General features: G+C 34.0%; 8 protein-coding genes across 10 annotated transcripts; 6 read left to right on the forward strand and 2 right to left on the reverse strand.

The window, feature by feature from the left end:
- Nucleotides 1–810: 810 nt before the first annotated feature.
- LOC109797882 (protein MIZU-KUSSEI 1) lies at nt 811–1,879 on the forward strand. The gene has a single exon (XM_020358036.3). The coding sequence runs from the start codon at nt 934–936 to the stop codon at nt 1,657–1,659; it is 726 nt and encodes a 241-aa protein (XP_020213625.1). The 5' UTR covers nt 811–933; the 3' UTR covers nt 1,660–1,879.
- A 2,541-nt stretch (nt 1,880–4,420) lies between these two features.
- Nucleotides 4,421–9,606, forward strand: DPE1 (disproportionating enzyme). Its single transcript, XM_020357122.3, has 15 exons — nt 4,421–5,061; nt 5,146–5,234; nt 5,315–5,375; nt 5,674–5,752; nt 6,458–6,594; nt 6,705–6,863; nt 6,970–7,046; nt 7,541–7,680; nt 7,764–7,795; nt 7,873–7,947; nt 8,069–8,141; nt 8,247–8,335; nt 8,850–8,894; nt 8,995–9,147; nt 9,308–9,606. The coding sequence occupies exons 1-15, from the start codon at nt 4,681–4,683 to the stop codon at nt 9,410–9,412; spliced, it is 1,695 nt and encodes a 564-aa protein (XP_020212711.1). The 5' UTR covers nt 4,421–4,680; the 3' UTR covers nt 9,413–9,606.
- Nucleotides 9,607–12,068: 2,462 nt separating this feature from the next.
- On the forward strand, nt 12,069–13,598 carry LOC109795957 (F-box/kelch-repeat protein SKIP6). The gene has a single exon (XM_083076483.1). The coding sequence runs from the start codon at nt 12,184–12,186 to the stop codon at nt 13,258–13,260; it is 1,077 nt and encodes a 358-aa protein (XP_082932609.1). The 5' UTR covers nt 12,069–12,183; the 3' UTR covers nt 13,261–13,598.
- A 6,799-nt stretch (nt 13,599–20,397) lies between these two features.
- Nucleotides 20,398–30,048, reverse strand: LOC109796121 (shikimate kinase 1, chloroplastic). 2 transcript variants are annotated; one of them, XM_083076484.1, is made up of 11 exons: nt 29,912–30,048; nt 29,234–29,541; nt 22,944–23,002; nt 22,722–22,776; nt 22,548–22,620; nt 22,160–22,247; nt 21,635–21,717; nt 21,402–21,531; nt 21,148–21,226; nt 20,866–20,930; nt 20,398–20,730 (listed from the first exon to the last, which is right to left on the reverse strand). In XM_083076484.1, the coding sequence occupies exons 2-11, from the start codon at nt 29,427–29,429 to the stop codon at nt 20,683–20,685; spliced, it is 876 nt and encodes a 291-aa protein (XP_082932610.1). In that variant the 5' UTR covers nt 29,430–29,541; nt 29,912–30,048; the 3' UTR covers nt 20,398–20,682. The 2 variants fall into 2 exon arrangements, with proteins under 2 accessions (XP_082932610.1, XP_020211353.1); XM_020355764.3 differs by lacking the exon at nt 29,912–30,048 and having other exon boundaries at nt 29,234–29,591.
- A 2,931-nt stretch (nt 30,049–32,979) lies between these two features.
- LOC109797140 (GTP-binding protein-like protein) lies at nt 32,980–40,156 on the forward strand. The gene is made up of 10 exons (XM_020357066.3): nt 32,980–33,217; nt 33,655–33,708; nt 34,585–34,758; nt 35,354–35,425; nt 36,145–36,204; nt 36,676–36,785; nt 38,085–38,384; nt 39,000–39,191; nt 39,526–39,577; nt 39,696–40,156. The coding sequence occupies exons 1-10, from the start codon at nt 33,176–33,178 to the stop codon at nt 39,744–39,746; spliced, it is 1,107 nt and encodes a 368-aa protein (XP_020212655.1). The 5' UTR covers nt 32,980–33,175; the 3' UTR covers nt 39,747–40,156.
- Nucleotides 40,157–41,470: 1,314 nt separating this feature from the next.
- On the reverse strand, nt 41,471–44,682 carry LOC109797563 (uncharacterized). 2 transcript variants are annotated; one of them, XM_020357636.3, is made up of 3 exons: nt 44,527–44,682; nt 43,140–43,376; nt 41,471–41,834 (listed from the first exon to the last, which is right to left on the reverse strand). In XM_020357636.3, exons 1-3 carry the CDS (start codon nt 44,542–44,544, stop codon nt 41,787–41,789), a joined length of 303 nt encoding a protein of 100 aa, XP_020213225.1. In that variant the 5' UTR covers nt 44,545–44,682; the 3' UTR covers nt 41,471–41,786. The 2 variants fall into 2 exon arrangements, with proteins under 2 accessions (XP_020213225.1, XP_082932611.1); XM_083076485.1 differs by lacking the exon at nt 44,527–44,682 and adding an exon at nt 44,363–44,497.
- Nucleotides 44,683–57,863: 13,181 nt separating this feature from the next.
- ABCF5 (general control non-repressible 5) lies at nt 57,864–63,320 on the forward strand. Its single transcript, XM_020356804.3, has 9 exons — nt 57,864–58,961; nt 59,881–60,222; nt 60,755–60,895; nt 61,000–61,179; nt 61,306–61,461; nt 62,096–62,197; nt 62,276–62,404; nt 62,901–63,005; nt 63,072–63,320. The coding sequence occupies exons 1-9, from the start codon at nt 58,098–58,100 to the stop codon at nt 63,165–63,167; spliced, it is 2,115 nt and encodes a 704-aa protein (XP_020212393.2). The 5' UTR covers nt 57,864–58,097; the 3' UTR covers nt 63,168–63,320.
- A 1,349-nt stretch (nt 63,321–64,669) lies between these two features.
- On the forward strand, nt 64,670–67,659 carry LOC109797203 (programmed cell death 2 C-terminal domain-containing protein). The gene is made up of 5 exons (XM_029270795.2): nt 64,670–65,061; nt 65,152–65,551; nt 65,628–65,859; nt 66,410–66,611; nt 66,903–67,659. The coding sequence occupies exons 1-5, from the start codon at nt 64,969–64,971 to the stop codon at nt 67,029–67,031; spliced, it is 1,056 nt and encodes a 351-aa protein (XP_029126628.1). The 5' UTR covers nt 64,670–64,968; the 3' UTR covers nt 67,032–67,659.
- Nucleotides 67,660–70,132: the final 2,473 nt, after the last annotated feature.

Raw genomic sequence — 70,132 nt, forward strand, 5'->3', positions numbered from 1 at the left:
AACTTATTGAAAACTAAAATATAAAAAAATAAAGTCATTAAATAGGTGTAATAAATTATATGATGGTTGAAATGATTTATAAAGGAGTAAATTATGAAAAATTAATTAATATTACATTGAAAACTTGAAAATATCATTTTTTTTTTGTGGACATTTTCCTATTGATAAAACTGGAGTGGGGTAGAGAAAGTATACGATTATAATAATTTTTACATTTAAATTGAAAGTATATTAATAATTGAAATGAATAATTTTCATACAAGTAATTTTTAAATATTTTTCTAATAATAATTGTAGTTTTAAAAAACTTGTGTATATATATATATATATATATAATTTTAAGAAAAATAAAAACATAAATAAAAAACTGTATAATATAGTTAAAAATATATATTTTTTTTATAATTTATAAAGTTTAAACATTTAAGTTTAAAAGTTGTTTTTTATTTTATTTAAATATATGTAGTTTTAATGAAAGAATAATTTTGTTATTTTAGCACAATTCATATCATATCTATTGATCTAAATGCAAGACATGTAATATAAAATTGTTATGCAGCAAACATGAATTAAATAAAATTAAAATTAATGTTATCTTATCTTATATATATCCTCACCATGAAACGGGGCTTAAGGTAGTGAATATAATATTTTGTAAGGTAAAGATGAAAAGAAAGTGATGGATTATGAGAAATTATTTAATTAATAGTTGTGAAAAGTTAGGTAAAAATGGTTGTAAGTTGTAATCGGAGTGGATGGGCAGTTAAGAAAAGGGAAAAGAATCTATTTAAAGCATGGAGAGTTGGCATGGTGAAGCCGTAGGCAGAGAAATAGGATCTCAAGACAATCCCAAGCCGCAAAACCGAGAGTTGAAAGAAAAGCCACCCTCCCTTCCTCTCTCATGGCACTGATCTTCTCTTCCTGCAGCTTCCAATGGGAGAGCCAAGATCTGCATCACCACCACCACCGCCACCACCGCCACTCCCCATCTCCCTCGTCCAACCCTCCCGCAGGAAGCGCCAGAAGCCTAAAATGGTTCGCATGTTCCGCTCCGTCTTCCGCTCCCTCCCCATCATAACCCCCTCCTGCAGGTTCCCCGCCATCCCCGCCACCGAAGGCCACCAACACCACCACCACCAGAAGAGCCTCAACAGCGTCAACAGCGGCGCCAAGGTCTCCGGCACCCTGTTCGGGCGGCGCAAGGGCCGCGTGAGCCTCTCGGTGCAGGAGAACCCCAAGTGCCTCCCCTCCATGGTGGTGGAGCTCTCCATGCAGACGAGCGCGCTGCAGAAGGAGATAGCGAACGGCATGGTGAGGATTGCGCTTGAGTGCGAGAAGCGAGCGGATAAGGACAAGACGAAGATCGCGGACGAACCCCTCTGGACCATGTATTGCAATGGCAAGAAGTGCGGGTACGGCGTTAGAAGAGAGGCCACCGAGGAGGATTTGTATCTGATGGAGCTTCTTAAAGCTGTCTCCATGGGCGCCGGCATGCTTCCTTTGAGAGCTGACGTCGTCGACGACGCCGGAGAGGTTGCCTACATGCGAGCCCCTTACGAGCACGTTGTTGGCTCCAGGGATTCTGAGACTCTCTACATGTTGAGTCCAGACCAGGTCACTAGTGGCCCCGACATTACTATATTTTTTGTCAGGATTTAATTAAGGATAATTAATATTGCTTTTCTTTTTCTTTTTCTTTTATGAGGTGGTGGTGATTTAATATCTGTACATGTATGAGTTAGGATTCATCATTCATGCAACCCCGGCCCGGATCCATGTATTAGGCCAGTAGTCCACGTACGTTGTTAATTAATTCTATGTATGTACTCTACACTCATGCATTAGCATTCATGTTATATGTATATTCCCTCTTCCTTAATTACGTGCATCATTAATGTTTAGGTTAGGTTTGTTTGTCATCTTCCTTACGTATGGAGAGAAAGCTTTTTGGTAGAGTGCACGTGAAATTTTACGAGGTTTTAAATTTCACTTCAAAAGGAAATTAGCTTACGCTGGTATATACGAGGTGAATTTAATGAGTTCAAAATTCGCCTTTGGTTGCTTTACGATTACGACAGAAATGAAAGAGAGATATATATCCAGGGGGAAATCGGAAGATATACGATCATGCAAGGTATCAAGCAACTCATTCTCACGTGAGGAAATAACTTCGATCTTCAGCCACCCTTGAAACTTAGATCGATATAGATTAAATGGTAATTAACAAGACTTTTCGTTTACCATATTTGTTAAGATGTATATCATTTTTCTATGAGTAGACATTTATAAAAATAAACTCACATTTTTAGTCATTACTTTTAATTTAGGTTCTGTTAAGAAAATTTGAGCTTTTAGAGAAATTTTATGAGTCGTGTTATAATATATTTCATCATATTTATTTAATTATTTTAAAATTTTGAATTAAATTTTTTTTAATTAAGTTTTAATAATAAAATAATTTTAAGATCTTATTTAGTGATAATTCATTTCATCATTAGCTTATAACATATATAATTTATATCAATTAAATCTAAAAAATTGATTTTAAGAAAATTCTTTTGCAGTGACAATGATAACAAATATTTTAAATTATTTAATAAGCATTAATTGGATGTAATTTTTTTTAATATAATTTAATATTTTAATAAGATATTAAATTTTTTTAGTGTTTTTTAATATTTTTAATTTATAAAAACAAGTCAATACTTTAATATCAAATTAATATTTACTAATTAATATTAATTGACATAAATGTTAACAACTTATGCCCTTTAATTAAAATATTAATAGTTCATATCTTTACTTTGTTATAGAATAAAATATATTAAGAGGAAAATATCCACCTTATATATACTTACTCCTATTAAAATTAATGCAAAAAAAATAATTGATTTCATATTTTAAAATTTATTAAAATATATTATGAGTATAGAAAAAAAAATTTAATATATGTATAAAATAATCAAAAATGAAATATTTTTAATGTGAATAAAATATATTAATCTTTAAATAATGCACAATTTTATCACCATCACTTTTATCAAAAATAATTTTTTTACAAATTATACTATTTTTATAAAATTCAGTCGGTATATATTCATTCTAATGTCATTTTTATTTTAAATTCAAAGAAAAATCAAACTAATTTTTCCATAATTTTTTAAATGAGTAACAAATTTTCAATTAATCTAACATATATACTGTTTTAGGTAATCTGACTGACACGGGAATAAGAACTCTGGTGTAAATCGTTTTACCAAACGGCTGAGGAAAGTGCTCCCATGCTCTTGACTGATATGTAGTTTGCTAGCTTCACATTAGTATGCGTTTAATCAATCGTATCCACCTAGTACTTACTTATATAATTTGCTACGTTACTTATCATCTAGTTAGGCATTAATTAATTTCATTTTATTTGTACGAATTGGATGATTGGTTTATTTGAAAAACCTTTTGATCAAATACCACTGCACACAGTGTGTTACACGAAATGCTTGAATGCATGCCGTCTCATTTTTTAATCATTGCACAACGTAAATTTAATAATTAAATTATTACATTTTCGTCTTTTAATTCGGCCCATAATTTTAGTATCGATTCTAATTAAAGTTATAACATTGACTATCTTATTAATTATAAGTATTTGATACAATATAATTTAATAAATATTTATATTAAATATATTTTTACTTATTTTTAATCTCTTTTATCATTTTTTAGTGTAAAAATAAAGACTAATAATATAATTTAGATATTACTAAATAATAATCTAGTAACAGCATAATTAAAAGTTTTTTCATTCATCCCAACTAGAAAGATAGAACTGAATTTAGTGACATTATAAATTATTATAGCAATAAGATAAATTTTTGTGCTAACTTTAATGTAAGTTTCATCCATACATCAACTAATTTGATAGCTGTCAATCTTGCAAAGGCTTCTAAATGTTATACTAATATTAAGGATTTTGCATACATTCCAAAATTGTATCTTCTTTTTTATTGTTAATGAATTTAGTTAAGGTTCAACTCTTAAAAAAAAAAACTAAAATGGTCATCTTAAAAAAAGACTAAAATTAAAAATTAAAATTACATTAGAAGAATAAAAATGTGATTTTGACTTAATAGTTAATAATATTTTTTATCGGTCAATATTAAAATAACGGTAATAAATTTAAAAAAGATATGTATATATAACCTCAACTCTAACATTATTATTGAATCGAACTTTATGGTATAAAATCATGTACGAGAATGAATAATCACCACGTGATGTAATGGCAAAGGATAATTTTCTATGAGAAATCACATTGATGAAGAATAAATATAAAATAAAGAAGTTATTTTTCATCTTTCACTTCAAAAATTAAAGAATCTATATCCCCATTAACATCTTTCAAAAAATTGATCATAATAACGCCGAACATGGAAACCCAATCTCCAAAATCTTCATTGTCGATTTGTCGTGTCCACCGCTCCTTCGTGAATGACTCGTGTCATTTATTCCCCCTGATTAACATGGCCTATTTGAACAGAGCTCTACTTTTTTTTTTTTTTTTTTTTTTTGTTGAAGGTTAATTTATTTAAAAATATTAGTAGTTCACGAGTTTCCTGGCAGTGGCACCGCTCTACTCTGCTGAAAACAAAAGTTTCGAAGAAGCACCTGATTGAGAGATAAGAAATGGCTCTGGCATCGGCGTTGAGCATCTCAGTGCGTTTCCCACAGCAGCGGTGGCCCACTCTCTCGAAGCCCACCAAAGCAACTATTTCCTTTCCCACTGCCTCCGCTCTCTCCTCCTTAAAGCAACTCAGCGTGGGCCAAGACTTACCCGCCAACTACGACCATTGGATTCCCAAGCCCAACCCCGAGCTTCGCAGGAGATGCGGCATTTTGCTCCATCCGACGTCGTTTCGCGGCCCCTACGGCATCGGCGATCTCGGCGACGATGCCTTCCGCTTCATCGACTGGCTCCACCACGCCGGTTGCTCCGCCTGGCAGGTTCTTCCTCTCGTCCCTCCCGGCAGAAAGGCCAACGAAGAAGGATCGCCTTACTCTGGCCAGGTTAGGTTAGCTTAGGTTTCACTTCGTTTTCGCTCACTTCTTTTGATGCAATGCAACCCTTCTTTTTCACATTTTCCTTTTCAGGACGCCAATTGTGGAAACACGCTCTTGATCTCTCTTCAAGGCCTTGTTGAGGATGGATTGCTGGAGAAACACGAGCTTCCCCAACCAATGTGACTCAGCCACGTGGTTTTCACTTTTCACTTCTCACTTTTCACTTTTACTTCTCTGTCTTATGTTTAAACGAATGCAGTGATGCAGAGCGCGTGAATTTTTCACTCGTTGCTGATCTTAAGGATCCTTTGATAACTAAGGTAAGGTGTTTGTTTACAATTGTATCGTTCTTAGAACTAGTCTCGACACAAGCTTAGATGAGTTTTTTTCAGCGCTTCAATGAGGAAAATGCTATTTATGTTCTCTAGAGAAGCTCATTTAAGCTTGTATCCATACTCTAGTACGCACCTCTACTACTTTTTTTTTCTTCATTTTTTGTGACTCTTCCTTTGTTGCATAGCCGTTACTCTATTTTCTTTACATCGTTGGATTTTTCAGATCCTTTTGTGTGTCTGGATTTTTATATTATTTTTCTTCTTGTTGAAATTCTCTGTGCAGGCTGCAGAGAGGCTCATTTCAAGTGAAGGGGAACTCAAAACACAGCTTGAGAATTTTCGCAAGGACCCAAATATATCGAGTGAGACACTCATTTTGTTGCAATTCTAATTTTGTATGTACGGATACCTGTTAAATTCAGTGCTTTGCCTTTGAAATAATAATAATTGCGTAGACGATTGTTTTATAATTTATACTACTTTCATGTACGGTACGGTAAGCTCGTGTGCATATTTTTCCTTGTTCTTTTGCCTTCTTTCTTCCCACGGTTTTGACTTTTGAGGGATTTGATCCTCCTGTTTTGTGATACTTCCTCTCTTAGTATACCTCATTTATTGAAAAGATATTCAACTGGAAAAATAAATAAAATCTGGAAGCTTGTTGTCATGGGAAATTCCAATTAAACACAATTCAACATCTATAAATTCTACTTGATTCCTGTTCCATGCTTATGCCGAGATAATCAATTTAAGCTAGAAGCAAGTAAATATATGAATACTTATGTATGTTTCTTATGGATTCTTGCATGGTGGAGACGGCTTAGGGATTTTAAGATTATGTGTCGCAGAAATTGGAAGAAAAGAAAAATTAGGATTTATGGCAGTAATAACTAAAGTGCTGAAGGGACAGAGGTCTTGAACATTGAGAAATTTCTTATGTGTTTTTTTTCTGAAGAGTATGTGAGGATACATTCTTCTATCTGAACATTACCTACATTATTTTTTTTCAATTTTATTAGAGGATTTTCTTTCTTTTGAAAGCTTGTAATATCTTCTCACTGTTGTAGGTTGGCTTGAAGATGCAGCCTATTTTGCTGCTATTGACGACAGTTACAACACAATCAGCTGGTACAATTGGCCTGAACCTTTAAGAAATCGCCATCTTGTAGCTCTAGAAGATATTTACCAACAAAAGAGAGATTTTGTAAGAACACCATAAATCTTTATAGTTCAAATTATCATTAACGTTTTCTTGTTGTATGTCTACTTATAGCCAAAAGGGGTTTTGATGAGTCATTTATACTTCACATGCAGATAAATGTATTTATTGCCCAACAGTTCTTATTCCAAAGGCAGTGGCACAAAGTTCGCAGCTATGCACAGAGTAGGGGAATCAGCATAATGGGAGACATGCCAATATATGTTGGTTATCATAGTGCAGATGTTTGGGCAAATAAGAAACAGTTTTTACTGGTTCGTAGTCCCTAAAGAATGTGTCTGAAGTCTGATCTTAACCTTTTTTTTTTTTGAGCACGTTGTACCTTTTGATAAAAAAAAATAATCCCCGTTTATCTGGCAGAACAAGAAGGGCTTTCCTCTTTTAGTTAGTGGTGTTCCTCCTGATGCATTCAGCGAAACTGGTCAGCTATGGGGCAGGTTTGAAGTTAATCCCATGATCAGTCTTTTATAATAAATCTAAGTTTTCCATGTTCTTTAATCAATTTTTGTTCTGATTCCAACATATAATGTTCTTTCACTTTTCCTAAAGATATATGCTTATTTTGTGATTATGATCAGCAAGACATTTCCCTTGATTTGTGTCATTTAGTTCCTTTCATCGTTCATTTTAACCATTGTGTATGACAATATATCCCACCTGATTAGACAGGACCTAACTCAAACCCAGAGCTAGCTCAAGAGTAGAGGATAGCCTAGGCCCTATATCGAGTATTTTGGTCATATTTCCTGTTGGTGTAGGACATTTTAACAATTTCTAGACCCTTTCTCAGCATTTTTTTCCTTGGTATTTTTTCTTTTTCTTTATGGCAATAATTGTTAGCATGCTATACTATGGTACTTTTAGTACGTTTCCTGTTCTATTTAACTTATTGATTTCTCATATTTAATATTTTCAAATTTTAATGAAAAAGCCCCCTGTATGATTGGAAAGCAATGGAGAAAGATGGGTATTCATGGTGGATACGTCGCATACGACGTGCACAAAATTTATTTGATGAATTTAGGATTGACCACTTTAGAGGATTTGCTGGATATTGGGCTGTACCCTCTGGTAAGTCTACACTCTACACTAAACTTATTTCACCTTTTTGCTTGGTGTGATGTTATTGTAACGTGTTCTCGACAAATGTGCAGAAGCAAAAATAGCTATGCTTGGAAAGTGGAAGGTCAGATACTGTCATGTTGTTTTAATTTTGATCTGTTTGTTCAAACTAAAATCTGTTTCCTATCATTTAAATGATAGGTCGGACCTGGAATGTCCTTATTTGATGCCATTTTCAGAGCTGTTGGAAGGATTAATATTATAGCAGAAGACTTGGTATGCATTATTAAAGCAAACACTGAAATTGTTTTAACATCATTGCATAATTGGTTTCATTTATTCCTCACTCTTGCTGAGGCCAGCCCTTGTGAACTTTTGGGTTTGTTTTTTATGACAGGGAGTTATCACTGAGGATGTAGTCCAACTAAGAAGATCCATTGGAGCACCTGGAATGGCTGTTCTCCAGTTTGGTAATTATTAATTGCTAATTTTGTTTAGCATCCTTCAGTAGCTTACTCTAAGTAATTTGAAGCCAGAGTTCCTGAATATTTTCTTATCTATTTTACTTTATCCAGGGTTTGGAGGTGATGCTAATAACCCTCATTTGCCTCATAATCATGAGTGCAATCAAGTTGTCTATACAGGGACTCATGATAATGACACAGTAAGAATTTCTTCTGCCATACATCCTATATTGCATATCTATCTTTTTAGGAAGGATCTAGGTATGGTCTGCAGAAATCAGTCAAAGATTGTGACAGGAATCTGGTATCTATATTAGAAAGTGTGGAGAAGAACTTTCCGATTTACAAAATAGAACACACTATAGAACTTCGGGGGTCAGCACCTCCCAATGCCCAAAGGCTCCTATTATGTCACAAATTGACAAGATGCTGTCCCTCTCATCCCTTTTTCCTATTTATAGGCAACATGCCTTACTTTTCTAACCATCCCAGCCCCCTACTAACTCACTAATTATTCCACTAACTATGGCTAATCTGACTGTTGCCAGTGCTACCAAGGAGCACCCATGTCTTTTTTTTTGTGTGTGAAATGTTTTACCTAATGAAATAAATGCATGCGCCTGACATGTATAGTTTATGATATCTTCGTCATGTCTTAAAAAATATTTCCTGTCAACAATATAAATCTTGACAAGAATTGTATTTCTGCTACAGATTGAAGGTTGGTGGGAAGCTTTGAACCAAGTAGAGAAAGCCAATGTGAGTTCTATAGCCTATATATATAGCAGTGAAATACTGAAATGTATTTCTTAACCAAGTTGAACAAGAGTTCATTTCCTTCTTCATTTTGATATTTCAGGCTTTGAATTATCTTTCATTAAAAGGGGAAGATGACATTTCATGGGCACTAATCCAGAGAGTATTGGCTTCTGTTGCTCAAACAGCAATAATACCTATGCAAGATGTTCTTGGATTGGGTAGTTCTGCCAGGATGAATATTCCAGCTACTCAGGTAAAGTGTATATTGTACAATGCTTGTAGGTTGTTAAGGCAACATTTTGGTTTATTCAAAATTTATAACCTCTGGAGAAATATAGACCCCCCCTCCCCCCACCTTCTCACAAATTAAATAATTAAAATCATGACATTGTTTAATCTCTTGACCAATGCAGTTTGGGAACTGGGGTTGGAGAATTGCAAGTTCGGTGAGCTTTGATGGCCTGGAGAGAGAGGCAAACAGACTCAGGGAAATGCTTTTAATGTATGGCCGGCTTTGAATATGGAATTCCTTTTTGAGTGTAAAGTAGAAGAGTGGGTTTTGTAACGGCAACTTAAGTGGAAAATGCCATAGTATGCATGATGTTGATAAATAAAAGCTGGACGCCTTGTGTTGGTCAAGTAATGTGACAAAGTTGGATGTTTCAATGAAGATTTGTAAAAATAATAATGCCTAGGCTCTTACATTGTCTAATACTATAGAGTGTGTTTGTTTAAATAAGAAAAAAAAGACTAGTCATATCAATAACCATTTCATAGAAATGTATATTAAGAAAATATATCTCAAAGAATATTTGAATGTCACAATGTAAATGTATAGCACTGAGTTAAATCACTGGAATATTTTGCATGTGGTGATAACAGTCTGGGTGCATAGTAGAATCTGACTCAACAGCCAAACAGAGAAAAGGCAATTTTCAACTTGAGCTATTTATACACTCTTTTAACCTTAGAAGTGTGTTTTGATTTTGTGGTGGCTGCAGCCAGAATTGCATTCATCTTGGTCAAGACATTCTTGACCTAAATTTGGAATTTGGTTGTCAAAGAAAAATTACTTTCAGCTGATCCTTACTGTTTTGTTGGACATGAAGCAACCTGGGTTAGCTTTTGCTTCATCCAGAATTGATTTACTTTGGTGAATGCATTTTCTCTTACTTGTCCTCCCTTCTTGTCTATATATATTTTTTTATTGCATTTACTCTACAGGTCTCTCTGCTGGAAATTTATTTTCAGTATTGGATGGTTTTACAGTTCCCTAAACCTTTTTAATTCTGTATCCAATAGACATAAGTATTGAAGTTGGTTTGATATACATAGTCTTACTATTAAAATAAACAATTTGAATAGCAAATATCCACATTCTGTTCCAATGTTTCATGTTCTGCTGTATACATTTTGTTTCAGTATTTGGACAAATAATATACAAAAGAAATTTTCTTTCAAGTTTCATGTTATTATGTTTTATTTAATTTTATTGTTGTTTGAAATGATATAAACATCTCAACTGTTACAGAGTTTTTAGTATTATCAGTATTGGGTTAAGGTAAGATGCCTGCAAATATTAAATACTGATCCTATTGGGTTATTAGAATAATCAGTATTGGATTTTTTGTATTATCTTACTACTGTATGTAATGATGTCAAGATTTTCATTTGGCAATTGTTGGACATCTTCACCTATTGTAATTTGTAAATAGGTTCTTATTTTCTGCCTTCTGCATACATTATGAATAAGTTAGAATCTGAAATTGGATATAAAAGTCTTTGAAATATTAAAAGCCTATTTTATCACATACCGTTGTGATTGTGAAAATCTTAAATTCTAACAAGTGATTGTGAAACTCCACTTTTAAATCTTAAATTCTAACAAGTGATTGAACCTGGGACACAATCGGTTGTAAACTCAATTTTTTGTTAAACTTGTTCAAGATCAAGTGAACTCGACAAAAATCAGTGAGCTTTCAAGTTTGAATAAACCGAGTTCCTCAAACCATTGCCATACACTTGCTACTAGGGACACTTGTTCAAGTTAAGAATATTACATTTCATAGTCTAGCACTAGAGGGGTTTTGCTTATCACATCTGACTTGAGTCTCGTGACTTAGATGAAGAGAACACTTTCCACATTAATGAAGCGCGGGAACTCCGATCGGCCTTCATTAGAGAGGCAATCCCTCTTCACGACCAATCGGCCTTCATTAGAGAGGCAATCCCTCTTCACGACCAATCGACAAGAAAGAACATACACTGACCATCTTGATGGATTCGAGACCCATCCCATTCTCCTCTATGGATCACAGAACGAGGCAAGAAGCATGTAAGCCTACTATTAAGAATCTCATGTTGGGAAGGATTTCATCTCTCAATCCAAGACGACTGTCTTAGCGAGATCTGAGGTGGATATATAACAATTCAAACAAATTCTACAGCGTGAAAAGTAAAAGACATAATCACATAACAAGTCATCATTTACTTATTCCGTGTATTCATCCATTAGTTATTTAATGTTCAAGCAATTTATGGATATGGATTATCTCAACATGTACTTCCTTTTTTGTATTCTTTGTTTTTTTTCTTCTATGGATAAGTACATGCATCTATTGCCAACGTTATATATTACCAATACATTTCTATGTGAGTGCTTTTGTCTGCCCAACTTCTCTAATAAAGTAGTCCATCAGTTTAATTACCCAAATATCTTGATTTGTATTTACATAAAATAACTACAGTTTGGTGAATAAAGATTCTTGCAGTTTAAAAATAAATGCAGAAACTTAGAGTCATGATCCAATGTTTTATATCTAATGTTCTTCTCAACAGTGGATTTACATGTTTGAAATTATTAATTTTTTTATTGTCCAAAAATATTATTAGTATATTTCTCTTATAAATATAATTTTTTATAAAAAAATAATTTTAAGAATGATTTTTAAAATAGAATTATTAATATCAAATTATATCATCAGTCAATTAAAATTTACAGACACGAGTGGTGGAAGGTATTTTTATTTTCAATTATAAATTAAATTTTAAAATAATTTTTTAGAATTATTTAATATATATATTTAAATATTTAGTTATTGTAAATTTTAATTAAATATAATTTATAAATTATATTTATCCATTACAATTTAAAAAATAATAAAGGGATGCAAATCATGCGATGATGGTGACATAAAAGGAAGTGCCTAGAGAGAGAGAAAAAAAACCACAGTTATATGAGTGGGTTGTTTGGTTTGTACGAAGCTAAGTGACACCAAAGTCATTAGCCATGTCCTCTTCGGAAGCCGAAGCAGAGACGCAGACACCGCACAACCTGATCCCGTACCTCCCAGACGACGTGGCTTTGAACTGTCTAGCACGCATCCCACGCTCCCACCACCCCACGCTCTCCCTCGTTTCCAAACCCATCCGCACCCTTCTCTCTTCCCCTCTCTTATTCACCACTCGGACCATCCTCAACTGCAACCAACCCCTCCTCTACCTCACGCTGCGTACACGCGCCTCCACTCTCCAATGGTACACGCTCCACCGCACCCCCAACCCCCTCCTCTGCCCTCTCCCCCCCATCCCCACCCCCGCCGTCGGTTCCGCCTACGCCGTCCTCGGCCCCACCATCTACGTCCTCGGCGGTTCCATCAACGACGTCCCCTCCCACCACGTCTGGCTCCTCGACTGCCGCTTCCACCGCTGGCTCCCCGGCCCCCCCATGCGCGTCGCCCGCGAGTTCGCCGCCGCCGAGGTCCTCGACGGCCGGATCTACGTCCTCGGCGGCTGCGTCGCCGACACCTGGTCGCGCTCCGCCAACTGGGCCGAAGTCCTTGACCCCGCCGCCGCGCGATGGGAGCGCGTGCCCAGCCCCGCCGAGATGCGGGAGAAGTGGATGCACGCCAGCGCCGTCGTCGGCGACACCGTCTACGCCATGGCGGACCGTGGCGGCATCGCGTTCCGCCCTCGCATCGGCGCGTGGGAGAGCGTGGGGGGAGAATTGGATCTCGGGTGGCGGGGGAGGGCGTGCGTGGTGGAGGGGGTTTTGTACTGTTACGACTATCTGGGGAAAATCAAAGGGTTCGATGTGGGGCGCGGGGTGTGGGAGGAGCTGAAGGGGTTGGAGAAGGGTTTGCCGAGGTTTCTGTGTGGGGCTACCATGGCTGATTTGGGTGGGAAATTGTGTGTGGTTTGGGAGTGCCAAGGGAGTAGTGGGAAAGAAATTGAGATTTGGTGTGCCGAGATTGGGGTGAAGAAGAATCCTGATGGGGAATTGTTGGGTCAACTTGGTTGGTTCGGGAAGGTTCTTTCTCTTCCCAAAGGCTCCTCCATTGTTCACTGTTCTTCTGTTGCTGTGTGACCTTCCTCATCAGTAAATTGATGCAGTAAGCATTCCTTCATTTACATTAAAAAAAGTGGCATGTCATTTACTGCTCCCATGTCTGTATGTGGATTGTGGAATTGTGAATAAATAAACTGGAGCTGCTGAAATAGTCGTGCTGCTGCATGTAAGTTTAACAAGCTTCTCCATGATGCGTCCTTGTGTTTGTGATATGAAAATTTGTACATTGAATCTGAGTAAGCAATACTCTCTTGTTACATAACATGACATTCATTTGTCAGTTATTCGGATAATCGTAAGAAATGTATATTTATACCTGTTTATTGATTCATTTCTAAATAAAATATTGCCTGTCATATTTGTATCTATAGACATATTTTCTTGCACATAATTGGGGCAAATAGATTTGAGACCTATGGATAATAGCTATGGGGAAAAAAACAAGAATAGAGTAGTATTTCTGTATCATTTTTGTAATTCTTCCAATGCTTAATTTAGTACTGCTGCTTCTTCCTTTTGCATGGTTATCATTAATGTCATTCTCACCCAGGATTGACTTAATGGAGAATATGGTTGTTATAACTATTTGTGATATTGTTGCCTTGCCCACTGTACTCGTAGACGTTTCACAACCAAAGAAAGGCAAAGGGAAGAAGGATGTTTTTTCTTTAGGTCACCACTAATTATGTGCAACTTAATGATGCTTGCATTATTCCTTTTCAAAACAAAAAGATACAGTAATAGGCTTGTAATCTAACCCGTCTCCATGGGTACCCGCCCGAACTCGTCCCGATTTGGACGGGAAAACTTGTGTTTATCGGGTTCGGGTTTTCCCCGATTGATAAAATCGGGGTTGGGGATGGGGATGGGGATGTTAATACCCAGCCCACCCCGCCCCCGCCTCCGCCTCGGTTAATAATATAATTAAAAAATTATTTATATGTATATATATAAACCAAAATTAGAAATATTTATATGTAAAAATTTATATTATTTTTTTTTCTTTTATTTTTTAAAATTGCTCATATTTATTTAAAAGAAAAAAGAAAAAAATAGGAGCGGGGTGAGGATGGAGACCTAGGTTTTACTCCCGACAAATATCAGATACGGTTTAAATTTACAGGGATTTACAGGGCGGCGCCCTGCTCCGTTGCCATGCCTATACAGCACATTGCCATGCCCTAATTATAATTATAGTTTGAAGAGATAAATATGCACAACTAAAACATGCTTGTGTCGAAGATTTAGCAAACACGTTTAACAGCCCATCTTCACCCAAAAGAAAGCCTTTGATCTGTTCTAGCGCTTGAGAAATACATACGCACAGATAAGTATCGATGATGCAAAATCTAGATACGAGTTTAGCTCTCGGGAATTTAGTTAGTCAAAAGAAAAATAGAATGAGCTTCAGAAAGAGGGGTGGGTCAGAAAGTGGCAGACCTCCATTGCAATAGCAGTTGGAGATAAATCTGACAGTTTTGCTGCCACTTCTGTATAAAAGAACACAACCCAATAATAGTTGTTATCTTGAATGCTGTTGATGAATGAAAAGTACTCTTTAGAGCTTCACAAAAATCTAAAAACTAATGCTGTAATGCAATGAATTTTTTACTGTTATGAAATTTTAAAAAAAAATTACAAAAATAAACCCCAATTTAATTACAGAACTGAACTCATTGTACATAGTCGGAATTCGGTTACCAGCACAGGGCCCCTCTCCCACCCAATTTTCTTTGTCGGAACCCCTAGAATCCAAAATCCGTGATGGTGTGTTTGGATGAAAAATAATACAAATTTAAAGAATTTAAAATTTTTAGTATTTAAATTATTTTGATTTTAATTTCTATCATTCTTAAAATATTTTGTTTGGATAAGTCAATTCAATTTTTTTAAAATTTTAAATTGTTAATTTAGATATGATAATTTGATTCTATTATGATAAATTGATTTTAAAAATATATTTATATGTTGAGATTTTTAAATAAAATTTTATAAAAATAAATATTAGCTAATTTTTAAATATTTAATAATTTAAAAAATTAATATTAGATAATATTTAATAATTTTTAAAGTATTTTTAAATATTCAATAATTAAAAATATGAAGAAATAAGATAAAATATATAAGTAAAATAAGGAAAAAATGAGGAATTTAAATTTTTACTTTTTTGGAAGAATTTGAAATTCTACTATTTTAAAGAATTTCACAAATGCTTGGATTTTAAATTCTTTATAAATTCTCTATTTGAAATTCTTCAAACAAATGAATTACTTCATTTAAATTACTCATCCAAACACACTATGAAGGTTTTTACTTCTTTTTTTCGTTTAAATGTTTTCTGTTTTATATATATAAAATATAAATATTTTAATTAAATAATATAAATAATTTGACTTAGATAAAAAATAGTTATGTATTTTTTTATATTATTTGTATAAGTTAAATATTAGAAGATGAAAAATAATATTTTAATAAGATAAATATAAATGATAAATAATATTATTATGTTTATAAAATTTATATTTTTATGTAAATTTTTATAAGTTAGAAGATGAAAATTTATATTTTTATATAAATTTTAATAAGTTAAAAGATGAAAAATATTATTGTTATAAGTTAAATAAAAATGAAAATAGTTTTATGTTTATATAATTGATTTTTTAATATAATTGATGAAATTTAATAAGTTAGTTAATATTAAATATATTTGTTTATTAAAAATTAAAATTGTTTTTAATTTAAAATGTATACTGAATGAAAATATTTGAGGAATTGTTTTTACTTTTTTTTTGTCTGTTGCATGTTTTTTGTTATATATATTTAAATTAAATAATATAAATAGTTTAAATAAAAAAAATAGTTATGTATTTTTTTTATATTATTTGTATAAGTTAAATATTAGAAGATGAAAAATAATATTTTAATATGATAAATATAAATGATAAATAATATTTTTATGTTTATAAAATTTATATTTTTATGTAAATTTTTATAAGTTAAAAAATGAAAATTTATATTTTTATGTAATAGGATGTTGTTCTTATTTTTAGCTCATCTCTCCATGATGTCCTCTAACATGGTAACAATAGGCTTTGCTCTTGCCTTAACAATAACTGAGTTAAAACATTCACTCATATTGTTAACCAACATATCACATTTTGGATTTGATTTGAACCTTGACTTACTCCAATACCTGGAAGTTTTAAAATATATACAATTATTTGAATTAAGGCATAAAATTCAAACATACATAGCATACCTAGGGGAAATTTTAATTAAATGTTTGAATGCCTTAAGATTCACTTTTTTTATTTCTTGCATTTCTATTTCCCATGCTTGAGGATATGTGGTTGTAGTTACTTTTTACATCAAATCCTTTAAAAAATTTTAAGGAAACTTCTTCCTGAAATTATTGTACAAGTGTCTAATATAAAACTTCTGATCTACACCAAGTAACAATTCATTGATTGTCGGCAACAACCCCTACAAAAGAAATAGAACACACTGAATGAACACCACTTCCTCTGCACTCTTTCTCTAATATCATTCAATTTCAGTTTTGGACTCTCCCTAATTGAAGTTTTTAGTTTTCCACTTAACTACTTTGAACTCAACAAAGTCACCTTGTGGTCCCTACTGCATGTATGTCTATCAACAACCTTCCTTAATTGCCAACTTTCTTCATAAGGTACTTTGCCATAATATGCTACCCATGGACATCCTTCTTTACGTATGACCCTTATTCTTTTTTATCATTTTTTGTAAAATTTAAATTTCTCCCTGAATGAACAGCATATGTTGTAATTGCCTCTTTAAATTGTTCTCTACTCAAAAAATACAATCCCACTTCCCACTTATAATCTTCCATATTGTTGGACATCTTAAAACTTGGAAACATACTTGAACCTCCAGTATCCTCTTCATCACTAGTGTCATCCAACCCACTTATTAATTCTTCTGATTCATATTCTTCATCAGAAATACCCCTGCTCATGGAATACATTTTTTTTCCTCTTCCAAAATTTTCACCTTTGAACAAGTCATCATCTGAATCACCATCTGAATATTCATTATCTTAAGCAGCAATAGACTCAATTGTAGGCTCAAGAATCTTCCTAAGCCTACCTTTCTTCTTCCTACTACTAGGTTGTTCTTGAGGTACTTGTTCAGGCATAGGTATTTCAAAATCATTCAATTTATCTAACTCATCACTATTAGTAACCTGATTTACTTCCAAAGGTCCTTTAAACCTATCAACATTAACATTATGTCTAGGTTTAACAGGTACCTCAAATAAATCAATATCTGAAATTTCTTCTTCATCTGTATCACCCAAATGTACTGAAGAATAACTGCAATAACTATCCTCACTTTCATTATCATCACAAACATCATCACCCTTTGTAGCCTCACTTTCATTACCCACATCATCCTCAGGCACACTCTCATCAGCACCAACAGCCCCAAACTCAGGCACACTCTATTCATCACCAATACCATCCTCTGCCACACTCACATCATTAGCAACACACCCAACCCCACAATCACCACTAACATCAGCCTCTATCCCAATCTTATCATCAACAAAAGGACCAGACCCACTATCATCAATAACTACATGCCTCTTCCCACTCTCATCGGTCATAAGTCCATCATTTTGAAGCCCACTATCATTAGGCCCACTATCATTAGGCACCGGCCCATCATTTGTTACAATAGCAGTTGATGGTAAACTTTGTATAATTTCAGCTTCAGATGTTGGATGTTCAACATATAATCTAACATTTTCGAATTGTCTTGCTATCCTTATCATTTCCATGGCCCCCTTATCATCAGACAACAACTTCAGCCCATTCTCAAAGTCAACCCCACCCACATAATACCACATCTTATTTACTATAATATATCTTATTTCTCTTAAAATATCCAATATTTCAAAATAGGACCATCTATCAAGGTCACATGACCATGTGGAATCATGACTCACATAATCTAACTTCTCTCTATTCACAAACTTCCCCCCATGATGGACAACTACCTCAAAATATTCATCCATGTCAAGCAAATCCTATAAAAATCCAGAACACATAATTTAATATTTACCTATTGTAATATATATTTGTAATTATAGAAAAAAATTAATTAAAAATTAATACAAACACAATTAATATATGCATACATAACAACTAACACACTAGTGGGCCAGCATAGTAAAAAATTGAACATTAGTGGGCCAACATATGCAAATAAATTAGGATCAGTTTATGACTATATCAGTGGGCTAATATTTGCATCTATACAGGCCAACATATGCAAAACACAATACAACATGTTAGGAGCCCATTGTTTAGGACCACACGAAAAGCAAAATCAAACCCTACAACAAAAAACCCTTTATTAAAAACCCCATTTTCAGTCCCACGCGAATTCAAACCCTAAATTGAAACCCATATATGAACAACAGACTAATAAGACCCTTAGTCGAACCCTAAATCAAAATCCCTTAAAAACAACACTTACCCGATGTCAATAAGATCCACACGCCAGTTCGTCTTCACGAATGCCCTTACGAGTGACTCACAATCAATGATTCCTCTTCTTCACGAATGCCCTTTACAAGTCGCGATTCTTCTCTCACACAGGAAAAGAAGTCATGTTGGAATTGCAATGAATAATGGATCGATTCTTCTCTTACGCTAGAAAGGAAGCGACGCAGGAAAGGAAGTCACGTAGGAATTTCCACGTTGGACACTCGTAAACGTTGTTTATGAAATTTAAACGGAAGTCCCACATTGCAGTAATTTTAAATAATTTGGGACTAAATTGAAACAAAAAATTAAAGTAGGACCAAATTGAAACTTTTAAATATTATAAGGGATCAAATTAGACATTTAGCCTATATTATATTCTTAGACAAGTATAATATTGTATATGTATTTATTCATGTATATTGTTTGAATGATATCATTGCATTACTTGTTCATGTTAATTAAATGGTAATATTAGATGATTAAATGATTAGAGAAAAATCTTTGGTTCGAATAAAATGTTATCATCAAGTAAGATTTTAAATTTAATTTCTATGAATGAAAAAGATTTGATTAACAAGAAATTTTTTACTAAAAGTAATTTGTTTGTCCTCTAGTCATTGATAGAACTAATATATATTTTTATCAATAATATGATTTAAAAAATATTTAAATGGTGTTATTTAGACTATCTTATTATTTTTATTTTTCTATCTATAAAATGGTATATAAATGATGATACTCTACAACTCCATAACTACCAAGTAAGGAGTTAACGATATATTAAGATACCCAATCCAAACATTTTTAAAAGAATTTTATCTTTATCATTGAAAAATCTTTTTGAGTAAGTATGTCAACTAAAGTAAGATTTTAGTGTTATTATTTCTATTTGTACTAGTATTTAAATCATTGAATGGCTTGATGAGAAAAATGTAATGTTTTGTAGAAAAAGAAAAAAATTGTTATTTGATTTTTTTCTTCCTTTTTTACATTTTTTTTTATTTTTAAAAACTTAGATATCCAATCTACCAATCCATGGTAGGTAGGTGAAGTTAACTGTCAAATATAAAATCAGCTAAATTTAAATCTTGACTTCAGATGAATCAATTATATTTTATTTTTTATATTAATTTTCAATGGAAGGCAAATTTTTTTAAAAAATTATTATTCAACTCGAATCAATAAAATTAAATAATATTAATTAATTTACTTACTTAGCATAAATTATTATTTATTTATAGATACTTATATTTCAGCTTAGAGAGAATTCATTGATTTTTCAAATAACAATATTACATCTTACAAGTCCTACCAAAAATTATTTCTTGATATAAATTTTTTAGGAAGTCACTGTATAGAAATTAAATTCATAAAAAATTATTAAAATAAACTAAAAAGCGTTTTATTTTATGCAACTCAAAAAAGCTTATAGAATTTATTACGGATAAATTATTTTTCTTGTCGAAATATAATCACGCTACAAAAAGTAATTTAATTAATTTTTTCACGTGACAAGAGAATTTACCTGTGAATTTGTTTACTTAAAAGTATTTATAAAACTTGGTTATTACTAAACCGGCAAAGATATTGTCACCAAAAAAAAACACCAGCAAAGATCTTGACATGCATAAACTGATTTATCCATTTCAGATTACAACATCACCTTTACAAAAATATACAATAACGAACAAAAGCATATATAAAATAAACGCTGTTGCTTCAAATTGTGCTCACACAAATTACGCATATACACTTCTGAATACGTTCGATCTTGATTCTTAATGATGCATGCATCATTCTTTTTCCAAAAAAAAAAAAAAATACAGCACATTGTCGTACTATATAATTTGAAGAGAAAAATATGCACAACTAGAACATGCTAGTGTCGAAGATTTGTGATAGCACGTGTTTAATAGGCATCTTCACCTATGAGAAAGTCTTTGATCTGTTCTAGCGCCTGACAAATTCATAGGCACAAATAAGTATCAATGATGCAAAATGTTGATACGATTTTAGCTTTCGGGAATGTTAGTTGGTCAAGAGCAAACAAAATAAAGTTCAGAAGGGATTGTTTCAGGAAGAAGTGGCATACCTCCATTGCAATAGTAGTTGGAGATAAATCTGACACATCACTTCGGCCAAGTTTTGCTGCCATATCTGTACAAAAGAACATAACATAATAATAGAAGGATGTTATCTAGAATGCAGATGATGAATGAATAGTAACCTTTAGGGCTTCACAGAAATCTAAAAGCTACAGCAATTATGTTATGTTCTAAAGACTGATTAATTACCCACAACTCAAGACCAAAAAAATTAAGCGAACAGAACAACAATTCTTATTTGAAAAAATGAAATAACTTTGCAGACATACTTTCCAAGGAGACCCTGGCATTGGCGTTTGCATATGCTTCGCTTCTTTCTTCAAAAAGGGCAGACAAACGCATGAAAGTCTGCATGTGAATTCCAAAGGGTAAAATTATTTAGAGGAAAAAATAATCTTGATGCTAATTTTCCCTACTAAGATAGTTCCTCCAACTTTCCAAGATTCTTAATAATTACTTATTGTCCTACATACTGCAAAAGAAAAACACTACTGTGGACTGTGGTGGAAGAGAAATCATTTACCTTTGTGTATGCATCTCCTGCTTCATAATGTAGAAGTGGTCGAGAATCAGTTCCTACAGCTGTTATTCTCTGAGCCAAGGCTTCTACAGGTACATCCAACCAAACACTAATTCCCTTGTGCATATATTTCCTGGCAATCCATATTTATCCATGGGTGAAGACTGAAGTGAGAAGAGCTAATGGCAAAGTTGGAGGTAAAACTTTTCCCAGTAGTTTTATGTTAATTTTTATACCAATTGATGGGCCTCACAACAGCACCTCCACCAGTAGAAATAACATGTCTACGCATCATTGACAGCTTCTGTAATACTTCAGTCTGCAACAGTAAAACAGGCATGGAAAACAAACAGTAAATATAATAAACTATAGGGAATGTAAATAACAGTTTTTCAATCATCATTCAAGTGGGTGATTTAGAGATATAATATATAGATAAGGGAAAGATTGTGACCATTAATATGCTTCTGGAGGCAAATTTCAAAGGAAGTGGTCTCGTGAAATACTTATAAACAATTAATCGCTACTTATTCAAGAAGTTTTAGAAGTCCTTTACTATAAATAGAAGTTTCTGAGACCGGAAGAACCCCCCCCCCCCCCCACCAAAACTAAGAAGGTTAAATTTGGATATAAGAAAATGAGAGGATTGCATAGGATAGAAGAAATAGGAAAACCAAACAATTCAAATACCTTAACAAAATTTTTCCATATACTGAGGAGTGAGGAACAGTGAACCGGAAACATTGTGTTTTTTAACTGACCTCTTTATTACGGAAAAAAGGTTCTCCATATTGCTTGAAAATATCAGCTACAGATGTTCCGTCAACCTCCTCCTCCACCAAAGCATCACTGCTCTCATAAATGCAAAAAAGAAAACACGGAAAAAGTTCTGGAGAAACTTTAATGTGTGCATGAAATAGAATATTTCTATTGTACTAATACACGAAGTCACAAAGAAATACACAGCTTTATCCTATTGATACAATACATTTGTTTAAAGTCAAGTGATGTCAATCGAATATAATCATCAATTGAAATTCTTTTTGGTTATGCTAGTCTATTGGATATTCAAATGTTGCATGCTTCAGTTACCCTCAACACTATTTTTCACTTTGAAAAGAAGACAGATGGGGCAATTAACACACTAACCTATCAAAAAACGAATAAGAAAGCACATGTGACAATATCTTTCCCACAGTTGTCTTCCCAGAGCCCATCATTCCTGTTTGTCAAGTTCAAAATATTTTGAAATTTGAATACCCAAAGTAATTATACTTGGAATGTATGCAAGGACAAGTACTTCAGTTCTGCCACAAGACTAACCAACAAGATATATACAGCGTCCACTTAAACATGGTTCGATCTCTTGTGATTTAATCTGCAAGTGTATTGATTCAAGTAAGATAATGACACGTAGGTGCTTAGACAAGCAACAACTGAGCTCAGATTACCATGTCTAGATTCTATACTAAACTGAAGGGTATAGCATCACTAGACTGAAAGGGCTTAAATTAATTAAAAGTGACAAAGGGAATCATGGTATACCTTCAAAATCAACTTTTCATCAATAGGAGCTTGAAAGCTTCCAGATTCCAATGTCGAAGCTACATTGAAAAATTATGTCAACACTCAAATAAGGCAGCATTTATTACAGTCAACAACAAACTGCATCTCATCCAAGCATATTTATATAGTACATTTGGCCAAACACGTGCCTTCCCTTTCTATAACTGCAGATAATGAAAGGTACCTTTCAATGTAACTGATGCAACCACGTCTAGCTCATCTTGGTAGAAACAGATCTCAAGGATCCAGCATGTAAGAACATTACCCTTTTTAATAAACTATACAAAGTGTTTGAAACCAAATTCAGAATGTGAATTATTACTCTCTTCACATTAAGCAACAAGCCGGAGTTTCTTCATTAATTGATGTGATTATTGTTTCGAAATGCATCTCGGATTTACATCAAAACATGTTCCTCATGATTTTCAATATAGAAAGTCCACCAAATTCAGTTTCAAATAACTGAAACCGATTATTTCAAAATAAATTAATTTTATAAATTAAAAATAAAACTTTCTGGTTCCTTTACTTTATTTTTTCCAGCATCATTTTATTAACTTCAAAAGTGTTAAAGCTCTGATGAAACTTCATTTCACTTTCTGCAAATAATTACTACCTTCAAAAGACCTTCCATTGTAAGTAATTCACTGACAAATTACAATAATTACACCTTCTTCCCCTAATCAATAGTAGTAACACAACTTTTGGTCTGCAAGACGAATAGTTCAAATTGTAGTACTCCTTTCCGTAAACAATCACACTCAAAATATAAAAATCGAGAAGAACAAAAGTGCCACTAAATCCAGCATAGCCTCTTTTGAAACCGTATTATTAATTTAACTAAATTGATAGAGATAAATCACTGAAATTAGCTTCTATTATTATTGGACCGTCTCGCCCGTAGGCCGATTGGTATCGCCGACTCGGCCGTAGGCCGATTGGTATCGCCGAATATAAGGGCTACTATGCGTGTGAGGCCGACTATAAACCTGTGCACTGCCTAGGCCGATTCACGATCTGGTCTCACCCGAATGTAACCTTGGTCGACTCACCCGACTGTAACCTTGGCCGACTCTCCCTCTCAAAGCCAGATACCGATCGACTCCCACCCATAAAGGCTTACTCGGTCATTATCCGATTGGACACTCAGTAAATGGCGAGGTCCCACCTTCACTCACCAAGTATTTTCTAGATTGTAACGGCTAAAGAGATCTCCATATTCACGGGGCCCATAAGGCCCGTGAACAAGAAACTATAAAATCCAAAACCCTAGAGTTAAGAAGATAGATTACACTTTTGAATGCTCTGGCTCTAAGGCACGATCTAGGAAAAAACCCTAGTCCACCCTTTGGCCGGATCAATTATATTAATAGTTATCACACTATCTTGATAAAGACAGACACAACTAACATATATTATATTATTGTAACAGATATATACTTAGGTCTAAAACTTAAAAAATAAAAAAATAAAAAAATCATGGTTTGCAAATGATCAAAGTATGTTACGAAGAATTTTTTAGAATAATAAATTTGGACTTGTATTCTTGCTGAGTCAGCAAGTTAGTTAGTTGTTAGAATTGTTGGAGTTTAAATAGCTGTCAGGACAGAGGGATTAGGCATGTATTCTTGTAATCCTTCTATATCAAATTCATTCAATAACAGTACACTCTTCGGATTCCTTTCTCATATAGGTATCCCTATTCACTCTTGTTCTTCGAATTGTTACAATTCCTAGTTCTAAGAATTTTTCTAACAATTGGTATCAGTCTGTACGGTTCATTCGGAGTGTTGATCATGGCTGGCGCAACCCGTGGGGCGATGGACGCTCAAGCGTTGAAAGACATGGAGGAGCGAGTCTCAGCGCGATTGGAGGCTCGATTGGTTGAAGTTGCAGGTTCCATTCAACGAACCCTGGCAGATTCTTTAAAGGAAACTATGCAAGATTTGTTAACGCAGAATCATAGTCCGGGCTCGGGGTCTCACATTTCTCACGGTCCCTCTTCTTCTTATTCTTGTGGTACACGACTAGCCCGCATAGATTTTCCTCGCTTTAATGGCGACAATGTGAGTCAATGGCTTTATCAATGTGATAATTTCTTCCTTATTGACAATACCCCCGATGTTGTGCGGGTTAAACTTGCGGTGGTTCACATGGAGGGCCGTGCGTTGCACTGGCACACGACCATGGATAAAACTACCAATTGTTCTAATCTTCCTTGGGTTGCATACAAGAAATTGGTTCTTGAACGGTTTGGAGAAGTTTGTGACGATCCTATGGCTGAATTGATGCGTTTGAGGCAGAAGAAATCCGTGGTTGAATTTTACGAGGAGTTTGATGCCATTATTACTCGTCTGAATTTGTCTGAGGATTATATGTTGAGTTGTTTTTTAGGCGGATTGAAACATGATATACAAATGGTGGTGCGGATGTTTCAACCGACCACGGTGAGTAAGGCCTTTAAATTGGCAAGATTGTATGAAGCTGCTAATGTTCCACAAGCATTGAATTTTGTTAGTTCGCGGTCACAGAAAGGGGTGCTTGGTTCTAGACCAGTAATTGCAGATAAATTTGGTTCCTTGAAATTGGGGAGTGATAAGAGTAAGGATAAGGTGCATGTCATGGAGGTGCTGGATGAGGAGGAGGTTAGTGAAGATGTGAGTGAAGAGGTAACAACGGTGGAGGAACCTCAAATTTCAGTCAACGCATTAACGGGCATTGCCAATTTCAGAACAATGAGGGTCAATGGGTATCATAAAAAATCTCCTCTGCATATTTTGATTGATAGTGGCAGCACGCATAATTTTCTGGATATACAGGTGGCTAAGAAGTTTGGATGTAAGATTGAGAACATGGATCCTGTGAATGTAACAGTAGCAGATGGTGTGGAATGGCTGATCAAACTGGGTAACATCACTTGGAATTTTGATAAGTTGACTATGGAATTTAAAGTTCAGGGCAAGAAGCATGTATTAAGAGGGGCTACATCTAGCGGTATTAAGACAGTAAAAAGGCAGCAGATTGGTAAAACTTTGGAGGAAGGAGTATATTTTTCAATGATGCAGTTATGTACAGAGGATGGAGGATTGCTGCAATCTCTAACAACTCATGCAGATCAACCTGGGTTACCAGCAATAATAGTTCAGATTTTGGAGGAATTCTCAGATATTTTTGAGGAACCTGAGCAGCTGCCCCCTTTTAGACATGAACATGATCATAAAATACCACTTGTACAAGGAGCTAATCCAGTTAATAAGAGACCTTATAGATATGCCAAGCACCAAAAGGATGTGATTGACAAGTTAGTACAAGAATACTTAAAGTCGGGAGTGATACAAAATAGTAGTAGTCCCTATGCGAGTCCGGTAGTGTTGGTGGGAAAGAAAGATGGATCATGGAGACTCTGTATTGACTATAGGGATCTGAACAGAAATACGGTGAAAAACAAGTTTCCAATACCATTGGTGGAAGATTTAATGGATGAGTTGCAAGGATCTTCAATTTTTTCCAAGATAGATTTAAGAGCCGGGTATAATCAAGTCAGAATGGATCCGGAGGATGTTCATAAAACAGCTTTCAGAACTCATGGAGGACATTATGAGTATGTTGTCATGCCTTTTGGCCTGACTAATGCACCTGCTACATTTCAAGGTCTTATGAATACAATATTTCAGCAGTTTCTCAGGAAGTTTCTTTTAGTATTTTTTGATGATATACTTGTTTACAGTGGCAGCTTGGATGACCATGTTATTCATCTAAGACAGGTTTTTATTACTCTGAGGAATAATTCTTTGTTTGCTAGGAAGTCTAAATGTTTCTTTGCTGTCAATAAAGTAGAATATTTGGGGCATTTCATTAGTGAGAAAGGTGTGTCCACAGACCCTAGCAAGGTGGAAGCTATGAGGAATTGGCCACTACCACTAACTATCAAACAACTACGAGGTTTTTTGGGGTTAGCTGGTTATTATAGAAGATTTGTGAAGGGTTTTGGTGTTGTGGCGAAACCCTTAAGTGATATGTTAAAGAAAGATAATTTTGTTTGGACTCAAGAGGCCAAGGTGGCATTTCAGCAGCTTAAAGATTTATTAAGTAATACACCTGTTTTGGCTTTACCCGACTGGAATAAGGTTTTCATTGTGGAGGTAGATGCTTCTGGTTTCGGTATTGGAGCAGTACTTATGCAGGATCATCATCCCATCGCTTACATCAGTAGAGTATTAAACCAACAGCAGCAATCTTTATCTACTTATGAAAAGGAACTACTGGCTGTAGTATTTGCGGTACAAAGGTGGAGACATTATCTTCTCAACAGACATTTTGTTGTTAAAACTGATCATTACAGTTTAAAATACTTATTGGATCAAAGATTGACCACTGTTTTCCAGCAGAAGTGGTTAGTTAAGCTAATGGAATTTGATTTCTCCATTGAATACAAACATGGTCATGAAAATGTTGCAGCTGATGCTTTATCCAGAATCGAGCATGAGGAGGATTATGTGGAATGCAAAAATCTGACTACTCATCAATTACAATCTGATTTGGTGGACAGGATTAAGAATTCATGGGTGATTGATGTTAATATCCAAAAATTAATTAGTGAATTGCAAATTAATGCTGCCTCCCACAAACATCATACTTGGCATTCAGGAGAATTGAGGAGAAAGGGTAAATTAGTAGTGGGAAAGGATGCGAAGCTCAGAAACGATCTTTTAAATTGGCTACATTGTTCTGCTATTGGAGGTCATTCTGGTATTGGTGCTACTATGCAAAGAGTCAAGTCAGTGGTGTATTGGAAGGGTATGTCATCAGATGTTAAGACTTTTGTATCTAAGTGTACCACTTGTCAAAAATGCAAGAGTGTGACTATTGCATCGCCTGGACTGCTGCAACCCCTTCCAATTCCTGAACAAATTTGGCAGCACATTAATATGGACTTTATTGAAGGTTTACCGAGTTCTTATGGAAAACAAGTGATATTTGTAGTGGTTGACAGATTGAGCAAATCTGCTCATTTTATGGCATTATCACATCCTTATACAGCCAGTGATGTAGCCCAAACTTTCATGGATCATGTCTTTAAGTTGCATGGTTGCCCAAGCTCAATAACTAGTGATAGAGATCCAGTATTTGTTAGCAGTTTCTGGCAGGAATTTATGGCATTCCAAGGCATTCAGGTTCAGCTTTCTTCAAGCTACCATCCTCAAACGGACGGTCAAAGCGAGATAGTGAACAAGTGTTTGGAAACTTATCTAAGGTGCATGTGTGCAGATACTCCCCATCAGTGGAGTAAATGGCTGCCTTTAGCTGAATGGTGGTACAATACCACTTACCACACAGCCATTAAAGCTACTCCATATGAAATCATGTATGGTCAACCACCTCCAGCTTATCTTCCTTACTTACCAGGTGAATCCAAGATTGAGTTGGTTGATAGGAGTTTATCAAAAAGGGAAGAGATGCTTAAATTGCTCAAATTTCACTTGAAAAGAGCTCAGGAGAGAATGAAGCAACTTGCTGACCAACATAGGAGGGATAAGCAATATCAGATAGGGGATTTGGTCTATGTGAAACTGCATCCATATAGACAAGTGTCAGTGGCTTATAGGAGCAACGCTAAATTAAGTCCTAAATTTTTTGGCCCTTATAGGGTACTGGATCGAATTGGAGAAGTGGCTTATAAATTAGAATTACCTCCACAGTCAAAAGTGCACAATGTATTTCATGTTTCTCAGCTTAAGAAACATATTGGTAATACAACAGCATCATCAAATTTACCATTCCAAGCTGAAGATGCATTTTATGAAAAGGAACCTGAATTGATATTGGACAGGATGACAGTAAAAAGGAAGGGAGTAGCTGTAACCAAAGTACTAGTTAAATGGAAGCATAAACTACCAGAAGACTCTACGTGGGAATTTTACTATGATCTTAAAAAAAAGTATCCATCGTTCCATCCTTGAGGTCAAGGATGTTTCCAAGAGGAAGGCATTGTTACGAAGAATTTTTTAGAATAATAAATTTGGACTTGTATTCTTGCTGAGTCAGCAAGTTAGTTAGTTGTTAGAATTGTTGGAGTTTAAATAGCTGTCAGGACAGAGGGATTAGGCATGTATTCTTGTAATCCTTCTATATCAAATTCATTCAATAACAGTACACTCTTCGGATTCCTTTCTCATATAGGTATCCCTATTCACTCTTGTTCTTCGAATTGTTACAATTCCTAGTTCTAAGAATTTTTCTAACAAAGTATGAATAGTTTTTACAGAAACCTGGAACGTTGTTACGCGAACAAGCAACTAGCAATGATGCTGTCCTCGTTGAAGGTCTTGCGAGACGCAACTTGGACGAAACAAAAACATGTTCCTTAAATCCACCGAACTTTAGAAGAGAGCCATCTGACTCTGTTCTCCCTAGCTTTTGGGAGTGCAGCATGGCTGAAAATTGCAAGGCTTTGGTGGCTTCCATGGCGCTTCACCTCGGAACTGTGATAATGGTGTCGGCGCAATTATAAGTTGCTAATGATAATGCTGAGCCACTTTTTGTTTTCGAAACTACCATAATGACACTTTAAAAATTCCTGTATCCAAAAGGTTCCAAGTTGATCAATGAAAATAGAGCAAGACGACAAAAATCGTACATAAGACAGGGTAAGTGAAGCCAGAATGAAAACTGAACAAATACTATATACTATATACGAACACACATTATTTCGAAATCCGATATGATAAAGTGATAAGCACGTGAATATGTATTTATAGAAAAAACAAACAAATTGAATCCTTTTATAAGTTAAAATTAATTTAATCAGTTTACAGAGAAGTAAGATCATAATTTATTAGATTGATTTTAATTATAGAAAAATATCCTCAAACAACTTTCAATTGAATTAGTTCGTTTTTAAATATCAAAAATAAAATGCACGCAGAGTGGAGAGAGATATTTCGAACCTCGCATTTCACAGAGACACACACAAAAACCGAACCTTTTCCAGCATTTTAAACTTTTAACATGGTCAGAGAAAAAGGGGCACCAGAAAAAAAGAAAAAAAAAAAAAGATTGCAGTTAAAATTATCGATATCGATCAGAAATTCATAATGCAGTTGCAGAGTTCAGATGTATAATCTACGGATACGGATATGGGCCGGCAAAAGTGGTGTTTCTGTTGTCCAAATTGTTCGGAGCTAGAATTCTAGTTTTAAATATGAAATAAAGTTATAGTGTAAAGGAAATATTTATTTTTTATGTGCTTAAGGTTGATCCTACAGTTTTCCTAAAACTATATGAATCTCATCCGTTTATTTTATTTTATTATGTAACAAATTGAGTTTATAACTTAAATGTTACCATTAAGTTTAATGGGGGAGATATGCAACTGCGCATTGTAGTTTTAAAAATTTGTTTAATAGTTAGATGGGTGACTGTATCCAAAAGGTTCTAGTCTTTGTTTTTTTTTTTTGTCTATGAAAAATATACTGTTGATAGTAGTGACTAATCTCATTGTTACATTAGAGACACCTTTATGGGATAGCTGGTCCCAAAATTTAACATGTCTGCTTACACAAGATAGATTATGGTATCACGGAGATAATTTGGTTCCCTAAACATATGTACTTATTTTAAAATTGTCTTATGAGAGAAAGAAGTTTTTATTTTATTTTATTTTTGTATAATTCTTGTTTTTTGTCTGTATAGTTTCAAAAGTTTTATTTTTTACTCTCTACAGTTAAAAATTACAAGCATTAGTACATTTTAGTTTCAAAACATTTTTTTTTCTTTCCTTTTAGTAGCCTCTGTTGTCTGTTTCTAAAAAGAGCTAAAAGAAAAAATTTATACAACTAAATGGAATTAAAATAGAAAACTTTAATTATAAAGATTAGAAAGTAAAAATTATGAAACTCTAGTAATAAAAAAATAACTAAACCTTTACTGATTTATCATGCACAATCATGTGTTTTGTTAACATGTTGTCCTTATAATATTATGAAATTAAAATTTTAAAAAATAATTAAAATAATTATCTTTTATAAAAATTAAAAATATTTTTAAGAATTAATTGGATGTGTATTATTAGTATAAAAAAATTATTTTTTCATTTTCATAATTTTACTTACTTTATCTTTTAGTCCATATAATTTAAAATAGGCATTTTTAAATCTTATAGTTATCTTTTTATCTTTTTTAGTTTTTAAAGTTTAAGATGCATCTTTTTAATCTTGATACTTTTAGTTTTTTTTTTCGTTTAGTCCTAATTATTAATTTTTTTGTGATATTATCTTCATTTTTGTGAGAGTAAAAAAATGGTATTTCAACAATGAATGTTGAGAAATCTAATTTGAGTAATTCTAATAAAATAAATTTAACATCATACATATAAAGTTAAATTAATATCTCTATCATATTAATACAAGAGAAATGAAAAATATTAAAAAAAAATCAATGACAATGACCAAAAGGAATAAAAAAAAAGCAAGTATATAGACTAAAATTATCTATCTTAAACTATAAAAACTAAAAATGATTGAAAAAAGATAAGTATGGAGACTAACAAATTTTATTTTATGTTATATGAACTAAAAGGTAAAGTAAATGAAAATATGATGACTTAAAAAAGAATTTTAACCTTGGTATGAAAAATCGTATACCAACAAATGTATTGATCAGTTAGCACAAAGTTATTTTAACTTAATTAGTGATATCAAATTCAGATTCCAAAAATATTATTATATTAATGTTTTCAATGAATTTCGTTCAATGTATTCTTTATATTTAAACTAGCAAATTCAATTTAAATATGTCCAACAAATTATGATTTTTAAATAAAACTTGATCATTATTGTGAGATTTGTATTATTTAGAGTAAATATAACAATGATTAATTGATTAACATGAATATTAATAACAAATTAAAGAAAAGAACCAAAATAAATTGGTACAAAAATACATACAAAGTATTCTCAAAACCATAATCCATGAGAGTAGGCACAATGGGATACAAAGTAAGTTTGTAAGAGGTGTTTTTGACACCTAACTTTAACTTCAACTTGAGATTTTAAAGAAAAACATTACAACTATCATTCAATATTGATTTTACACATATATGATCTTATTATCTTTTAAAAATCTATCAATAACCACTTTAACTCCTAAAATTTTGAAACTTGAAATTTCATTAGATGATTATCCTAAATTCTTGAACATCTCTTTTAAGTTTTATTCGAGTAATTCCTTTTCGGCCTCTTCCTTCAAGTATGTTAAAAATTTGTGGATAATAATTAAAATATTTGGATAGAAAATTTTGAATCATGGAGTCCTTTTAATAAATTTATATAAAAACACTTATAAGGAAAAAATATGAAAAAATTGGCTTATCCATAAGTTAATTTTAATTTATACATATTTTCCTCCTTCATAATTTTTTTATCTCAAAAATGCTTTTGAAATGTTTTATCCAAACAAATCTATAATAGTAGTTGAAATACATGTAATATAAAAAAATGTATAAAAGATTTTATTTATGGTATCAATTAATTACAAATCAAGTTTTGATGTAATTTTTATACATATTCGCATCTTGTACCCAATATAGGAAATAATGGGATGAAATAAAAAATTAGTTTAAAAAATGGGAAAGTTAAGAGTGTAAAAAATAGATTTTAAAGACGAGGTGTGAGTGACTTCATTGTTGGAGAGATAAACCAAAAAAGAGAAAAACAATGAAGAAAAAAAATTTTATAAATAAAATTTATTTCAAAGGTAAATAAATTAAAAAGATTATTATAATTTTTTGAAAATAAAAATAGATATCATTTGCTGTTCTTGTGTTTATAGCCTATAGGCCAATCTTTATGCGTGTCTAGGCCCCGACTTATTATTTTGGGGCAATAGACAACGGCATCAGTTTGGGTCAAAGAGGAAGTTAAGCCCAAATAAAATTGAAGCTAATTATTTTGGGCCTACCCAACCCATATAAGAAATAGCCCATGTTTTCTGCAAATTCAATTTGGATTCGAGAATGAATACTCTACCCTAGGTCCCACCGTAAGCTTTTCTGCATATTTGTTCTAGCACCTTCTTCGTTCACCTCTTTTCCGTCGCAACATAACGCTACGCTGCAATAATTCGCCGCTGCAGAGTTGTCGAAGTTCAATCTCACTTAACATTAACCTGAATCTCTTTCGCCTTGCCTCTGAGTTCATTGTCTTTCTTCCAAAATGGCGACGGTGATGCAGAAAATCAAAGATATCGAAGACGAGGTACTTATCCTGAGTGGAATTATTGTGGATTTGCGATTTATTCAAGCCGAACATTAAACTTTTTCAGCAGTGTTGATTTGGCACTTTAAAATAATTTATACACATGTTTGTCTGCCGCAGTAGGGTTTTCCTTTTTATTTTTTATATTTCTCAGTTAAGTTCTATTTGATTTTGTTGCCAGAAGTTCATATTGTAATTATGAAAGCTTTCATTTTCAAATCAAATGTATACACATTGGGGTTGTAATGAATTCCGTAGTATTCCTGGTCGAATTGCATTATGTAATTCTTCAGGAGTAGGTAATCGATATCTAGCCAACGTGTTAGATAATATATACAGATTTTTTTCTTTTCAATGTAGTTGCTGCAAACGTTATTTTATCATTTAGTTATTATCTTGAGTGCAATCATTGGTTAATTGTACTTTGCAATTTGCAGATGGCAAGGACCCAAAAAAACAAGGCTACTGCTCATCATTTGGGCTTGCTGAAGGTAAGCACATAAGTGCATTTTGTTTAATTATTAAATGGCTTATGTTAATAACCTGTGTGCTGTTCTGATTTTGTTTTGGTGGTTGATTGCGTCGTTTTGGCTTTAGTTGTGGTTAATTATTGAAGACCATGGAATAACTTGTTTTTATTTGAAATTTGGAGGAAAATGTTTCTTTCAAGTACTGAAATATTGGTATTCTTATATGAGTTGGCTGAAGTGGATGATTGTTGCTGGGATTGCATCTGGAAGTTTATCCAGTTCATGATGAAATTGTTAGCACTAATTTTATTTTATAAGTTGTAGACATAAGCCACATAGCGCATTCTGCTTATGCAATTGATCTAGTTTGTCTTATATGTTACAAGGATTCTCATTGTTTTTTGTAATGACTTATTTCTATCCCCATCTCTATATTCACAGTGGAAGTTATATTTGTAGGCATAGTACTTTCTGCTGGTGCTATCTTCTGTCTCCCCTCTTCACCCATTATAGGATGCTGTGTATAGTGATTTATTTATGATATTGGGTACATGATGCAAATACATTTATGCCTTTTGGGTAAAGGAAGGCCAACATATAATAAACTCTGAACATATGGAGTTTTATCCTGCTTATAGTTGTTTTTCTTCTTGTTTCTATGGTCTACACGGATCTTTCATATCAATTTCTTCTGATATATGACATTGAAGGCAATATGGGCATCTCTGAATTCTGCTTCTATGTTAATCAACCTTACACAAGTATCATTAGGATTTTATTCCTCATTGGCCCCTTCTTTGAGCTTTCCAAGTATCTCTTCTGTTTTTATGTATTCTGTTGCTGTTTTTGTTAGGAGTTGATTCATTATTTGGGACTTTGGGCAACTGTCTTGTGCAGGCTAAACTTGCAAAGCTGCGGAGGGAACTCCTTACACCTACATCAAAAGGAGGTGGAGGTGCTGGTGAAGGTTTTGATGTCACTAAAAGTGGGGATTCAAGAGTTGGTCTTGTGGGCTTCCCTTCAGTTGGCAAATCTACTCTACTAAATAAGTTGACTGGGACATTTTCTGAGGTATGGAGATATTCCAGGTGTTATAAATTTCTTCTTTAATGTAGGTGTATATTATACGCTTATGTTTTATTTATTTTCTGTGTTTTGGAAAGTGAATTTTGATGAGCCCAAGGAAGTGCAACCTTTTGACAAGAAAAAGAAAATGAGAGCCTAAAGAGGATAAAATATAGGCATAGTAGGAAACCTCTTGAGAAACTAAAAAGGGCTATTGTACACAAGGCTAAAATGTCAGATTCAAAATATTATTACGCCAAAACTTTCTTAGGAATAGTCATCCTCTTCTAAACCTGGTGAGCTATGTAAGTATAGATCTCCCAATCCCATACAAGTTCCACTTCTCAACAATTTCGGTTGTCCAGATTCCATAGCACTAAGGGTGAACTACAAACCGAAGTTCTAGTGCTCTGCCTTTCTTTTGGTTAATGCAACAAAAGTTATGCATTGTGTTTATTAAGTAAGCAACCACAATGTGCATGCCGGATAATTTCCTCTTTATATTGGGTTTGGGTGGTGGGAAGCATAACAATTTTCCAAATCATCTAAAGTTTAGCTTGCATCGAAGATTTTTCTGAAGATTTTATGTTTTCGTTTATAGGTTGCTTCCTATGAGTTTACTACCTTAACTTGCATCCCAGGTGTGATCACATATCGTGGAGCTAAAATCCAGGTATCTCTACTTAAGCAAGCTATATGTTAATAAATTCATCACCCTACTATGCGCAAGATATTCTGATTGTGAGTTGATAAACTTGGGATGCCTTATGCTATGTTTTGTGGTACCTGTTTTTGTGATAATAGTTGGATGTAAGAGAACATTAAATGATATGTGAATTATGCCACAATATGTTAATAGCTTCTTGCTATAAGCTGCATGTGTACTCAGTATTTTAAGGAACATCAGCATATGGGTTTTGGTGAATTTGATTTCTCCTCTCATTGTTTATATTTCCTCTATTAGTAAATTGGGTTGTTTGTGTTGGTTGTTGGACCAGGTATCCCTTGATGACTTAGAAGAGATACACCTACAGTTGATTAAAGCTTTGTCTGGTGTCATTTGGTTGTTTCTGTTTATATTTTTATCCATATTACAAAAGTATTTATTTGAAGTTTTTTTTGATTGGACTGGCTGTAGGTTTTTTTAATTAAAAAATTGAGAATATCTCTTTAGTCCATAAGGTTTGTTATGCTTGTACAATTTAGGCTTTAAAGGGTTAATGTCAACTGTGTTTTCTGAATCTATCTTTGGAGAACCAAAATAGTCTCATTAATATTGTTTACTTCAAAATAAAGTTTTCACCCTGAAAGTGTATCTCAATTAGTTTGGACTTGGCTGTAGTCTCATTAACTGTGATATATATTTAATTTATGTTCAATTTTGTGTGGCAGTTGTTGGATCTCCCTGGAATTATTGAGGGTGCTAAGGATGGAAAGGGTAGAGGAAGGCAGGTAAGAAATATGGTTTGCTTTGGTCATGGTTTAACTACATTTGATATCATTAGTAACAAGATAATTAGATAATTCCAATTAACCTTAGCCAAAGCGTATCTTTTGCTGAATGTATAGTTGAGGTGAGATCTATGGCATATTTAGAGATAATAGGGTTTTATGTTTTGTCATAATATGAACTGGGCAGGGGATTCCTGCAAACTGTTTTGGTAGTTTAACACACTGGTCTTGCTCTCTTTATTTTGTGCTGTTAAATTGTAAGCATTGAATACTGTCTTCCTTGTAATATTTTTTGTATTTACTTGTACAATGAATCTTACATGTAAATGATATAGCTCTCAAGGTCTGCCTATAAAATATTTCACTTGCAGCAACTAAGGACCATGTTCACAATGCACCTTTCATTTTTCACATCTCATTCACACACCGACAAACACTCATTTTCTTTCATATACTGTTTTGCAAACGCAGGTTATTAGTACTGCAAGGACATGTAATTGCATTTTAATAGTCCTTGATGCAATAAAGCCAATAACTCACAAGCGTCTTATAGAGAAAGAGCTAGAGGGATTTGGTATAAGGTAACATGTAATATTGATTATTTGCTTTGTTTATGTTATGTCACCAATATTCTGGATAAGGCAGGGGCCTCTTGCAGTTATTTTCCCACTTGTGCAGCATCCCATACATGAATGAATACTTCACTTTTTTGCTCTTTTTTAAATATATTTCTTAATGGAGCATGAATATGATGAATGAAGATTGTAGTGGTTAGGCCTTTGACACTAAAAGTAAGCATTTCTGCCTTCATTGATGACAACAGTTGCACCTGTATGACTGAAGTAACTATGATTTGCTGTTTTGGTAATCATGTGGTAATGTTGAGAGATGATAATTGAATCTTGTGGGGGCTTACTTCCTATTGGGTCTTTGTTGAAGCAGCCATTTATGAATTGGCTTTATTGTTTCAAGTTTCAACAACCATGTCTGTTTTATTTATATATTAATGAAAAATGTACTGTTTTACTGGTGACCTTGTTAGAAGTCTCAGATTTCTATTTGGCATCCTACTTTTGACTTCGCTCCAAATTAGGAGGGATGGAAGTGCAGCAGGGGGTCTTTACATTCGAATGACCAACAAGAGAAGCAAGGTGGGAGGGGGTGACTTGGTGGGGCCATGGTCACCCCAATTTTTTAAGGGTATTTAAATAATTTTAAAAAAAATTTGCCCCCCTAAAATATATATAAAAAATGATTATCTATCTAATTTTTAAGTTTATTTTTTTACGTATTATTAATGTTTGGATTTTTTCATTGTAAATCAATTAGAAATTATCTTGAGTACAATTTTAAAGCAATTATTATAAAAGTTAACAATTTTATCATACTTGACGATCTATAATTGCATGACAGTGTAAAAATCATTTATACTGTTAATGTATTTAAATTAAATCCCCAATCTCTTTTTTGTACTTAATATTGTTATGTGTTTTTTTATTCATAAAAGATTAGTTTTATATTAAATTTTTTACATATGTCAAGCATGTAAAAATTTTAAACTTCTGTACTAGATCATATTTTTTTGCTCGTCCTCCCTTTAGCCAAAATACTGGCTTTGGCCCTGAAAGGAAGTGTATGTAACCAACTGTGCCTGTGGCAAGGTCTGCTGGGAGAGGAATTCAGTTCAAGCAGATAATTTGTTTTATATTATGTGCTATGAATTATATTGTCTTTGGCTGCTTTGCAATTCAGATGACCAAAATCATATGTATATATTTTTGTAATTAAAATTTTGATTTAAGATTTCCTGGTTTTCTATTTTCTTCTCTTCATAATAATTTGTTCCTCTTTTATTAATTAAATTCATTTTATGACCGTAGGTTAAACAAAGAGCCACCAAATCTCACTTTTAGGAAGAAAGATAAAGGTGGAATCAATCTCACCTCAACTGCCACCACAACGCATTTGGATCTTGACACTGTGAAGGCTATATGTAGTGAGTACCGAATTCACAATGCAGATATTACTCTAAGGTATGATGCCACTGCAGATGACCTTATTGATGTCATTGAGGGCAGTAGAGTATATATGCCTTGTATCTATGTTGTGAACAAGATTGATCAGATCACACTCGAGGAACTGGAGATCTTGGATAAGCTACCACATTACTGCCCAATTAGGTAATTCTTCAAATCATTGATCTTGCTATTGTCTCAATCCTTTTTCCCGTTTGAACAAAAGAAGATCATTAGAATTTTGTACATCCTTATGTGAAAGCACTTAGAGGTATTATTTCTTGTTTATCATTAGTTTTTTAGGAATTTATTTTGGGTTATTCTTGTGATATTCTCACTCAACAAAAACTACCGGAGATTTTTGCTGAATTGTTGTTTAATATTTGTTATGGTCTCTTTTATTGCCTTCAATTTGCTTCGACAGACTATAGTTGCTTGGCCCATTAATCCTTCATACCCATGCCCAGAAACTCCTTAGATTGTGTAACTTATTTTTTTCTTCCTGGTTTATGTCTTTACTTGATATTACGTAATCTCCCTCTTGCATTTCATCTATAATAATTCATTCCAAAATTGTTACACATTAGTGTATGCAGTATCTATGTTTGAGACCAATTTTTTTTTAGGACTATGCAAATTGCAAAGAGGGGAAAAGAATAGAGGGAACATTGTATGATTGGCAACTGTCGTGTTTCTCCATTTCTGTTGTGATTTTTGCAATTGATTAATGTTTTTTTCTTAATAAAAAAAAATGTGTCTAATTTTCTATCCATTCTTCAGCGCACACCTGGAATGGAACCTTGATGGTCTTCTGGATAAAATTTGGGAATATCTCAGCTTAACTCGTATCTATACTAAACCTAAAGGGATGAATCCTGACTACGAAGACCCTGTAATATTATCCTCTAAGAGGAGGACAGTTGAGGACTTCTGCAATCGCATTCACAAGGACATGCTTAAACAGTTTAAGTAGTGAGTACTTTCTCTTCTCCCAAAACATAATGTCTTTAGCTTTATTCCTTCATAATGTTGAGTGATTTCTCCATTTTGTGTTAATGAGGAGCAACGAATATGAAGATTAACTGGGCTTTTCAACTAGAAGGCCTAAATTCTAGTTAGTTTTATTAGGAAGCCTTTCCTTAATATATATGAAGCACTCTTTAGAATATTATCTCATTTAGTTTGATGAATGAACTAGTTTGGGGGGTGTGGCATTTTGTTTTTTGTCAATAAATCCTCCCCTGTGCCCTTCGAAAAATTATGTTTTTCCTCGCGTACTTAACGCTCACATTTATGGATGATGCAGTGCTTTGGTCTGGGGTTCAAGTGCGAAACACAAGCCTCAAAGAGTGGGCAAGGTTGATTCTGATTTACTTTATTTTTTGCCTCATTATCTTTTCTCGTTGTGTTTTTCTTTATTTCTCCCTCATTGTTGAAGATATCATGTAATAAGTGGAATGTGTTTTTGCGTACCAGGAGCATGAACTTGAAGACGAAGACGTGGTTCAGATTATCAAGAAAGTATAATTTGTTATAATCGGAATCAATCAAAGATGATATTTTCTGAAAATGGATCAGAATGCCTGCACTATCGTTAGATTATTAGAGGATGTTCTGTGCAGAATCGAAGATCCCTTCGTGAGACTTTCTACAGGATAGTTAGATTACCCTCCAATTACTTGTCTTTTTTAAGTTGGGGGTGAGGTAGAATTTATTAAAGTTTGATGAGTCGTTAAACCATTAGTTCTTTGCCGTTTGTCACGCAAGTTTTGGAAATGAAGTGTCTTGTGGGATTATCCATCCGTGTCTAAAGTTGAATAATTTGGCGTGTACTTGTAAACATTGATAGGATTTGTTCGGTGGATATATATTATTCTGGTGTACATGCTGCTGGACATTTATAACAAAATGATGGCATGAGTTTGATACAGCATTTACATGATTTGTTTTTAAAATTTAGGTGAGACTCACTCTCAGGTCCTCCTCGACGGCACGGAGGTTTGTGACATGACATCAAAGGCGCAAAGATGAAATCGTAAGATTTAACTTTATCATTTTTAAAAAGGAGTCTTTATATTAAGAGTTGCAATTTCAGTAAAAGTAGATCTCTCCATCCTTTTATATATAATAATTTTCATCAAAGAGCATTTACATAACTTTTTAAAATTTAGAGTTTAGAATTTAAGGATAAATTTATAAAATATTTTTATGATTATTCAACAATTTGAATTAATGAAATGAAATATTAAATAATTATTAATTTTTATAAAGTTTTGTAAATTTAATTTATATATTAAATTTTTTTAATTTAATAATTAGATGGTTAAAATTTGATCTAATCCAAAGTTCGAGCTTGAATGATAAAATAAGTTTAAATTTATTGACATTAGTTTTGTAAATATGTAATTTTAGTTTCAAAATTTTTATTGTAAATTTGATTTAGTTTTTAAAATTAAGTAATATTAATTTATTATTAATGTATTATTTTAAAATTAAGCAAAAAAAAAAAAAATATATATATATATATATATATATATATTAATTATTTGACAGTTATTTAATTATGATGACTTTTTATTAATGTAGCATTATTTTTTAGTTTTTAATATTACTATTTTTAATGCATTGTTAACTAACTATAGAGAGCATTACTTACAGATACTTTTCAGTAATTTCTGCACTCCTTGAAATACCGCACGCATTTTATAATAATCCTAACCTACAGCTTGAAGAGAATTCGTCAACTGTGAAGCTTGCCTTTGGAGTTGGAGATAGCAAAGTAGGGTTGGGGAAACTCTCAAGCCCAACAGGGTGTAGAAAAATTGAGGAATGACTTTGGATTTAGATAATTATAAAGCTTTTTTTATATATATTTATAAAGTTAAGAATTTCAGCGCTTTCTAATAACAACGTGAACATAATTCATCTTTGTATGAAACTAGCATTTAACCCGTGTGACGCACGGGAATTAAATCGATATTAAAATGTTACATATTAAAAACGTCTCAATTATGTACATAAAGATGTGCCAATTACATGTATATTTTTATTGGCAGAATGAGTTTTATCCGGAACCAATTATGCGGTTGTTGCAGTGGCTTAAGAATTTTTGAAAAAGATAGCATTCGGTGTTTAACTCAAAATACAATCATCAAAGCACATGACAGTTTTCTATTTCACTCATTGTAGTCCAATCTGATCTGTAAGCATTCAACTCCAAACTGAATAATTAATTGAGGAACAAGAGCAAATGAAATTTCAAGATCAACACGTTACTGTGCTGGAAGCTGGATTAATTCATCATCAAATTTTGGAACAGGTAGTACAAATTCAAGATTCCTGAGGGCAATTTACATGTTTACCATCTTCATCTCTAATTGATACACAAATTTCAAACTACAACGCAAGCAATATAGAATCACCTATTGGAGATTAAGACTTACATGAAAGATTTGTTTTCCCAAATCAAAAACAAGTGCGAGGTAATGATGACCAAGCGCAAAACGATAAATGTCCCCTGTCCACGGCGCTCGGCAGAAAAGAAAATGTTGTACATTCCCTTCGGTATCAAGCTTTTACGCAACAGTTGAAGTAGCTCAGGAAGCTCCTCCTTGTCTGTCAGGGAAAAAAAGTTCAAACAAAGATGCAATAATTAGGCACGACATATATCCTAGTCCAATGTTTTGTGGATCTACAGAATGAACTTGACTTCAAAGTTCCACTAATTTTTTTAATAATACAACCGATCACCATTTTTTATTGCCCTTTTACCAATGAAATGAATGTAACTGCCACAAACATTCCTTGCATGTGCAACAACTACAATTCCGTGTTGCCTTGGCCTTTTAATAGAATATATCTACATATAATTATTAATATTTACATCCTTCAACCTAACCACCGCCCCTGCTCAAATTTGTGCAAGCATTAATTTAAGAAAAAGGGAGAAGTTTATCATGGGTCTTTTCCAGTAATGCATAATTTAATATATCCTTTTTTTACTTTGGGCAGAAAAGTATTAGTATAAGCTTTCGCTACCTGCTTTGGCCAAAGAAACTGATGGATTACTACGTGAATTTGTCACTAAACGGCAGGCCTCGACCTCAGTGACCTATGTTGTTTTTTTATAAGCTACTAGAACCTCCTTGGCAAGGGTGTCATGTCGGGTTGTATTTGTCTTTGTTTTCCACTTTTCTTCGATAAAAGGTTTCCCTCATTATTTTTTCCACTCTATCTCTATTCTCTTCAAATCATGTCCATTATTATATAAATATATGATACTGTTGCTAGAAATGTTGAAAACTACAATTTTATGTGTTTTACCCGCCTAAAATATCATTTAGTTCATTAATTTTTTGGTTTTGCCTCTTTTCTTTCCAAGAATTTTTCGTATTGAAGTGGGTGGGCAGACTAAAGATTAAATATGTCAAGTTTAATTGATTCTTTATTTGTGTTTAATCCAACCCTATGAACATTTGAGGCTAGGTTCCTTTAACACTAGACAATTAAAGAAGAAGAAAATAATTAAACTTGAAGAAGGGTTTAAACGAAAAAATAGAGCAATTATTTTTATGATAAGAAATCCCCTTGTCAACTTGTATGCCAATTAAAAGATATTTTAATTCAACGTGTGGTTCGATATGTGTCTTTGCTTGGTTGAAAGAAACAGGTGATTAGTGTTGTTCAAAATTGCCCTTTATTGCAAAAATGCTCACTGTACCTATTAAGTAAAAATGCAAGACGCTCATCTTCTCTAGTGAGTTACAATGCTGACCACTCCACCATATTGCCCGATGAAATATTTTTTTTTTACAAAATTTCAAGAGTGACTTTAGATAGTAGCTAACAATTCTTTCCACTGAATCAGAAAAGATAGTAGCTAATAAAATAAAGAATAATAAAGCTGGGGAGAAATCTTACAGTTGGAGAGTTGGTTTGGTGGTAGTGGGGATGCTGGTGCTCACTGTCGACAGTGTTTGTATTGTTAGTGGTAGCAGATATCAGTTCCTCTTCATTACCAAGACTTGCCCTTGAAATATTTGTCTTGTTTTGCTTCCTCATTTCCCGAATTTTAGAGAAATCCAGAGAGTAGTCTGGCACTTGTCCCTTCTGATCCCAGTCCCCAAACTGTGGCACTGATAGCCAAGGAGCATTTTTCTACAGTGAAATTTTATAGGTTAGAAGGCTGATCACCATAATAAAACTATCTTTAGTTAATTATTGAAAGTTTTCAATAATGTACTCATCATAAGAAAATGCAATAAATTAGACAGCACAATAAAACTTCAGAAAACTAATGATTAATTTTAATTATTGAAAGTTTTCAATGCAATCCAGAAGAATCACCACAAGCATCTGCTAAAGCCAATGTGCAGATAAAGTTTATGAACTTCACCATACATTTTCAGAAGAAAAGAAAACTCAATACAATTGCACTAGGGATTTATTTGAGTAAATCTATTTAGAAACACTTCAAAGAGAGCAAAATAAGAAGAGAAAATGAAATAATTTTTTTCTCTCTTTTGAAGAAGTTCTCTCCTATTAGTTTTTTCCAAATTTTAATTTTAAGTCATGTATAAGATAATTTTAGCTTATAAAAAAATCATTTTAATTTTGAAAATAAGTATGAAGAAATTTTTATCTACATAGGTCCTAAAACACACCTTCTACTTAATAATATCTTTAATGATATAGTTTTTGACTTTTTGGAGTTCATCCGACAGAATTTACAAGATAGAAAAAAACTTCATTATATTCAAACAAGATACAAATAATGAAAACAGTATAACAGATAATTATTCATTTCATCATTTTTCATGACTGCTATAGATTTTCAAATTCCCCTAGTCCTCAACCATCCGATCATCCACTTGCTTCAGCAAGGGATTTCCGATTACTTGCGCGACCGCGACACTGATTTCATCACATCAAAGCTTAAAACACAAAACTAATCGATTCATTAAATCAAACAGAGCTTGAAGTGAAAAAGTATTATCATCATAGAAGCGTCTATTCACGAAGCACAACAAAAAGTTCCAACAGCACGAGCGAGAAAAGCGACAAATCCAACTAAATCAGAGTATGCATAAGCTTTCAACGACCGAAACAAAAAACGAAGAATAGGAACTAGACTCGCGCGCTACTAAGATTTTCAGGTGCGATTCGCTCGGAAGCATCGATTCCGAGCAAACACTAGAATCGTTGGATTCCATTCGATTATTTTTCCACGTCTTTCTTAGCCGCGAAACACAGAGCATCGTCTCAGGGGAAAACGCACGCGTTTAGAGAGAGAGAAATCGGAATTTACCTCCTTACTTTGCTCCATGAAAGTGATTTGAGATCTCGAGAGAGTTCAAAGATGTGGCACAGCCTTTGCTATTGAAATGACGATAGATAACAAACACACCCGTTCCATCATCTATGTTCTCAATATATATATACACCACAAAATAGATCATTTTTTATTTTTTTTTTCTTAATAAAAACACACACATTCACTTTTCCTATAGTTTATCAATTTTGATAAAATGAAATAGTAAATAATATATAATTTTATTTATCATTAATATAGTTTTAGTTAATAAAAGTTCAATGATATTAATGATGGGCAAGACGAAGAAATCAAATTATATATTAGGGGAAAAGGTAAAGACAGAAAATCTCATTCGTGATTCGACATTATATATATTAGGGAAAAAGAAGATTGTGGTGGGTACGAATTATTTTTATTATTTAAAAATAAAAAAATTATAATATAGGAGGTTTTTATGGTGATAAATATATAAGGTAGGCGGTTCCTTTCTCCTTTAATTAAATTAAAAAAAAAAAAAGAAAAGAGCAGTATTTTGGGAGTTAGTTACACAGTGTAGGATAGTTGGATTGGAGTTGTCTTGAATAAGGGAGTATATACTAATAGCGTAGCAAGGTTCTTTATTTCATTTATTACTCTTTTAATTTATTGTACCTTCTTTCCGTGTTCTTGTGTCCACCTCTTGCTTTCGCTTTTCTAGCTGTCTTCCCTTCACATAATATTCTCCTTCTCCCCATTTGCATCCCACTAGTATCATTTATTCTGCATTTTTATTTTTCACACATTTCAACACTATTCATTATCTACCATTCTTCATTTCTCTTTAAAATAATTCTTCATTTTTCATGTACTGAATTTATTAGAATAATTTTTTACTTTTAATTAATAAAAATTCAAAATACGTCTCTAAATATTAAAATAGTAGTATTTTTTGAAGGATGAAATTAATTCATACTTCAAAGTTAAATAATTAAAATAAATATTTTTACTTTAAGATAGAAAAGTATATTTTAGCCTATTTTTCACCTATAACTTAGTAAAAAACAAGAAATATTTTATTTAATATTTCTTATATAATATTAAAAAATTTATAAGAATTTGTGAGATAACCAATTGTTTATATTATACAACTATATACTGCTATGTATTATAAAATTCATAAAATAAGTCAAGTATAAAATAATTTAAATTAATTAATAATATTATATTTTTATTTTAAATATATATCAAAATTAATCTCTTATTATAAACTCCTTATTTGTTTAGTTCTTATCCACTATAACAAAGAAAAATTGTCTAAACAAGTCAAAATTATTGTCATTTTTTTAAAGGAAAAATGAATATGAAAGTCACGAGGTAGAGTTTATTAGTCTCTCAATGATATTGATAATGATATTGACATACTACTATCTGCATAAAATATTATGATAAAATAATCATATTTATACATTTTTTATTGAAAGAATTAAAATATGGTACTTAGGTGAAGTATTTATAAATAAGAGTAATATTAGAAAAACGATTAACATTTTCTAATTTTTGAAAAAAGTATTTTTAAGACAAATTAAAAATTTAAAAGGGCATATAATATCAAACAGAAGAAATAATCAGGACCAGCTAATTTATTTCTTCTACTTCAAAATTAAATGAACCTTAAAGTCGTACCTCGAGACAATGACAGATAATAAGAGTGCAATCCTTTTTCCAAAAAAAAAAAAAAAACGCGTAAAAGATTACTGTAAAAGGAAACAATCATTGCCAAAGCAAGCGGGTAAAGGAAACGAATCAAACGATGGATAGCTTAACGAACATTAATTATTACATTTTTTTTCTCTCAACTTCTTTAGTTTCAATTATTTGAACTTTGAAGTCGTCATTAGGCGTGACACGGGTTGGAACGGATTCAGGTTAAAAATGTTTTTTTCAATTAAAAAAAATAGGTCCATTTTCAATCCCTACAAAAAAACAAAAAAAAAATCCATTTTCGGGTTATATGGATGGGTTCAATCGGGTTGGGCCACAACTATTTGGGTCATAATTAGTTATTACAAAGCATTCTGACTTCCACCTCTGACCTATACCTTGACCCAAACCTAAAAAAGCATTCCAACCCCCACCTTTGACCTTCACCTCAACCTAAATAGTTGTAACCTTCGACTGTGAGCTTGAACAGAAATGAAAAGAAATGTGATTTTGGATTTGGCTATTTGAAAATGGAAGGAGATGTGGTTTTGGGTTTGGTCGTTTGGGAATGGAAGGAGATGCGGATTTGGGTTTGCGATTTAGGAACCTAATCTTCCATTGTGCTAAGTTTATGGAGAAGAAGGAGATGAGCAAACCTTCGTTATCACAACACTAGTCACTAGGGTTTTGAGATGGAAAGGTTTGAGTGGCACTAAGTTACGAATCAAATGTGTAAAATTCCTTTTATATCTAGGTTTTTAGTGATCAAGTTTCGATCGAATTCAGATATCACAAGTAAAGAAATTTAAAACCGAACTCCACCATCAAAACCCATTAAAATTCGATTTTCCAAATTCAAAAATCTAGACACCCAAATTAGCCTGTCTGTAGTGCATCTTTGATTGTAGATTGCTTCGGTTTCGAGCAGCCTCAGAAGTTCTGATCACGCCTAGTCGTCATTATAAAAATGATGGAAATAGTTAAACAAATTCAGCACAGGAAATTGTGCAGGAAAAAACTATACTATCTACAATAATTTTATAAGGTTTGTGTTTTTATTTTTTAATGAATTTTTATTTACCTGTTGTTTAAATTTTTAAAATGATGTTAATTATTAATTTAAATGATTTTTATAAAAAAATAGAAAATAATGATTTGTACATTATCAAACTAAATAATTAAAAAGATAAATAAAAATAAATACTATGTAGTATAAAATTATAAATAATTTTGATAAAAATGAAAAAATTAACTATTTTTTAATTTATACCGAACAACTTCAAAGTTTAAACAACAAATTAAAACAATTGTAGGATCATTTTTTTCATGAATCACTCATTTTTTTTCTTCTATTTATTGTAATATTATGTTTTGATTTATTATTTATTTAATTTATATTAATTAAATGACTTATGTTGATGTGTTGTTTTAAATATTTTTAAAATCTTATAATTAAACTCTTGTAATTAAGGAATTTTTATAAGTTTAGTTGTTTGGGGTTGTTATGTGTTGAAGTCAAAGTTGACCAAGTTAAAGGAAGGTATATAAATTTTTTTTTAAGACTTGAACTAGGGATGACAATTGGGTGGAACAGGTACAAATTTCATTATTCTTGTCCCTATTCCTATACTCTATACCCATCCTCGTCTCCATGTCTAACGAGTATGAGATTTGTATCTTCATTCTCGTCTCTGTTAGGTATCGAGTATCTGCTAAAAAATTAATAATATATTTTCTTAAAAATAAATATTAAAAAAAATAATAATTTCAACATAGAATAACAATTATAAAATTACATTAATTAAGTTTTATTTAACATAATTTTTTTAAAAAGTAAGAATTACATAAATGTTAAATAAATTTTAAAAAATAAAAATAAAATTTCTAGAAATTTAAAGTAGCTACAGGTATGAGTACGGTTATGGAGCGAACATATATATGTATATCCATCTCTATTCTGTCTCCGTACCTAATTTAATAAATAAAGTATTATCCATATCTAGTCAAACTAGATATTCTCCGTCAAAGTTGAGGTGAGTTTGACTATTATCCACGGGTACAAGTTCACTTGCCATCCCTAACTTGAACTTCATAAGTTTATTTCTTCAAAATTTAGGGAGAGGTTTTAAAGAGATAGACTATATAGTCTGTAACACTGTACCTAGGTTAAGTTGGGTGAGTTGTGAGGGTCTCTAACCAAAGGTTCAATTGACCTTGAGGGAAGGCAATATATAAGGCTTATTCTGAGAATTGGGTCTCATAAACTCAATATCTTAAAGACCTTGGACAGAAAAAGTAGAGCGAGAAGTTCTAGAGTTCTGATACTTCTTCTCTTCTTTATAGATTATCTAGAGGTGTGAGCGGCTTTTGTTGATCCTTGAGGTGGTGATCCGAAGTTGTAGAAACTGAGGATTTGGTGCAGGTGTAGAGTTTTCTCAAAGTTATTCTCTTTCTCTTCCTCATTTCTTTATCAAGGTGGCTAAGAATTGAGGTAAGGGAAGTTAGGCTCGATTCTTATTGAGTTGTTGGGTTGTATGCGCCTAAGATTGTCTAAACTCTTGGTTGTTTGGCAGAATTTGAGGTGGGATTTTGGTGCATGTTGAGTTCTTGGTGTTTTGAGCTCATGGGGGGTGATTTTGATGAATGATGCAAATTGACTTGCATGTGTTATTTCTTGATGATTTTGAGTCTTATATGACGTATGTGGACTTGGATGCTTTGCATGCTTTAGATTTCCTGATTTTTAGGTACTTGGGGCGATTTGCAAAGTTTGCATTTGCAGATTTCTAGTGTCACACTGGGCGCGCCTTCATAGAGCCAAAGGCAGTTCCAATTAGAGGGCTTTGTCTTGGTCCACAGACATATGATTGGAGGCGTTGGGCATGAGGATAAAGACGAGAATTGAGTTGGGATGGTTTCATACATGGTTTGAATGTTATCGGGCATGATAGCGTTGGAAGGTTTATGACTTGGTGACGTTGGGCCCTAATTTGGTGGCGCCAAGTGTGATCAAGATAGAGGCTCCCTACTTGAAGGACGTTGGGTGACACTGAGGTGATGTCGGACATGAGTCAGGTAAAGACTCTCTACTTGATATGAGGTTAGGTGTGGGTTTTGCCACGCTAGGCATGAGGTCCTAGGAGGTCTCCACCTTAGTCATGTCGAGTGCGATTTGGATGGTGTTGGATGCAAGCAAGGTAGAGAATTTCTTGCCTCAATGGTATTGGACGTGAGGTATGTTGTGCCGAACATAGGATGCCTGTATTGTATGTTGATGTTTTGGTGAACTTGTATGATGAACATGAGTAGTTTATTTCATTCTAATGCATGCAACACGGTGTATGAGGATTATAGTTCTATGTATATTGATTTGGGATGATATATATAGATGATTGTATGATGTATGCTTTTGGAGAGCATTGATATGACGTGTATGAATGATGTTGTTGATCTATATATGCATCGACTGGATGTGATGTATATAGTCGATGTATGCATGAGATGTGGATGTTGAGAATGCGATATGACATTAAGGCATGATTAGCTAACTTATGACTCGAGAAGAGGAAATGGTTTTTGAAATTTAAAGATCCCATATAGGAAATCTTGGAGTGGTGCTTGGGTATACCACTGTTGGAAAGCCCTCCATGAGTAATTGTGTCTCTTTGAGTAAGTTTTGAGGTGTGTTCAGTCTCCTATTGATCCTTTGTTAGTAGTTGAGTAAGGTAGGAGGCCGAAGACTGCAACCCTTAACCAAGTACGCTAACTCGACATGTGACTTGGTAATACATGCTAAGGTCGTGATATGCCCATACCCAATTGTACCACTTCTAATGGTGAAATCGAACTTTCCTAGTGTAAGTGACAAAATCTGAGAAACTAGAAGAGAGAATGTTATCCCATTTTGTTGTGATCGAGCCAGCACTTTAGGTGTAAAAACGATTAGGTTAGTTTGGTAGGGTGGAGTCATTGAGAGTGCTCGTGTTATTAAGAGATCTCCATAGGTGAATATTTGATGATACATTAGTTGAGGTGTTTGCATATGGTGTATGTTGTGGTGTATTCATATGCATTGATGAATGTCTTGGTTGACATGGACTGGATGAGATATATGTTGGCTTTGGAGTATTTAGCTTTCATATATAGTTATGATATGACGTTGTGTGATTGTTTACGGTGGATTTCGTTTTATGGATCCTTTTTATTCGAACTAGCACGATTTCACGTTTCAATTTATGCGTGTTTGTGACATGACAGAATTGAAGACTTTCAGTGAAAAAATAAAATCGTACAAGTAAGAAATAGAGTTTTCATTAAATGGTAACAGAATTACAATTCGTAAGGATAACGAAACGTGTTTAGAATGACTACACTACACTAGACTAGATTATGCTATGCTACGCTATGCTATGCTACTCCTAAAAAAGGAAAAAAGAAAGGTGGTCGAGAAATCGTACCCAAAGCTGTCTCGTACGCACAGTATGCCTTATGCACAGGCTGCGGAGTGCATGTGAGGTATTGTGGGAATTAGATTTTCGACCTCCTGCTACGAGCATGGCTCGTTTAATTTATAGACAAAGATTTGGGAAAGGTAACTGTTTCTGACGTGCCCCGGAAGTGCATAACCGTTCTAAACTTCCACCTCGACCTCGTGGCTTATTCCCGGGCACGTCTTTAGATAACTCTTGGAACTGCTCATTAACTTCCCCAAACCATTCTGCAGCCTTTGACACTTATCCCATGATTTACTTCAACCGCTCTTAAATCGTGTCTCCTTTAAGTTCTTCATTCTGAGAGGTTGCGAAGTGTGTTCGTGTATGTCCGGATTCTTGGGATTTCGAGTAACCAACGAAAAATATACTACTCGAGTGTTTCCTGATTTTTCTTGTATTTTGAGAGGTTGCGAGGCTGTGAGCCTTTCTCTTGAGCAGCGTCCTTCCTAGTTCAATGATTTCGAAAGTTTCACGAAAAGTGTCTTCGTGTCCTTCCTAGTTCAATGATTTCGAGAGTTTCACGAAAAGTGTCTTCGTGTCCTTCCTAGTTCAATGATTTCGAGCGTTTCACGAAAAGTGTCTTCGTGTCCTTCCTAGTTCAATGATTTCGAGAGTTTCACGAAAAGTGTCTTCGTGTCCTTCCTAGTTCAATGATTTCGAGAGTTTCACGAAAAGTGTCTTCGTGTATCTCTTGATTCTATTCAGGCTTCGTATGCCATCTTTAGAAACTTCTTTGCCATTTTCCGATCACCTAGGATTTTTGAGCACCTCTGTATTTTGAGTGCCTCCGAATTCATTTTCCGGGTACCAACAAATGCCCCCCTGAAAAACATTTGTTTCGAAGTAACTGAGAAAGAATGTTTTTCAACGCCTCAACTCTCTTTCTCTGATAAGACCCTAGAGCGTTGTACTCTTCGCGAGAATTAAATGCCCCTGACATCTTTTAATTCTGAATTTCTCCTTTTCGTACCTGCTGCTCCATTTTCTCGGGATGTTATCGAAATTCGTGAATCAACTTCTCCTGGACGTCCTAAGATATGTTTTGTTGACTTTCGATTTTCCTCGAGCCTTCTCAGCTTTATAATTTTTCATAATTTCAGACTCCTCGAAAGCCTTAGCTGCTGATCTGTCAAACACAACGCTACATCTCGGATAAAGCATAACTTCCCGATCATCATCTTTCTTCCTCGAAAGAAAATCGAGCAAACTGTCCCTCTCTTTTGGATACATAGGTTCCTGCTCTTTCGCGAACTCATCTAAGAGCTCTTCCAGTTTTTCATCCGTAATAAGTTCGACAACTTCCTCTTCGTTCGCAACCAGGTCAACCATATCGATTTCACGCACATTACATTGATCCCCATAGGGAGAGGTTCCACATATCCTGCTTGTGCAACGAATGGATCAATATCAATTTTCATTTTCTTCTCCTCGAAAGCCAAGCGACCATCAGGAATCGCTTTCTCGACCATGTCCCTTTCAGTAAAATATCAAATATTCTATCGGCTTTCGTTATATCGAAACTATATTTTCTATTTGATCCGGCCTCTATATCATTTTCCCCAGGTTTTAATAATTGGCATTGATAGGTTGGCCCAGGTTGCAATTCGGCTAAGTTCACTTCCATTTCTTCATTTAGAGATTCGAAATTATCATCGTTAACGTCCATATTGTCTAAATATGCTACTTTTTCTCTTCGAACAAACTTGTCAATTTTCTCAACCTTTCTTTCTCTGCTCGAATTTGTTCAATTCGTCTCACTTTTTCTGCTAGTTGAGCCATATCTCTCAATTGTTCATTTATAAGTTTCTTTCGAATCGAAAAATCTAACCCAGTGGCGGCAATTTTTACCAACTCATTCTCAGGAATATTCGTGTAACATCGAGACTTTAGTTTCCTAAATCTATTCAAATATTCGTCCAATGTCTCATGATGTCGCCTCTTCATGTTCATCAAATCAACTATGCTCACCTTGATTTCCTCTCGAAAAAAGTTTTCGTGGAAACTCCTTTCCAATTGTGCCCAAGTAATAATCGAATTAGATGGCAAAGTCGTAAACCACGTAAAAGCATGTTTGGTTAGTGAACTTGGAAAATATTTCATTTTCAAATATTCATTACCCACTAGGTCTCCACACTCGACTAGATATCTGGCTATGTGTTCTACGGTGGATTCACCTAACTCTCCTGCGAATTTTGAGAATTTCGGGACTTTCATCCCCCTGGGTAGCTCAGATTGGGTAATATAGTCAGGAAAGGCAAATACAAAGTAAGGGTGCTCATTTCGCCCCGTTTCAAATCCGTGCCTATTTAGTACCTTCTCGACTATATGATCCAAATTTTCCTCGACATTTCTCAAAGGTCCCCCTTGATTGAGATTGATACGATTTCTAATTTCTCGAATATTCATCTCATTGATGGTTGGATTTTCGAGGCCGTTCAGATTTACACTCGTATCTCTCGAGAGTCGATTATCATTAATTTTATCTCCTATTTTGCTCATCAGCTCGTATAGGGGTGTGAGTATGTTGTGCATTTGTGTAGACAACAAATTTACCATATCGTGGTTACTATGATCCATTTGTTGTCGAAGGGCTATCATGGCTTCATTGCTTATACCCGTGGGTATATAATTACTTTGTCGAACCAATGACCCTTCTTGGCTTGTGCCAACATGCTGGTGAGGATCGTGCATGATAAAGCCCATCCCATTTGGGACTGCATTATACCCATATGATGATATTTGCATTTGAGAATTGTGCCCATAATATGGTATTGGCATTTCTACTCTCATGGGCTGGGTACTTCTCCAATTCGGAGGCATCCCCCATGGGTATTCGCGGGTAGCGTTCACCATTTCTTGTGATGCATTCAGAAATCCCGCGGAGTTCGAAATATTTACAGGAGGTGAAGACATTGCCCCCCTGGCCTCATTTGGCACATTTTCTTGATTTGTATTCCGATTTTCTCCATTACCCTGTTCTTCATTAAGCGCATCTCTTCTGCTGGATGTAGACATAGTTCTCTCACTTCTAAGTCTCATAAAAATAGCAGCACACAAAAAACTAGTTCAATTAGTTCAATGAAGTTCATCAAACGGGTCCCACCGGGCGTGCCAATTTGTTTACGGTGGATTTCGTTTTATGGATCCTTTTTATTCGAACTAGCACGATTTCACGTTTCAATTTATGCGTGTTCGTGACATGACAGAATTGAAGACTTTCAGTGAAAAAATAAAATCGTACAAGTAAGAAATAGAGTTTTCATTAAATGGTAACAGAATTACAATTCGTAAGGATAACGAAACGTGTTTAGAATGACTACACTACACTAGACTAGATTATGCTATGCTACGCTATGCTATGCTACTCCTAAAAAAGGAAAAAAGAAAGGTGGTCGAGAAATCGTACCCAAAGCTGTCTCGTACGCACAGTATGCCTTATGCACAGGCTACGGAGTGCATGTGAGGTATTGTGGGAATTAGGTTTTCGACCTCTTGCTACGAGCATGGCTCGTTTAATTTATAGACAAAGATTTGGGAAAGGTAACTGTTTCTGACGTGCCCCGGAAGTGCATAACCGTTCTAAACTTCCACCTCGACCTCGTGGCTTATTCCCGGGCACGTCTTTAGATAACTCTTGGAACTGCTTATTAACTTCCCCAAACCGTTCTGCAGCCTTTGACACTTATCCCATGATTTACTTCAACCGCTCTTAAATCGTGTCTCCTTTAAGTTCTTCATTCCGAGAGGTTGCGAAGTGTGTTCGTGTATGTCTGGATTCTTGGGATTTCGAGTAACCAACGAAAAATATACTACTCGAGTGTTTCCTGATTTTTCTTGTATTTTGAGAGGTTGCGAGGCTGTGAGCCTTTCTCTTGAGCAGCGTCCTTCCTAGTTCAATGATTTCGAGAGTTTCACGAAAAGTGTCTTCGTGTCCTTCCTAGTTCAATGATTTCGAGCGTTTCACGAAAAGTGTCTTCATGTCCTTCCTAGTTCAATGATTTCGAGAGTTTCACGAAAAGTGTCTTCGTGTCCTTCCTAGTTCAATGATTTCAAGAGTTTCACGAAAAATGTCTTCGTGTATCTCTTGGTTCTATTCAGGCTTCGTATGCCATCTTCAGAAACTTCTTTGCCATTTTCCGATCACCTAGGATTTTTGAGCACCTCTGTATTTCGAGTGCCTCCGAATTCATTTTCCGGTACCAACAGTGATATATAATTATCTTTTATGTTTACATATTTTAGAACTCTAACTTACCCATATTATTTTCATTGTGGTTTGGATTGTGATGATCATACGTTGTATGAGAGGAAATTAGGTCTAGGCTTGAGGAACATTTGTTAGTAGGGGTGTGACCTTTTGTTGGTGTCGGTGCTACCTGATGTAACTTGTACAGTTGTGTTCGACCAATGCTGAGACACAAAATTATTTTAGGATTACTGTATACATATATATAACTTGTCAATATTAATACATGTGTTTTACTTTTATATTCACGTTTTATATATATTTATGACACAACATTCCCTCATTTAATTCAGTATTAGTTTCTACTACTAGTAATGTAGTGACCATGGTGGGTCGTTAAAAGTCAAAAGACTTTTTATTTTATTTTATTTCATAAGAGTGCTCTAATCCATGTCCAATTCCATTCATCTTGCGTTTGATATCTCCAAGATATAAAGCTTTTGACTTATTTACACTTGACACCATTTATCTCATGTTTGTCATAACCAAGTTAGAGAGCTTTGGAGTTACTCATGCCCAACGCCCTTCATCATGTGCTTGAAATCAACGAGGTAGAGAACCTTTGACTTGCTCATGCCCGACACTATGAAGCTACGCCCAATGCGAAGGCAATTTCTCTCCTATAGATTCCATCTTCTCTCAATCAATTCAACTTGTAATCCATAAACCAACATATATACATGACAAACAACTTAGAATCACCCAAAAACACAACATGCAACAGTAATATGATTTAGGATTATCAACTTACTTTTTTCACCAAGGAAAACCCAAAAACAAACAAAGAACACCAAGTTTTAATTCTTCAAATTCAACATCAAAGCCATCCAAAACATGAATCAACACAGTAAAATCAACTCATACAACATAAAAGATTGAACTATAATCTTCCCTTATCTCGAATCTCCTAGAAACAAGAAAGAGAAGGAAGAATGGTGAAGAACATAGGTTTCCCAAGAGCTCGTCGTATGGTAATCTCAACCTTTGATTCTTAGCTTCCTAGCTTCGAATCTCCAATCAACACTACAACCCTACTACAGGGAAGGATTGAGATGCTTCTGTGGAGTCAGAAGAAGAAAATGACTATTTTGACTTTAGGGCTCATCTCTTTAAAATCTCTCTCTAATTTTTTGAAATAAATTTATGAGGTTAAAGTCTTAAAAAAATCTTATATACTTTCCTTTAAATTTTGACCAACTTTGACTTCAACTCATAACAACTTCCAAACAACTAAATTTATAAGAATTCATAAATTTTTAAAATTTTAAAACATTAAAACAACATATCACATAAATCATTTACTTAATAAAATTAAATAAACAATAATTAAAATTAACAGTGTTACAAAGGTATGAAAGAAATGTTAAAAAAAATCCAAACATATGATAAATTAATTTTTTTTTGACAAGGATGACAAATTAAACCTAGACGTTACAAGTTTTTATTAATAGTATAATACATTATTCTAGGTCTTACACATATGCTGTATATTTTTGTTTTTGAGAACACGTGTTGTTTAAGCTATCAAAGATGGAGATAGTAATTATATGTACAGCAAATAAGAAGTTGCAAAACTTTGGTCGCCTAGAGTTGTACGTGAAGGTCATTTTATGTGTGTCATGAAAAAGCAGTTAATATATCAACTAGGACACTCTGTTGTTAGAAGATAACCAAAATGAATTCATGTTTAGATTAATGAGAACAATGAAATATATATTTTGAAGATCTATTTTAAATTTTGTTAATTTTCAGGACTAATAAATATCAAATCCAGGAATTAAATTGAAAAGGTTATGAATTTTCTGATATAGTTTTGAAATCTTCAAAATACTTGTTGTACATGTGGACTATATGAATATATCATATAAATTATACATAATTGTATATAGGTGGCGTTTAGTAGAATAAAACCTTTTTCATTGTGAATCAAAATTCTTTTAGTTGAATATAAATGTTTTTTTGAAAATATTTATAAATATTATTTGAGAATTAGTTTTTTTTATTATAACAATATTTTTTTATAATAAAAATTTGTTTCCACATTCCTTGTGTGAACACTTTTGTAAAAAGAATATAAATTATTTTGAGAAAAACATATTTTATAAGAATATTAATTTTTTAATAAAAAACAAACATAAGAAATTAATACTTTCAACTGCAAATTATTAAAAAAGTAAATTAATACCTCCTCAGTGTGTTGGAGAATTTACAGAAAAAACTTTAGGGAGAGATTTTTTTATTTTTTATTTTGCTGGCAAACTTATTAGAGAGACTATTTTGAATAACCAAATTAAAAGTTTGTTCAGTTTTTGGGACGATGGTATCGTCGTAAAGACCCAAAATAAATCCAAGACTGCACCCCAGGCTTTTTAATAGGCCGTTGGTTTAGCATTAGCATATGAAGTGTTGGGCCAAGAAAAAAAAAATCCATGATGATCTAAATCTCCAATAGTGAAAAACAGAAACAACGACACATAATTGCTAAATGCTCGTCTTATATTTAAGTGTTTAACTAAAAAAAAAAAAAAAAAATCAGGGATTAGTGTCAAGAACCGTAACCAAATAAAAATATAGAATGAGGTTACATTTAGCAAGTTTGGAGTGTATTTAATAATTGTGAACGAAACAAGTAAGAGTTTTTGGTTGTTTGCGGTGGTGCGACGTGGAGTGAAGAGAGAGCGATACGACACACGGAGCGACACGCGTGTCACCCAAATTAGGGCCCTATTGGGCTACTCCGCACCACACAAAACCCATATGCTACCAGCTTCGTTATCTCTACCCTGATTTTCTTCTTTTATATTGGTGGCCACAATAAATCAAGAGGAACAATTTCTTAAAATCCCTCTGCCTATTTCACTTGTTTGATAATCGAAAACAATCCATTTTTTTTAAATTTAAAATTGATATAAATAAAAGTAAGCGTATGTTACAAAAATTAATGTCACATTGCATACATTAGAATTAGAATAAGAATTTTGCAAGAAACAATTGAAAAAACAAATAATTTAATAAGCGATCCTCGTAGTCGTAGGCAAGGAAAAGTAGAAAAAGGCAGTGAAGGAAGCGCAAGAGGAGTGGTTCATACTTCATGGGTTGAAATTGTTGTTGTAGATTTGTGGCTCCTCAATTCATATTCATCAACAATGGACTTGGCGGCGAAGCTTCATCACTTAGACCTCACCGGCACGGTCATTTTGGATGCACGAAAGCCCTCCGTGCTACGCCACTTTCCGCCACGTGTACACACCAGAGGTAACACCAACACCAACGGTAACGCCAATTTAACTTACACCAATCGGTTCCCGGGCCCACTCAGGCCCAATTCCACTTCACCGTCGGGCCTGTCCACGGTAACCGTCGACGACAACGACAACGACGACATCGAGTCTCTCTTCTCCGAATCCAATTCGGTGGAGGAGCGGCGCGTGAGGAAGCAACCGAGCACCGGCGCGTCCGGCGTTTCGTCCGGCGTGAAGCTGGAAAACGTGGGGAAAAGCTACAAGGGCGTGACGGTGCTCAAGGACGTGAGCTGGGAGGTGAAGAAGGGGGAGAAGGTGGGTTTGGTCGGCGTGAACGGCGCGGGGAAGACCACGCAGATGAGGATTATCGCGGGTTTGGAGGAGCCGGATTCGGGGAACGTGATTAAGGCCAAGCCGAACATGAGAATCGCGTTTCTGAACCAGGAGTTCGAGGTGTCGCCGAGTAGGACGGTGAGGGAGGAGTTTATGAGCGCCTTCAAGGAGGAGATGGAGGTGGCGGGGAAGTTGGAGAAGGTGCAGAAGGCGCTTGAAGGTGCCGTCGACGATTTGGAGCTGATGGGGAGGCTTTTGGATGAGTTTGATTTGCTTCAGCGGAGGGCGCAGTCTGTGGACTTGGATGAGGTTGATGCCAAGATAAATAAGTTGGTGCCCGAACTTGGTTTTGCTCCTGAGGATTCTGATAGGTTGGTTGCGTCTTTCAGTGGAGGCTGGCAGATGAGGATGTGTCTCGGCAAGATTCTTCTTCAGGTATGCTAGTGCATGTTTGGAATCAAGTTCAATTGTTTAGAATCATCTTGATATATTAGTTTATGTGATTTTACATAAATGTTTACGTGTTTAATTTCACGTTGAGGAATTGATTGAGTCCAGAATTGATTTTCAGTGAAGCAAAGTTAAGTAGCTTTTGCGTTGGATAAAATTTTTTATTTTGAAATTTCCTACTATCTTACTTTTAGAATAAGAGTTAGGTAGGATAAATTTCTCCATAAACCCTTCTAGGAAGAAAAAACTAGGAATGAAAATTGAAATAAGTTTTTCTATAAGGCAAAATTTGCTTATGCAGAAGTTAAAAATAAGATTTTGGAGAAGTTAATAGGAGTTAAAAATTAGTTTGAGTATAAGCTAATTTTAATTTATAGAGAAGCTTATTTCATTTTTCTTTTTTTATTTTTCTCCCCTCTCCCTGAAGTGTTTCTCTAAAGTTTATACAAGCAAATCCTAAAAGCATTCAAACTTGAACTACGTCACTTCAAAATCAATTTTTATCAATATTAATTTTGCAAAATCAATTTTAGTTATAATGCATGTTTGGTTTCAGGACAAGAAACATTGGATTCTTGTCTAGCTGAAAGCTACTATTTGTGGCGTTTGCACTTTTCTTTGGTTTGAACTGAAAAATTGAGAGTACCAATGTTAAAAATGTGAATCCAAATACATTGGTACTTCACAACTTGCTGCTATTTTGTATAGGGTTTTGCATGTTCAACCATCATGTGTGTATTATCTGCACTTTGACACACTTCAAAGCTTTGCTTTCTCTAAAAAGGAATAATTCGATATCCTAGATGAAAAGTGTCTCATTGGCAGATTGGCTACACTGTTCCGTGGCATAGAGGATGTGGATTTGAGTGTTGTTGATAAGAATGCAATTTGTGTTTATTTGCAGGAGCCTGATTTGTTGTTGTTAGATGAGCCTACAAATCACCTTGATCTTGACACCATTGAGTGGCTTGAAGACTATCTTAACCAGCAGGATGTGCCAATGGTTGTCATTTCTCATGACCGAGCTTTTCTTGATCAGCTGTGTACAAAAATTGTGGAAACTGACATGGGTGTATCCAGGACATTTGAGGGAAACTATTCTCAGTATGTAGTTTCAAAAGCAGCATGGATTGAAGCACAGTTTGCTGCATGGGAGAAGCAGCAGAAAGAAATTGAGCAGACAAGAGACTTGATAAATAGGTTAGGTGCTGGAGCAAATTCTGGCCGTGCTTCATCTGCTGAGAAGGTACATGTGTATGTGATCAACGGGTGCAAAGCTGACTATTCAATTAAGATATGCTGTTACTTGCATAAGTTGTGAACGAGTCAATGCTTTTTATTAAATAAGTTAGTCAAACACCAGTTTTCGCACATGAATGAATTTATATCTAACATGTCCCTCATGCCGGAGCTCTTTGGACTTGAAGTAAAACCCACCCTACCTTGTGCTTAACTTCAACTATGAATAATTTAGAAGAATAAGAGTGGCAAAGATTAAACTCCTAATCACTTGGTTATAATTTAAGAGGCTGTAATACCATGTCAAGAATTAACACTCCCGAAAGCTTAAGCAAATGGGTGGGAGTTCATAAATGTTTTTTTTCCCTAGCATGGTATAGGAAACCTTAAATAATAGGCACTTAAGATGACTTAAAAACATGATGCTTGTGTTAATTTCCCAGATTAGTTGCATTCATCCTGCCACATTGGAAATTTTAATTTTTGTTTTTTATGCTATTTGCTTAAAATAATTTCCTTTCTTTATTACATGAAAACAGAAGCTGGAGAGACTTCAGGATGAGGAACTAGTGGAGAAGCCATTTGAACGGAAACAAATGAAGATCAGGTTCCCTGAACGTGGAAGGAGTGGAAGATCTGTTGTAACAATTAAGAACTTGGAATTTGGCTTTGAGGATAAGGTGAGTTAGCATGATCTTATTAATGAAAACCTGAGCATTTAAATGTTTGACTATCTGTATGTCATAGTTATATGATATCAACTGATCATGTTTTTTTGTGCCAGACACTTTTCAAAAAGGCAAATCTTACAATTGAAAGGGGAGAAAAAATTGCAATTATTGGTCCAAATGGATGTGGCAAGAGCACTTTACTGAAATTGATTATGGGTTTGGAAAAGCCAACTGGGGGTGAACTTTTGCTTGGGGAGCATAATGTATTGCCTAACTATTTTGAGCAGAATCAGGTGTGCCACTTTAACCAAGGAAATGCTAATTGTAATTAAATTGATGAATTTGCTATCTGTTCTGGTTCTTCATGTCAAAAACTTTGTGTTGATAAATTTTTAATACCAACTTCATTTATTTAACAGGCTGAGGCACTTGATCTGGAGAAGACAGTGCTTGAGACTGTAGAGGAAGCTGCAGAGGACTGGAGGATTGATGATATTAAAGGGCTTCTTGGGCGTTGTAATTTTAAATCTGATATGCTTGATCGAAAAGTTTCACTATTGAGTGGTGGTGAGAAGGTAAATTCAAGATTTGTCATCTTTTTACAGTAGACATTTATTTAGCATTTGTGAGCAATGTAACATTCAAATTCCAACTTAATTCTATGACTGAATGATTCATATTTTGGAATCAAGTTTGCTATCCATATTAGTTAACTGAGAATTACTTTGTTATCTGCAGATTTGAGTGAATTTTCTATTGAATGTAATAGACATTTTGAAAATCTTGTACTAGACGCTTGATTAGATAGAAGCTTTGAGATGATTGTCTTTAAAGAAATATTATGAATTGAGAATAATAGTAATCGCTTAATGATATTAAGACATACAACATCAAAACATTGAGAGGTGATGCCCCTGCCCCAATAAATGTGTTCTATAATCTAGGGTTTATTGATATGCTTGCATTCCTTTATTCACTATCATGCACTGTAGCATCAAGTATAGCATATACGTGAATGGTTCTAATTTTTGTTGGTCCTGATTTACTCCTGACATGTACATAATTTTTAATTAAACTGGTTAGTTGTTTCCATCTTACCCTTTGGACATAATGGCTTTGCTAATTTCATTGCATTATTCCACTCATTCTCATTCTTTGCATATGATGATGCATGAATATTTGGATTTATCTTGTCTTGTGTTTTACTAGGCGCGACTGGCATTTTGCAAATTCATGGTAAAACCATCAACTCTGCTTGTGTTGGATGAACCAACCAATCACTTGGATATACCTTCTAAAGAAATGCTTGAGGTTTGGCTCACTTATGTCGTGTGCTTTTCCACGTTATATAAAGCTTACTGTCCTGATGATTTCTAATTCTTCTCCCAGGAGGCAATAAATGAATACGAGGGCACTGTTATCACAGTATCTCATGACCGATACTTCATAAAGCAAATAGTTAATAGAGTGATAGAAATTAAAGATGGCACTATACAGGATTATGCTGGTGATTACAATGTAAGCTCCTATTCCTTAATCCCTTTTCTGCCCCTCTCCTTTTTGAGGCTCATTAAGTGTGTGATATTATACAATTTTTTTGCTTTATATTTTAATATTAGAGTTAGTTAAAACGGGTTAAGTGAACTTTATCCCATGATAAAGTGGGTCCTAGGAACTCATTGATCATTAGTACAATGTGTTTTCTAGTTGTATTATTTTTATTTTTATTTTTTTGATGTTTTAAAAACTATGCTTGGACGTGTTTTTTTATTTTATCTTTTATTATTTAAATTTATAATGTTTATATTATGTTACCATATTCATGATAACTTTTTGATCATTTTCCGATACTGTATTTTCAAAATGATTTAAAAGACATTGAATTGTAATGTTTTGGTTTCATATATAGCTCATTTAAATCTTATCTGGTTTTGGATATGTTTAAGACAGCGTGACCAGCCATTCCATCGCCCATTATAGGTTTCTAACATGCTTGAATATAAAAAAATTGCAGTATTATTTAGAGAAGAATCTTGATGCTAGGGAAAGAGAACTTGATCGCGAGGCAGAGCTTGATAGCAAAGCTCCTAAAGTGAAAGCCAAATCCAAGATGTCCAAGGTAAACTTTTGTTTGTTCAGTGGTGGTTAACTTGTGATTTTATTTATTTTCTTTTTGCAATAACAGGCTGAGAAAGAAGCACGGAAGAAACAAAAGATGCAGGCCTTTCAGGCAGCAAAACAGAAGTCTAAGGGTGTGAAAAATGCGAAGAGATGGAATTGAGTGAACCATTACATTGCATCACAAGAGGTTCATTTTAGATTAATTTACCAGAAGGTGATGGTAGCATATTGGATTCGCTACACAGCCTTTGTATAATCATCATGTATGAATAGACTAACTCATTCACGGGAATATAGAAGGTTGATTACAGCATTTTGTGATTCTCAACGGCGACATCCCCTTACCCCCCCGGCGGATTATTTAGCAGCTACCAAATGCAAATAAATAGAAGAAAGCAAGCAACTGGCCCATAACATTGTTAAAGAAAAACAGATGGAACGAGTTGATTATGTCAATTAAAAAGAATAAAGGACTTGTTTTTTATATTTAAAATAACTAAAAGACTAAATTTAAGCATTGATATATAAGTTTATTTAAACCCTAGATAAAATATGCCAAAAAGTTAAGGATGCATTGATTTTGAAACTGAAATTCTTGACTGACAGTTGACAATCAATACTTTATTCAAAATGTTGGTTTAATTATAAATTTAGTTTCTATATTTGATATATTATTTTATTTTTATTTTTGTTGAAAATATATTTTATCTTATATAAAAAATATTTATATATTGGTTCTTGTTATGTATGAAAGATATAATGATGTTAGAATCATTTTACTTATAAAGTTTATCTAAATTTGTTTTTAAAAAGTTTTAAATCAAGTTAAACTCTCAAAATTGAACCAAATCATCTTTTTTAGAACAAAACCAAATCATTTTAAAAAAAATGCAATTTATATTAGATTTTTTTTTGAAAAGGTAAAATTTTATCTAGCAAATAGAGATTTTTTTAATCACAAGACATGATCAAAAGACGTTACAATATTATCGGTATAGGTTAGAATATTTATAATACAAGATCAAAACATCAAAAGAGATTACAACACTATTAATAAGGTTAGAGTACTTACGACATAAGACCAAAATATCAAAAGAGGTTAAATACTATCGATATAAGTTAAAGCACTTACAACACAAGGACAAAACATAATGAGTAATAAAGAAAAAGAATCTTATCCTAAACTTTATAAACAAATGAGTTACTAGAGATTAAAATTCCTTTTTTCTTATGAGACTTTTGATATAATAATCTAGTTGCGTAACTTATAATAGATATTAAGATAATTAAAAGTTTTATTAGGGTAAATTTTTTAAATTTGAATCCTATCAATCTACAAAAGATTTAAAATATTTAGAACAAAATAAATAACTCAATTTATCGATAAAATATATCAATAATAACATTTTGTTTAATTAAATTATAAAATAAAAGATATATAATTATAATTATTTTATATTATATGATATATATTTCAAGATAAATAATATGAATATAATTTCATATTATATAAAATATCTTTTAATTTTTATTGTTCAGAGTATTTCCTGTCAAGAATTAGAGACTGATTTTTCAAAGAATAAATTCATTTAAAAAATTGACTCTCCACAGCAGATATTTTTTCATATAAATATATTAAAATTAAACTTTTCTTTACATATTTAAGAAACATAGGAATATGCTAATTATATTACACATGCTTAAATATGACAGATATTACATGAAAAAAGAATGATAGATATTAGACATTAGTGTTTGTATGACGACACCTGAATAAAATAAAAAATTATATAATTATTTTAAAAAGCACAGCTTAAAATAATAGTATTAAATTTGGACCGGATTAAAATCTAAAACAATTTAAATAATTAGGAATTTGTAAAATCAAAGGCATGGCTTGTTGTTTGACTAAACCCTAGTAGTAGAAAAGCTAAGGTTTTGGTTGTAAGAGGAAGAAGAAAATGGGTGCAACTTTGCTGGGCATGCCGGGTGCATGGGCTGAGGATTATCGCGAGCCAGCTGATCCCTTCACAACTAAAATTGGAGGACTCCCTGTACCTTCTCTTCTTCAACCACTCAATTTTCTAACTTCGAACATTAATTTTTTAACGCTGTGAAATTAATTTCAAGGTCTATGGTGTCAGGACTTACCCCTTCCCAATCCCATCAACGCCGATTTGCTTCGCTGCTCCGCCTGCGCCGCCCAGCTCTGCCTCGTCGCGCAGGTTTACGCTCCCCTCTCTCACCACCGCACCCTCTTCGTCCTCGCTTGCGTCTCGCCCCAATGCGGAACAACCTCTTGGCGAGTCCTTCGACTCCAGAGCGTTGCTGACGTGGACACCTCTCAACAAAACCAACCCTCGTCGGTTGCCCACGTGTCAGATGATGAAGACGGGGCTGACATGGATCTGGAACAGCTGGGTAAGGCACTCTTTCAAGCCGCCACTCTCGCTTCCAACACCAAGCGCAACAAACCACGCAAAAAGCGCCGCAACAGGCTCTCTTCACCACCAACAACAACTCTGGCTCTAAATGATATGCCTGGTAACTGTTTGTGTAAATGCTAATCAGCACACTTTTATTTTTTTGTGCTGAAATTGTTGTAATTGCTTGTCTTCAGTGGTGCCCTGCTTTTATATATATGCGCAAGAAGAGACGTCTTCCGGGGATCTTAGTTCTGTATGTTTTAGCTCGCTTTCTATTCAGGGGAATGGAAGTGATGTTGAGGATCCTTCTCAGGCGGAAGAAACATGGGAAAAGGAACATTATGAGTATGATAAAGCTTTGACTGCTGATAGAACCTACCTCAAGTTCAAGAAACGATTGGATGCCAATCCCGAGCAGTGTTTTAGGTATGTATTTATGTATGTATGTGGCAAATCGTCATTTGGTGACTGCCTCACCCGTAGGCCTTATTTTCATTTCAAGCCCTTCTTTCGCTTTCAATTACTGCTGGATTCACTTTCTTCATTGAAAGCCAAAGAATTGTAGGGACTTGAAAAATAGCACCAGTTGGCTTTGACTTTTAACTGGAGAGTGTGTGATTCGGATGTGGCGTGTTGATAATTTATTTGCTCAACCTTTACCACATATGTATAATTTCTCTTTAGTCACTCTACTCATTGGGACTTTCAATACTTGTACCTGGGCTGGGCTGGCCTTTACACAATAATACTTATATATATACCCACCTGAGTTGAGGAAGCTGGACAAAGTGTGTTTTCCATCCATTTTTTCTCTTTGAGTGGGGAAGCATTCGGGCTGAGGGTATTTAAATACATCATGAATTAATGCTATCATTGTATTATTTATATTTTTCATGCCATCAAATCTTTCATTTTCTCTGCGTCCTCCTATTTTTGGGGCTTGATATCATTTTTGTCTTATTATTTCCCTGTGTAGATATTCATATGGTGGGAGGCCAATTTTAGCTGCAGCTGATGAAATAGACCCTGGCAACTGCGGGCTCTGTGGCAGACCGAGGCAATTTGAGATGCAGCTCATGCCTCCACTATTATACTTTCTACATGAAGCTCTTGGTGACCAAAGACATCTGGTGGAAAAGTGGGATTGGATGACCCTTATTGTATATACTTGTTCACAGGTTCGTATTTTCCATAGCCAACTGGATAACTATTCCCAAGTTTTACAATATAAGAAATGAAAGGTTTTACAGTGATAGATAAGCTGTTGGATGTCAATTGTATCGGTAGTGTGTACCAGCCTAGTTATATAAGCCCAATGCCCACTTATTATAAAATGCAGCCTAGTTGTAGGCTACTAGGTTTGCAGTTAGAGATTAGATCTTTACTCCGTGGAAGGATGTAGGTTTAAATCTTTTGAACTTGTCTTTTGGTGCCTATTATATATATTTTCGTGTCTTTGATTTTGTCAGAGTTGCTGTGAAGAGATTGAACAAACAAAGTCCAATAATAAGGGTTGGATTGTAGCAGAGGAGGCAATTGTAGCTCAATGTGAGGAACCTATCCCCGTTCAGCTTGGTGTTGAGAAACTTATAGTTTAATCGAAGGGAAAGAGTTAGGAATGTGTTACTCAGTATTGGAATTGTATTTACAATGTGAAGATTTGGTGAGGTGAACTAGTGTCCGGTGTACCCATCTTGACCTTCTCATCTGCTACAGAGAATGCCTGACTTGAGCTCAAGAGCAACAAGATGGATGTTTCATTGTTTATAATTTAAAGCAGGCTTTCAAATAGTGGAACGACCAGATGGATAAGGCTCACTGGTGAGTCGTTGCTAAAGCACTCATACATGGTCACATCATCACAAGTGTCTCAATTTAAATGATTGCTTGTTAAAGTTGAAGAATAGTTCTAATGGATTCTCCTTTGTGGATTCAGTGTCCGATTTGTTTGTCACTGGCATATTAGTTGTTCAGTTATTTGTCTTCAAAATTATGGAATGAACATGAAACGATACGAGAGTTACGAGGGAGAGATGTGCAGTTAATGTTCATCAACCCGATTTTGGGCCACATTTGGACGTCATTTATGTACTCTGGCTGGAATTGAACTTGGACACTGAAGAGAAGATTACAGTCTGAAAATTTTCACGTCATTAAGTAATAATGAACAATATATGTATATCCAAATATTACAAATATTCATTTGATATCCTTCGTTTTTCTTTATTCCCTTATCAAGTCATAATATCATTTATCATTGTTATATTTCTCGTTCTTTTATAACTTTTTTCTCTCAAGGTGGCAAATGTTATTTTTAGTAATCAAAACTTGAGGGTCAAAGGAGGCTTGACTTGTATTTAGAAACTGTTTTCATAAATAACATAATTAACTATTTATTGAAATAAGCGTCTTTAATATGGTAGTAATGTTGTGTTTGCTTGTGAAAAGAGAAATAGGATAGAGAAAAATAGAAAAGAGAGAAATAAATAAATAAAAATAGGTAAAAAAAAAAGGATAGAAATGAATTTGTTTGGTTTGAGACAAATAGGTAAGAAATAAAAGAGAATAATATTATAAAATTGTTTAGTTTAAATAGACAGAGAGGAAAATTTATTATTATTATTTTAAAATTAATTTTATCCTTTCAAGTTATATATGTTTATTCTTTTATTTCATTTATTCTATTAAATTCTTTTTACATTCGAATAAATCAACCTTATTTATTTGATTATATATATTCAAAATAATATGCATGATACTCGAATACAACAAATAAATATTTCACTAGAATGTTGTTTATTTGAATAAACAACATAATCATTCAAATAAAACATTAAACTCTAACCACAGTCCCAACAAAAATGCAAGCTCCTCCATATTCGAATATCAAGCCTGGAAAAAAAAATGCAAGTCCATTTGAATTGCTATGCATATCCATTCGAGAAAAAAAATATACAATACACATTCGAATACATGTGACAATTTTCCATGCATATATCTGAGGAAATAAAAAACGCATGCGACCCACTCATTTTAATTTCTCAACTGACAATCTCATTACAACCAAACCAGATATTTTATTTCTCATGTCCTATTTTCACATTCTCCACACTATTTCTTCGCTGTTTGGTCGATACCAAACATAGCATAAGTGTATATATGCAAGCTATTTGAAAGGAAAATAACAAAACGAGTGGAAGACGCCCAAAATAGAATAAATTGAAAATCCACATGATTTGTTTTTATTTTCGGTCAACATATTTTTGTTAATAATCATAAACTAAAAGAGGATAATTGTACGGACATTTTAAGATTAAGGAGGTGTAATAGTTTAGGATTTTCATGAGATTTTAAAAGATTTTTTTTTGAGTAAAAAGTCAGTTAATATTTAATCAAAATTTCATTCACTTAAAAACAATATAATATATTCAATCTGGATATTAATGATTTTAAGAATAATTTTTGATAAAGTTACTTTACTCAATAATTCATGGTATATATTAAATTTTAACAATCCGATCGTTAAATTAAAAATTCTTAATGCATGTATCAAATCAACTTTATAAATTTTTTAAAAATTTAAAAATTATTTGTGTGAGACCCGTGGCTTTACTCTCACTCTCACTCTCTTTCACTTATTTTCTCCCAAACTCTCTTCTCCCTCACAAATTCTTTGACCTTTGTGGCTGATTTCTTTTCTCTCTATCTGAAGCCGTGAGTGAACAAGGAGGTTCATTCTCACAAATTTGAAACCGTTCGGAGCTAGCTGGGTGCGGATTCTCTTCTTCTTCCTTTTCTCTTCCCGGAACTCGGAATCGTCTCACCGAGGTAAGGGAAGCTAGGTTCTCGCTGTTTTTGGTTGTAACTGAGTCCAGGAACTCATTTGCTGTTGGATAATTGATGCTTTTTGGCTGAAATTGCTGAAGATGGGGTTTCGGGGTTTTCCGGGGTTTGACGAAAAATTTGGGGATTTTCCTTGTTTGTAGTTGCATGTTGAAAAAGCTGGTATTTTTGAGTTGTTGGATGAAAATGTAGAGTTTTGAACCGATTGCATGTGTATGGATGACTTGATTTGTGCAGGTTGATGAAAATTTTCGAACTGGTGAGAGTTACTGTTTGAATTTGCGCCGGGCGTGATTTGAAATGGGGAATCCCTGTGTGAATCACGCCAGGAGTGGGGAGAACCACGCCGGACGCACTATCAGATGTGAATCTCGTGTTTTTGTTATTGATACTGCGCTGGGCGCAATATAGTTGCGCGGGGCGCAATAGACCTCTGTAGGTCTCTGGTTGAGAATTGCGCCGGGCGTGATTTTTATGCGCCGGGCGTGATGTTTCCTTTCAGAATTTGACTTGATGGTCTTCATGAAAGTTGTAACCTTGGATGTTAGATTTCTAATGGCGCTGGAATCACCCCAAAAGAAGTTCTAGAACTCCAGATATGGCTGTTTTAGTGAAGAGGGGGCAACCTGTCAATATTGCTTATAGTTGTTACCGTTTTTATCATTTTTAACAATGATTTGTGTTTTCTGGTGTGGCGCCGGGAGCGAGCATGTCGCGCTGGACGTGGAGACTCCTTGGGAGTCTCTGCCACGGAGGCGCTGGGCGCAATTTAAATTGCGCTGGGCGCGAGACCTAGGGGAGGTCTCTGCCTTCCCCGCGCCGGGCGTGGGTTTGGGCACGCTGGGCGCGTGAGACT

Source organism: Cajanus cajan, chromosome 6, assembly GCF_000230855.2.
Source record: "Cajanus cajan strain Asha chromosome 6, NIPB_CcT2T_4, whole genome shotgun sequence".
NCBI lineage: Eukaryota > Viridiplantae > Streptophyta > Magnoliopsida > Fabales > Fabaceae > Cajanus > Cajanus cajan.

What these genes read in the sequence shown, in the direction of transcription:
- LOC109797882 (XM_020358036.3), top strand. Translation starts at nt 934, where the DNA reads ATGGGAGAGCCAAGATCTGCATCACCACCACCACCGCCACCACCGCCA.
- ABCF5 (XM_020356804.3), top strand. Translation starts at nt 58,098, where the DNA reads ATGGACTTGGCGGCGAAGCTTCATCACTTAGACCTCACCGGCACGGTC. An exon ending in CTTCTAAAGAAATGCTTGAG is followed by an intron (nt 62,198 to 62,275) that starts GTTTGGCTCACT and finishes TTCTTCTCCCAG; the next exon opens with GAGGCAATAAATGAATACGA. An exon ending in ATTATGCTGGTGATTACAAT is followed by an intron (nt 62,405 to 62,900) that starts GTAAGCTCCTAT and finishes AAAAAATTGCAG; the next exon opens with TATTATTTAGAGAAGAATCT.
- LOC109797140 (XM_020357066.3), top strand. Translation starts at nt 33,176, where the DNA reads ATGGCGACGGTGATGCAGAAAATCAAAGATATCGAAGACGAG. An exon ending in CCACATTACTGCCCAATTAG is followed by an intron (nt 38,385 to 38,999) that starts GTAATTCTTCAA and finishes TCCATTCTTCAG; the next exon opens with CGCACACCTGGAATGGAACC. An exon ending in AGCCTCAAAGAGTGGGCAAG is followed by an intron (nt 39,578 to 39,695) that starts GTTGATTCTGAT and finishes TTTGCGTACCAG; the next exon opens with GAGCATGAACTTGAAGACGA.
- DPE1 (XM_020357122.3), top strand. Translation starts at nt 4,681, where the DNA reads ATGGCTCTGGCATCGGCGTTGAGCATCTCAGTGCGTTTCCCACAGCAG. An exon ending in GATCGCCTTACTCTGGCCAG is followed by an intron (nt 5,062 to 5,145) that starts GTTAGGTTAGCT and finishes TTTCCTTTTCAG; the next exon opens with GACGCCAATTGTGGAAACAC. An exon ending in CAAGGACCCAAATATATCGA is followed by an intron (nt 5,753 to 6,457) that starts GTGAGACACTCA and finishes TCACTGTTGTAG; the next exon opens with GTTGGCTTGAAGATGCAGCC.
- LOC109797563 (XM_083076485.1), bottom strand. Translation starts at nt 44,476, where the DNA reads ATGCTCTGTGTTTCGCGGCTAAGAAAGACGTGGAAAAATAATCGAATG. An exon ending in AATCGCACCTGAAAATCTTA is followed by an intron (nt 43,377 to 44,362) that starts GTAGCGCGCGAG and finishes ATTTCACTGTAG; the next exon opens with AAAAATGCTCCTTGGCTATC. An exon ending in ACCAAACCAACTCTCCAACT is followed by an intron (nt 41,835 to 43,139) that starts GTAAGATTTCTC and finishes TTTCCCTGACAG; the next exon opens with ACAAGGAGGAGCTTCCTGAG.
- LOC109795957 (XM_083076483.1), top strand. Translation starts at nt 12,184, where the DNA reads ATGTCCTCTTCGGAAGCCGAAGCAGAGACGCAGACACCGCACAACCTG.
- LOC109796121 (XM_083076484.1), bottom strand. Translation starts at nt 29,429, where the DNA reads ATGGAAGCCACCAAAGCCTTGCAATTTTCAGCCATGCTGCACTCCCAA. An exon ending in TTCGCGTAACAACGTTCCAG is followed by an intron (nt 23,003 to 29,233) that starts GTTTCTGTAAAA and finishes TTTTCAATGTAG; the next exon opens with CTTCGACATTGGAATCTGGA. An exon ending in ACGCTGTATATATCTTGTTG is followed by an intron (nt 22,621 to 22,721) that starts GTTAGTCTTGTG and finishes CTTGACAAACAG; the next exon opens with GAATGATGGGCTCTGGGAAG.
- LOC109797203 (XM_029270795.2), top strand. Translation starts at nt 64,969, where the DNA reads ATGGGTGCAACTTTGCTGGGCATGCCGGGTGCATGGGCTGAGGATTAT. An exon ending in GGCTCTAAATGATATGCCTG is followed by an intron (nt 65,552 to 65,627) that starts GTAACTGTTTGT and finishes GCTTGTCTTCAG; the next exon opens with TGGTGCCCTGCTTTTATATA. An exon ending in AATCCCGAGCAGTGTTTTAG is followed by an intron (nt 65,860 to 66,409) that starts GTATGTATTTAT and finishes TTCCCTGTGTAG; the next exon opens with ATATTCATATGGTGGGAGGC.